Source organism: Eucalyptus grandis, chromosome 3 (genome assembly GCF_016545825.1).
Source record: "Eucalyptus grandis isolate ANBG69807.140 chromosome 3, ASM1654582v1, whole genome shotgun sequence".
Classification (NCBI taxonomy): Eukaryota; Viridiplantae; Streptophyta; class Magnoliopsida; order Myrtales; family Myrtaceae; genus Eucalyptus; species Eucalyptus grandis.
In genome coordinates, this window is record NC_052614.1 from 9,343,910 (window position 1) to 9,402,271 (window position 58,362).

Sequence of the window (58,362 nt, forward strand, 5' to 3'; positions counted from 1 at the left end):
TCCTTAGACGGATTGCCAGTCTGAGAGGACAATTCAAACCCTCGAGGGCATGCTGCGAGCTTGTGTGATAGATTTTAAAAGAAATTGGGAAGAACAGCTTCATCTAGTCGAATTTGCCTACAACAATAGTTATCAGCAGAGTATTCAAATGGCTCATTTCAAAGCGTTGTATGGTAGAGCGTGCGTAACACCGTATGTTGGGATGAATTTGGGGAAAGAAATATTACGTGCCCAAAGTTGGTTCATCATCCAATGATTGCCGTTGCAATTATCAGAGGCAGACTAAAGACCGCTCAGAGCAGACTAAAAAGTTATGCAAATAAGCGCCGGAGACTATTGGAATTCCAAGTTGGTGATCACGTTTTTCTTAAGTTGTCATCAATGAGGGGAACTTCACGCTTTGGTAAGAAAGGAAACTAAGTCCGAGGTACGTAGGTCCATTTGAAATTCTAGAGAGAATCGAGACCCTAGCGTATCATCTTGCGTTGCCACCAAGACTGGCGCAAGTGCACGACGTCTTTCACATGTCAATGTTGAGGAAGTACAAGCCTGACCCAACCCACATGCTTAATTTTGAAGAATTTGACGTGGATGACAGAGTGCCATACATTGAAAGCCCGATTCAGATCATGGACAGGAAAGAGCAAGTTCTGCGTACAAAAACCATTTCGTTGGTCAAAGTGGTCAGGCAACACTATGGTACCAAAGGAGCAACTTGAGAGACTAAAGAGTCGATAAGACAGTTGTACCCCCACATTTTTTATTAAAGTATTGTAATGGTTTAAATTTCGAGAACGAAATTTTTATAAGAGGGAAGAATTATGATATCCCGAATTTTTCAGTTTTGCTTTCAATTAAATTAATCGGGCCTTTCATCGACACGCCTATAGTGCTATTCTTAGAGCTGATCACTCGTGAGATAACTAGACTATCTAGGGAAATCATTAAGAGATTTTAATGCCATAAACGTGAGGATTCAACCAGGAATCAACTCTTCAACCGTGCTCATTTGCAGAGATCATTTTGGCAAAATAAGATCGATTAAAAATTAGAGATAGGTCGGTTTGACCGAGATGTGTGGTTAAATGTGGGTGATTCCACTAAATTGCAAAATTCTCATCGATCGGCACTAGACTGATTTTTTCTATCGTTTTGGTACCATGTATTTGTATTTGAATCATCGAGATTTTCACGACAATTGAGAGTCGCCAATGTGTCGAAAAGGTTCGTTGTGGCTCAAAGAAAATTGACCACGGGTCATTTGCACAAAAAAAGGTCATGCTAAAATCGCGCCAAATTGAAATTAACCACGAATTTGAATCAAATTTCAAAAATTGAAAGTTCTACGTGTCCTGAGTCATTTTAGGAACATCAACTCAATCTCCGAAGATTTTCTGCAAACTGAGACTTTTTGGGAAAAAGTCGAGGTATGGTCGTTTTTTGTCAGAAAAGTTCGATGATTGTTTTTTATCGCGCAATTGGGATGCAAGTGGAATCATTTGGTGAGAAAATGCCAATTTGATTGTTGTTTTGTTGGTTGAATTTTTTAAGGCCAATTGGTGTTGATTAAAGGAGAAATAGAAGTCCAATTGAAGCAAAATCAAGCAAATTCGTGTACCCCCTTGGACCCAACTCTTGTACCAGCTCAAGCTTCTAGAATGGGGTAATTTGGTCTAGGAAATGAGCTAGAAGACCAGCTATGGAGGTTGGACCAGTCAAGGGGACCAATTTGGATAGGATTGGGCCAAAGCGGTCCCCTCTCTCCCTCCTGCACCCGTCGAAGGCCTTCCTCCTCCTTTCCCTTAGCCATTTGAAGCCCCAGCAATTCAACAGACCAAGCCAACAAGCCGCCAAAGCCGTCGCCAGCCCGTCCGACCACTGCGTTGCCGTCCTCGCCCCCGCGTGCTCGCCAGCCCATCACGCCTCACCGTTGTCCCAGCCGCGCTGTCTTGCCTGTCTCCTGTGACCAGCAGGTCTCTAGGAGGCTATGCATCATCGTCGTGGACACTAGAGCCACCGCTGACCACCGAAGTAGCTTGCCTGAGCTGTTGTAGCCATTTCCGCCTCACCCTTCGCCATTTCCGCCTCATCCAGCAATCGGAGCAGCCTCTCTTGGCCCTAACTAGCACTGACCAGCAGTGGGTTTCCATCTACGATTTTGGGCCGTTTTCGAACCCTTCCCGACCTCGATTGGCAGGCTCGCTTTGGAGTTTCTTGCCCCTTGCCGCGTCCCCATCGTTTCGAACCGAGCAGTTCCTTAATCAAGTGAGTTTAACTCACTAATCCTCGCTTATTAGGTTAATGACGCTTAAGGGTTGTTTAGTTTAGATTAAGCTGGATTATGTGGATAGTTAGATTAAATTAGCAATTTAATTAATTATTGTTGCATGTTAGGTGGTTAGTTTAGTGCAATTATGGCCTAAACGAGCTCTAGTATTTATCTAGAGTGGTTCGGAAATTTTCCGAGCCCGTCTCAGCATTTAATTAGGCTTTACGAGCTTAAGTTCTATATACTAGCATTTATTAATTATTTTCTGTAATTATTTATTTATTTATTTATTTTTCGGAAATTAGATCGGAATAGTCGACGACCGGATTTTTATGCCGATTGCAATGGTGTGACATTTTTAATTAATTGAGTTCTAATTGGTGCTAATTTGGTGTGATTTGTATTTTAGGAATTTATTCCTAAATTTATTTAATTTTAGTAATTAAATGGAAAATCATTGGGTGTCGATTTATAGTGCCAAAAATAGATTTGTGGACCGTTATAGTTGGTGGGATTTTCAAGTGAGAAAATATTATATTTTAGCTAAGAACGACCGTATACCCACACACAAGTATATTTATTAGGTATGATAAAAATTGCAAAAGTGATGAATGGCCAGGAGTGTATACTATATTGACCTACGGGTTTCGATATGTCAGCTTAGAGTAAGCAGTATACCTTATCAGCTTAGAGCGAGCAATATACTATTTATCAGCTTAGTGCGAGCTATACTATCTATTTTATCAGCTTAGAATAAGCAATCCTGATTATGATCGGAATTTATAGATAGTATTGATTGAAATGACCAGGGAAGGGTCTCGATGACATGGTATCAATCGAACGATTGATCGATGTTTCGATCTAATTGGTTGAGATGATTGGATGTCTATTTGAACTATATTGACTTGCAGGAAGAAAATCGAGGCTAAGGTAAGTCCTCTAACTCGTGGCTATGTTTAGGCAGCCCTCAGGGTGTATTTTCTTCCTAATTGAGTCTTAGGGGATCGAACTTGCTGAGATATCGTTTCACCCCGTTGTGGAATAACTTTTCAGGTCCATAGATGGCAACTCCTCCCGAGCATAATCACATAATAGAAATACTACATTTTGATCCATGGGCTCCTTGAGGGACTAGAGTACGGACTGGTGAAATCCATAATTTGGGTTGATGCGGGTCTACCCAAAAAGGTACCCCATCAATACAGGGCATGGTATCACATGTATCGTAATGGACAGAAAGAGAGCCCCATACCAAAATTGGAGATACCTCTGTATGTGATGGAGGTTGCTTTTGGAAAGGGTACTACAGACCCTAGAGGAGATTCAGTGATAGACCCGGTGGACCCTGAGCTTGCTAAGCCAGAATCTCCTGTGTATTCTGCTGTAGGCTCTAGCTGGAGTGTGGAAGAAGGGGAAATCAAGGATGATGACCCGTAGTTCATGAAACCCCCCTGTTGACCTTATGTATATATTTATGGTTTGGTTTGTATTGCAACATATATGACATGATCCTCAATGACCCGTAGTTCATGAAACCCCCCTGTTGACCTTATGTATATATTTATGGTTTGGTTTGTATTGCAACATATATGACATGACTAGTTGTGTGTGTGTGTGTGTGTGTGTGTGTGTGGAAGAAGGGGAAATCAAGGATGATGACCCGTAGTTCATGAAACCCCCCATGTTGACCTTATGTATATTTATGGTTTGGTTTGTATTGCAACATATATGACATGATCCCCGATGACCCGTAGTTCATGAAACCCCCCTGTTGACCTTATGTATATATTTATGGTTTGGTTTGTATTGCAACATATATGACATGACTAGTTGTGTGTGTGGCCCTACTCTTCTATCACATTGTGTTATTGTCTGAAGATTATTATTTGCTTCTGCATATGCATTAAAATGAATGGGTCAGTGATGCATCCTGGAACGTCGCTATTTAATTGACCAATGAGGGATGGGTTTTAAAATTTGTGGCCCTACTCTTCTATCACATTGTGTTATTGTTTAGAGATTATTATTTGCTTCCGCATATGCATTAAAATGAATGGGTCGGCGATGCACCCTGGAACGTCGCTATTTAATTGACCAATGAGGGATGGGCATGCGCTCAAGGATCGGGGCGTGACAGATTCTCTCTCTCTCTCAAAGAAACACAGGGCGTCCACAATTGTTACGGCAGCACATGCTTTTGCTCGACTGTTCCATTCACTACCTTTGAGCAGTGCTAAAGCAAACAACAAGCTACTGGATTAGTGAGTACGCCGTCCATGTCCCTTGGCACTTGACGTCCATCGCATGCCTTGTCAAGCCTCATCCTCCTGCTCGCATGCCCGCCAATTTTGGCAGCTTAGCCGCTCTTTGCTTCACAACCCACGATCAAGGCATCATCCGCCAATAGTGAAATTCGGCCTTCTTCACCTGTGAACACAATCTCACGAGCATTCCACTAGAGGCAAAGAAAAAAGTTTGACTGCAACATGCAACGGCTTCGTGGAGGGGAAGAGTGTCATTTTTTGGAGCAAAGCCAATTGATACCCCCATGGATCCCAATCTTAAACTTGACGTGAAGCATGGAGACTAATTACATGATCTAGTGTAGTAGAGGAGATTAGTCGGTTAGTAAAACTATCTTTCCATCACAAGACTCGATATATCCTTCGCTATTAGTGTAGTAAGCAAGTTCATAAGTTCTCTTCGTATTACTCATTGGGATGCTGTGCTTCGAATTGTCAAATATTTTAAGGAAGCACTAGGTAAAGGACTACAATTTAAAAATTATGGCCATCTAAACACTACAAGCTTTTATGATGCCAACTGAGTAGGGAGTCTTATGGATAGGATGTCTACTTTGGGCTATTATGTGTTTTTTGGAGATAATTTATATGTGTGAAAAAAGCAAAAAACAACATGTAGTTTCCTAAGCAAGTGCTAAAGCTAAATATTGAGTTATGGCACATGTGATAGGTGAATTATTGTGGTTGAGGATGTCACTATCAAGGATTGGAATGTCATCGTCAAATCCATTAGTGCTATATATTGTGATAATCAATCCACTATCTTGTCTTCCATGAACAAACTAAGCACATTAAAGTTGATTGTTTGTGGGAGAAAAAGTTCAAAAAGGGAAGATTATTCTTCAACCCACATAGCGATGATCGATTCCTAATCCGGTTCCCAAAAATCAAAGCCGAGGACCAAATTGGTTGGTCCAAAGATTGGGAACTAGAGGACCGATCCAATGGAACTAATTACTTATTTTTTTGTACTACTTTTTATTCATTACTTTTTTTTTTCACCACTTGAAACATACTGAAATAGTGTTCACATTTTACTAATTTTTTTTTGAAGAAATAATAAAATAAAAAAGTATAATTAGTCAGTCCGATTCAATTCTTCCTAACCAGAACTGCACAGCGACACCAATTCCACTTTTAAGAATCAAGAACCGAACCAATATTCCAGGAATCATATCAAACTAGCCAATCCAGGTCCTGGTCATCCCATTTTGCACACCCCTAAACCCACAAAGACAAAGGATCAACTCACAAACATCTATACTAAATCTCTGTATAGAGTGAGCTTCTTATGTAACAAGTTGGGATTGTTTAATATTTATATCCCAACTTGAGGAGAAGTGTTGGAAAATATTATAAGTAATGAAGGTAGAATCGTAATCTAATTTCTGAGTAGGGTTAAGAACATATGAGCAAATATAGATTGGTAATCATACTATAATTTTGATTAATAGAAAATAATCATCTCTCTTTCGCAATAATAACCCATTGCCCATGTCATGTCAACGTGTTACTTCAACAAATGCAATCGTCTTCTTTTGGGGAAGGAAATACAAGTTGAACCAATTTGGGAGACTGACATCCATGGAAATCCCATCTCCCGACGAAGATTCCTCCGCCAAGTTCCTGTAACTCCCTCCCTCCCTCTCTCTCTCTCTCTCTCTCTCTCTCTCCCTGGTTTTGTGGATTGCGTGGATTGTTGCTCGTTCCTGCGTTTCGCCCGATCGGCTTTGGCTGAATCTGGGCGCTGGGTGTCGTCGTGTCAGGATTCAGAGCGGCACGTTCATAGATGGCAATCTGCTCGTCAACAGCGACGGAGTTCGGGTTGTGTCGCAGAGCGAAGTCAAAGGGGTATGAGATTCCCAACTGCTGAATGTTTTGGTAGAATTCCTTGCTTGAATTGGAGCTTCTTCTTCTTCTTCTTCTTCTTCTTCTTCTTCCTGCTTAATTGGTTTCTTAGTGTCCTCGCATCTGGATGAACTGGTTTGAATATTGAGGCGGCTTGGGAGGAAACTGACAATTCTCACTTTTTGAGATTGAAGGCAAATTTTCTTTTTTGTGGTTTTCATTGGTAGATATTTCCTGTTCGCATGTATTGGTGACTTGCTGACTGCATTTCTCCGGTCGATCTTGGCGTTTCGTTTCTGCATTCGTCTTGTTCGTATCATCTCGTGTATTTCTTGCAATTCCTCTATAAAAAGGTTTGATTAAACTCGCTATAGCGCGTGAAGAAGTTCCAGCTGCGATGGAAGGAATTTCTTAATGTCGGAACGCAGAAAAGCCTCTCTTTTTCTTTTCTTTCTTTTTCGTCGAGACCTTTCATTCTTAGAATCTTAGATCTGTGTAATGCGAGCCTCGCTAGGGATTATCTAGCTTCAGCTTATCAGTGAAGCTGGCTGAGTTGCTTAACGCTGATTCGTTTCGCTTGGAGGCATCATTCATTGAGGGAGCTATCTAAGCTCCTAGCTAAGCTGATCCTGCAGCTTTTGTTTTGAAGTAATTCCATACTCTGTACTGAAACAGTGGGTGTGTTTGTCTCGTTTTGAACATCTTTCTGGGTCTCTCGCTTTATGTTCGGACTGCTCGTAGTACTTGAAGAGTATTGGCTTTGTGCCTTGAAGATTGTGATCTCTGAATGCGTACTCTTGTGTCCGTTTCAGCCACCCCTTATCAAGCCAACAGACAACCAGTTGAGTTTAGCGGACGTAGACACAATTAAAGTCATTGGAAAGGGGAATCGCGGAATAGTCCAATTGGTCCAACACAAATGGACTGGGCAGTTTTTCGCATCGAAGGTTTTGTTAACAACTTGCCTGCTCAGCTTCCAGTTTTCAGTTATTGCACCATCACTGAATGTTACAGTGACTATGCATTCTGTTATCCTGAATCTTTATGCTGCTTTTGTTAATGTCTTGGGAGGACAGATTCTACAGTTACACTTTCCAACTAACATAGCAAATTTAGCAACTTACTCATGCCTGAATATTGTAATTGGGCTCTTTGTCATGACTTTTTCCCATTTTGGAGAAGCTTCCGTGTTGCTTTGATTCGGAACTGTCTTCTGTCATGCTCTACTAGATTGTGAAGCTTACATGCTATCAAGACCATCTAATGTTTGGTATCATATGATCGTGCATTCCAATGAAGACCTATTCCCATTCTGGCAAAGCTTCCACTTTGCTTTGATATGGAAGAGTGTTCTGTCATGCTACTAGATTGTGAAGCTTACCTCCTATCTATGCCATTGTTTGGTATCATATGATCACACATTCCAATGCATGCTTTCTCAGGCGTTTCTGTTAAATTACAAATCCAGGTCATCCAAATGAAGGTCGAGGAGTCTGCAAGAAAGCATATAGCACAGGAACTCAAAATTAATCAATCTTCGCAGTGTCCATATGTTGTGGTCTGCTACCAATCTTTCTATGATAATGGTACCGTTTCTATTATATTAGAGTACATGGATGGAGGGTCGCTGGTGGATTTTCTGAGAAAAGTTAAAACTATTCCAGAGCCATTTCTTGCGGTCATTTGTAAGCAGGTGAAAAAAGATGCAAATTATCTATATTATTAGTCAATTCTATTCTGTTTTATTGTCCATGAGATTTCTCAACCTATACAAGGAAATTGATGTAGGTGCTCAAGGGTTTGTTGTATCTGCATCGTGAGAAGCACATAATACATCGAGATCTGAAGCCTTCTAATCTGTTGATAAATCATAGAGGAGAAATCAAGATTACTGATTTTGGAGTGAGTGCTATAATGGCTAGCACATCTGCAAGAGCTTTAACCTTTGTCGGCACATATAACTATATGTCTGTGAGTAATTCAATCACATGTACTAATATTCTTTTGCTGCTTCTCCCTTCATATGATTATATATCCCTTTCACCTTACCCTTAATTCTCGCATTTGTTCCCCACACTTTCTGTAGCCTGAGAGACTCACTGGAAACAATTATTGTTACAAAAGTGATATTTGGAGCCTGGGCTTAGTATTGCTAGAGTGTGCAACCGGGAAGTTCCCATATACACCGCCTGATCAAGAAGAAGAATGGACCAATTTCTATGAGCTCATGGAAGCCATTGTTGATGGCCCACCGCCTTCGGCAGCTTCTGATCAATTCTCTTGCGAGTTCTGCTCATTTATCTCTGCCTGGTAAAGCTTCTATATCTTCTCCTCCATTCTTAATGGATTGACTTGGCCTTTCAGTCTATTTTATGCGAGATCAAAGTTTAGCATAATAGTGAGGTATTAATGTGATGCGTGTTTTCTATTTAACAAGATCGATCGGTGCTTATTGGCTTAATTTAGATCTGAAGTTGGTTGTATCATATCCATATCAGAATTTTGAAACTGATTTAAGCACCAAAAGGTCGAGAAGTTAGCTTTGTTGAGAATCGGCTTAGCTAAGTTTCATTGTTGCTCTTCCAACATAGTGTACACGCATATTGAATTGCAATATAAGTTCAGTTGTCTTTCATCTTGTTAATCTGTCGTCATTCTATGCAAAACCTAATTTTTTCCCTGCAATGTTTTTCTTTGCAGTGTACAGGGGGACCCAAATAATAGATGGTCTGCGAATGAACTTATGGTATATTTATGTCTATTGAAACTTTTTGGTATCTATCAGTGGTCCTAGTGGTCTCCACATAGAAGTCACTCTTAAACCCAACACTGAGCGAGGGGATTAACACTCTTTCAGTTGACCCGCTCAAGGTGACTGGTGCCACTGCACAAAGTCACCAGGGTCATCAAGTCATCTGAATTGCTTGTCAAGGGTATCTGTATTTCAGACATACTGACTTTGAGGCTGCTCTTTCTTGCTTTGATTTGAAATGCAGGGTCATCCTTTCATCAGCATGTATGAGGACTTGAATGTTGATCTTGCTTCCTACTTCACTGATGCAGGCTCCCCGCTTGCAACCTTTTGAAACTTCACTGGTATGCCCAGAGCCTGCTTTCTTGCCCATGCACATATTCAATTAACATTATGTCTTATCTTGTATAAGGATAATGATTAGTAAGTCGAAAATTTTTTGTGTGCACAAGGTTGAGGCTTACTGGAGTGCTATTTCTTTAAAAATGCATTGTTGTTTGAATATATCGTCCACTCGTCTGTCAGATTAATTATTTAGGTGTTGTTTGAATATATCGTCCACTTGTCTGTCAGATTAATTATTTAGGTGTTGTTTGAATCTATCGTCCACTTGTCTGTCAGATTAATTATTTAGGTATTTGTTCTTTTTTTTTTTTTAACAGCTGGTGAATGAATTAGTATATGCAATTCCACAAAGGAATTGTGTTTTGGCTCCCAAAGTAGAATCTTTCTCATTTCAATTCTTTTATGTGGTCTTGGAAACCCATCAGCTGTTAAATAAAGGGTTAATGCCACAAAAAACCTCAAATTGGTACATTTGTGACAAACTTACCATCCGTTAGTTTTTGTCAAATTGGATTAATAATACAAAAAACCACAAACCAATACATTTGTGATAAGACGGAAGGTAAATTCTCAAACCGATACACTCATCAACTATCATATGTCATTCAGCTCGGCAATTTAATGATAAATTTAAATAAACTAATGGAGGGTAAATTTGTCACAGCTATGTACCGTTTTTAGGGTTTTTCAAGATATTAATCTTTAGTTAAAACCATACACTGCCAATTCTGCCACTTATACCTAGGATCTCTTGAACCGAGTGACTAGGCAGCTGGCGTGCCTTGGCTGGTTGGCTGACTTTAATTTCTTGGCACTCAATAGACTTTCTAATAGGTTGTTTTGGATCGAAGAAAAAAATTTGGAAAAAAAAGCTCTTTACCTTTGAAAGCCATTAGCTGCGTTCACAGGCTAACTTTCTGCCATAAGAAATAGTAACTAATGATCATTCTCCTTGAAGCAGTGGTTCCAGCAACCGGAGATCTTTGGCTCCCTGGGAGCTTAGAGAGCAGTTTCAAGAAAAACACCTGCTCAGGATTTTAATTTATTATGAAGGGAAAGTCACGAAAAACCACTGAACTTTGTTCAAAGTGACACATTTACCCCAAACTTTTTTGTGACGTGAAAAATCCCAAACTTTTCAAACCGTGACACATTTACCCCATTAAGGATATTTTTGTCTTTTTATTTATTTTTTCTTTTTTCTTCTTCTTCCTCCGACCATGGCTGAGCCGGGGAGGAAAGCCGGCGTCGACGATCTCGCCGCGTCGGGCAAGGGCGGTGAGGGCGGCCCTCGCGGATGTGGCGAGGCGTGTGGACACCGCCGAGATCTAGTGAGGGCGTGGACACCTCGCCCGATGCAGAGAGGGCGCCCTCGCCGGCGACGGCGAGGGCAGTGGACACCCTCGCCCAACGCAGCCCCTCACCGGCGTCGGCGAGGACGGCCTTTGCCAGATCCGGCGAGGGCACCTCGCCGGCGTCGGGCGAGGACGGCCCTTGCCCGATCTAGCGAGGGCACTCTTCGCCCGACGCAGCGAGGGCGCCCTCACCCGACGCAGCGAGGGCCGCCCTCACTCGACGCCGGCGAGGGCCGCCTAGCCCAATGCCGAGGGCAGCCCTCACCGGATGCCGGCTTCCCTTCGCTAGCCAGGTGGAGGGAAGAGAAAAAAAAAAAGAATTAAAAAAATTTTAAAAAGTAAAAAAAAAAAATTAAAAATTTTTAAAAATGAAAAGACCAAAATGCCATCTAATTTTGGGGTAAATGTGTCACATAACGAAAGTTCGAGGTTTTTTACGTCACAAAAAAATATTTGAGGGAATGTGTCACTTTGGGCGAAAGTTCAGGTTTTTCGTGGCTTTTTCCCTATTATGAAAGTGGATAACTTTTGGAGCTGATAACTGTCTGCCTCGAGCGGAGTGTAGTGGAGTGGAGTGTTGGCAGTTCAAGACGATTTCAAGGGCGTGATTACTTTGAGCGTCGAAGGACAGCTGATGTAAATTCGAATTTTCTTTCTTATTGTAAGGTAGATTATTGATGCCATGCTGGAATGTGATGCGTGAGAAATCCTGATCAGTGCATAAGTCTGTTGACAAATGATCTTTGCCAGGGGTTTGCAAAGATTCATGACTAAAACTATGAGATGGCTCTTTAAAGCTGGAAATGGAGAAACTTGCAATACTAATAGCGACATTTTTGTCAATAATTGTTTCTTTTTGGCAGGTCATAACCATACTTAGTGTCTGTTCATTTTTCAGAAAAACGTTTTCTTCATTTTTCAACAATTCATTCATTTAGGAAAATGAGTCAACGGAAAAAGATTTTTCTACCCAAAATGTGAATTCAAGAAAATGATTTGCTCTTTGAAAGAACTGGAAAATATTTTCAAATATATATTTAGGTATCGGTATTTGGATCTAAAATTCTACATTTGGGCACGAAAACCCTAGTGTTGGTTTCCAATCTTGGGTCGAGCCTAAGGCCCCATCGAGGTTGGGCTCGAGAACTCAGTGCGGGCTTGGTCCTTGGCGTGCATGCCCAAGTCTATCAAGGCTAGGCTTGGTGTTTGAGGCCTAATGCTTGGGTACCTTGAGTTCAGGGTCCTACTGCTCGAACTCTAGTCTCGACCTTTAGGCTTGAGTCCACAAAGGTCATGTGGAGGTCCTCAATGCGTGGAGGTCCTCAATGCTTGGGCTTGAACTCTAAGTCAAAGAAACATTTGTTATTACAAAAAAATATATAAAAATAAATTTTTAATTAATTTTTATTTTAAAAAGTTAGAATTAAATTATTTATATATATTGTCTTATGTTTTTTTTTTTTTTTTTTAAAGCTTTCGAGTCTCACCAGATTTGCGAGCTTCAAACTTGCCACAAATCGGCTAGTCTCAAGCTCGTTGATCTAGCAAGGCCTCCAACCTCACCGACTAAGAGAGCTTGAGCTCACCGGCCTTAGGTGGGCTCGCTTGGGACCAATCTTTGACCATCGTTGTAGTTGGTGACCAACCAACGAAGAAGCAAAAAGAAAATATATATATAATTTAAAAAAAATCTAATAATTTTCCCCATCAATTTTTCCTTACCAAATGACGTAAAATGCTTTTCGATTTTTTTTTTTTTTTTTTTTTTTTTGGGGTTTTGGCTAAATATTGAAAAATCCTGAAAAATGTTTTATAAAAATGAATTTTTGTTTTTTCAAAACAAACCGATCATAAATAGAGTCTTAAGATGGTCCTAGCAGTTCATAAATAGCACTGAATGAAGTGCCTTCCTTTCAGGTGTAGAGAAGATCACTGCAATTCTTGATAGCAGTTACCTAAAGCTGTTCTAACAAAACATGATCACCGACCAATCTCCAGGTTACTCTCGAGAAATAAAACAACAAAACAGAAGATAATCTTATCTTTCAGGGATCAATTTCGAGAGAACACATGCAAGATCGACAAATGGATCCCATACGATATATCCATTGTTGGCAACTGGCGATAGATCCGTGCCAAAGGCACGATGAGAATAGCAACACGAAAAATTCATTTCAACCATTTTTTTTTTATAAGATCAAAATTGCTCGATGAAAAATTCTGTTGATGTACATCTTATAGGGAGAAAACCATAGGTATATGAGTATTTCAAATTTTAATCGATGTACGTATTTCTTATCTCTTTTAACGAGGTGAGTTGATTGTGAGCATGTGTTATTTTTCTCCAATCCTTTGAAAGGGAATTTCCTAATGCGCGAACATCGAAAAAGGAAGTTCGAAACAGCACCTGTATAAGATGATATAATGCAATATCAAAAGTGGCTAGCTAGTCGATAATATTTTTTTCATTAAAACAACCACTTTTTTTCTTACGTGATAAAGTGAGAAGCGCATAATGGTTTTGAACCAATATAATTAGTATGGAATAATAAACTTCGAGAGTTAGGACGCGTATGACAACCATTCTGCTTAAATAGTTTTCGGAATGTAAATGATTTTTCTATTTCTCAAAAAAAAAAATTTTAAACAAAAATAACCGTTTGATAACGACACAAAAATTTCTACTCTAAAAATGTAAATTGCCGATAACGACACAAAATTTATTCCTTTTATGGCGACTACGACAACTAACGACCTTTTAATATAAAAATAAAAATAAAACTGATTTAGTAACAAAAAAATAAAATAAATAAAATAAATCATAAAAAAATAAAATAAAATAAGCATTTTATTTTAAAATAAATATAACCTTAAAATAAATTTATTTTATTTATTCTATTTTATTTTATTTTACGAATAAAATTACTTTAAAATGAATAAAAATAAAAAATAAAAATAAATTTATTTGGCAAAACACTGAGGCAAATAAAAATAATTTATTTTCATTTATCATAAATAAATTATTTTTAATAAACTAAAAATAAAATGATAAATAAAATAATTTATTTATTTTTAATAAAATTACTTTTATTTTTAAATGAATATATTTATTGTTATTTATTTTTATTTTTAATAAAACGAGGAGAGGCGGAGGAGGAGGAGATGAGGGAGGACTTACCGAAATTAGGATTTAGTGAGAAATTATTTCGATTTCTCTTCTAAATCAATTTTTAATAAAAATCTATTCCAAAAATAAAAACCGAAAGAGGTTCAAAAACAGGTTTATTCCGTAAACATGCCCTAATAAAAATTATTTCTAGAACAGAAATTTTGGTTATTATGCACCCCCTTACATGCCAAGAAATTAACAATCCGTGCACATCGGATAAAAGTCAAAATTTATTGTGGAATACATATACTTTTACACAAACATGACTAACGTGAATTTGCAACTACAGGATACCGTGTTTGCACCGTAATTTATCTTGTCAATTATTTTCATGTACATGTAGAAGTAGTTTTTTTTTTTTTTTTTTGGACAATTGCATAAAAATAATGGAAAAATACATACAAAGGTTTTCTTTTTATAAATAAAAGAAAGAACTTGAAAGTGGGAGTGAATGGGGCTGTAGCAACACCGGAATCTGAATGTAAACATGATTAACGTCCCAATTCAACTAGCGCTGTAGTACACCATATCACTAACTAATATTTGAAGAAGCTAAGTAAATGATCATAAGTACAGAAAATGAGAGCATGATAACACAATCCCTTTCGGCACTGCAAGAAGAAGGCAGATACTGTCCATCTCAGAGCAATAACCTTCTCCAGCAGCTCCGACTGATGCATGCTCATCTCTTCTATTTGACTTTATTACCTGCATATCGACATTGGCCTCCACCCCCTCAAAGAAGATGGAAAAACTATCATGGATCGAGCAAAAGCCAAACTGCAGCACTGATTGTATCCAACTACGGGAAAGATAACACCAGATGGACTCCAATCGCCAATTGTCGGCACAGAAATCATCATTTTGCAGAAAAGAGAAGAGTGAGTCCTTTCCTCATTTATCTTTTGGTCATTTTCCACAATGTTATCCTCTGCTCCCAAATTCACTTGCTAATGTTACGGAGGAATCAATTAAATACTTCCATAATCAGACAAGAATGGCATTGACATATATTGCAAATTCACTTACAGGCCTCATTCTGGAGTCTTAACATAGAACTTTTTCCAGGTCGTGCAATCTCTTACATAACAAATTCCCCTTTAGAAACCAAATGAACGGGCGGAAAACTACTACCCTGAGAAAATCAGACTGTCACCTGATCGTGGAGCTTGCATATGGCAATCTACTTACTCATCTTCTCCATTTCCCCACATGAACTTTTGCAATAGATCCCATCTGTGCTTGCTCAACTTCTCCATCTAGACCTTACAAATTCAGTAGTCTTCATGTAAGACAGAACCTTTGCATCCATGCTTGAAGATAAAGGAAAAGTGAAAACGATAGATAATCTAAGCAAAAGTCAACTACATAATTAGATCATATCATTGCACAATTCACCAAAACCTCTTCCATTTATAATTTCGGTTCTCCTCAAATTCCATCTTCATCTGAATTTCCACCACTTGGATACATTATGTTCAAACCTCTTTGTAAGACAGAACCTTTGCATCCATCTTCTGATTATCCAAAAAGAAGTGTCCAAGTATTATCCCACATCGCTTGACAATGAGTATGTGGTCTCTCTCCACCTATTAGCTTAAGTTTTTAGGTTGGATTTTCTAAAATGGTATTGGATCCAGTGCTATCCCTTTTGCGAATACGTGTGGTCAAAATTCCATATGAATGTGCATAGTCAAAATTTCATGTGCTGCTTATAATCCAATTTGCACATGAGAGGAGGTGTTTTGGGTTGGACTTTCTAACAAGAAGTCTACCATAGAAGCCAGTCAAATATGGAGAGGAAAACCACCATTCCATGAGGATAACTGAAGTCTATGCAAGACAAAGTAACCTCCTGATCTTTTATCATATGGACTCTTCTGCGTTTAAACAGGTCTGCCCGAAAAAAGTAAGACCAATAAGGTTTCTGTTATAAACTTTCAATTGGCCCTGGAACAAAATTGTTATACAAGAGCCAACTTGTTATCCCCTTAGTATTGGGTGGTAGAAAACGGGCATGCTCCATCTTCGTAGAGCTATCAAGTTATCAACTATAACTGGAATTTAAACAGCATTGGTGCAAGCAGAGATGTCTAAGCACTTACTAGCAACCAAGAATAGCATAGCACAAGAAGAGATTTATAAAACATGCAGAGGGAAGCATTTGAAGGCGAGGACAGACAGGATTGAATCGCAGTCTGACCCTTGTGATTTTGGGCATTTCTGCATATAAGTATTATTGCATGCGTCTTTGAATAAAGAAGAATAGGATGGAAAGATACTTCAACTGAACATACGAGATTCCTTAGTAGATCAATCTCACAATTTCATACACCCGCATGATAGATAAAGACTGGAAGTCCATCAATTACCTTAAGCTCTTGCAATCAACCTCACCAGAAAAGAAAGAAGTTTATGGACCATTTCACGACAAATGTGCATCACACAAATGGCTCCTGACAAAACGAGGAAGATCTTAGTGGTCCTTTTAACTTCTGAAGTCATAAATTAATAAAAATGAAAAAGTTGGAAACAATATCAGCGAATATTTTACATTGTACAAACATTTGTCAGGCAGAGAGAAACCACATGCTAAAGATAAGGTCTCCTTGCAATGCAAATATATATGCTAAATCAGGAAAGATTAGGCCCCTATCACTCTACTCAGATTATTTTTGCAACTAATGCAATGAGTCCTTAACATTTGCCACCTTCAATTAAATCAGATAAGATGTCAGAAAGAATTACCAATAAAATCATGAAATCACCTGAAACATCAATACATAGACTCTGACTGTTATTCAAGTCGACATGGAAGAATGCCATTTGCCTGCAGGATTTTGTTAATGATCCTTTGTCTTTATAGTCAAGTACCTGCAAGAGAGTAAGGCTTTCCAAAATCTGCCCCAACTTAGATCCAGTGAAGTAAAACACCACTTCAAGCATGGGAAAATAGCTAAAATCTACTAAATTCAGTGTAGACATCAAAGATTAAAAAAAAAAAAAAAAAAATCTTACCATTTACCACGTACTGCTAGGCACAAGATGGCTAGCAAACCACAATAGAAGAAACTTCCCAATCCTATTAAAGAGATATACAGCAGGAACGGGATATTGAGATTACATATATTGACCCAGCAAATAAGATTAATTCACATTCTACCAAAACTTCAATGGAGAAATGGCAGTTAACCAATAACTAAGTCAAATTATGGCCAGTAATTAAAGAGAGAAACACATCTAATAATGAACATAACTGCAGAGACCTTTCATCCAATGAAAAGATGATATTATTTGAAATCAGAAATGTATGTACAAGAGGCATTGTACATTTTTGCGAAGATATAGTCCCTACAAACACTAACTTGTACGTTGAGCAAGATCTTTACATTCAGGGTCACCACCTTAGTACAGAGGCAAAATCGAAAACATCTGAAAGGCTCACTTCAAGATCAACTTCTGAAGAAGACTACAAAAAGAATCTATATAACCTAATTTTGTTGACTTGATTGCACCCCTTCAAAGTAGGTTGTTCCTTTAACAACTGCAGTTTGTGTCTTTTTGTCAACAGTATAATTAATAAGACTATACAGAGAAACAACTTCAAACCATCATATTTACGTCTGAAAGATCATCCATAGGAATTTCAAGCCCCATAAAGTCATTCTCTTGCAGATTATCATCATCAATGTTCAACCATGAAGCAAGGTCTTGGCCATGGTTATCCAAATCATCGGAAACACCAAGTTCATCAATTCCTGGTAGCTGCAGACCTGACAAATCAATTGGGTCCTCAAGCCCATCAAAACTAAAGCCAAGTTTTTCCTTGGAATTACTACTGGTTGTCACTACCTTGGAACCAGAAGGCAATGTTGATTTTGGCTGTTCTGATGTTCCAAGAAGTCCATTGATAGATACCGATAATTGAGTCATTTTCTGCTTGGGCTTCGCTTTTAGATTTTCTTTCTCCCTTGGCAGTAAATACTGCTGATCGATTGCTTTTATTATTTCCCGTTCTAGATAGCACCTTTCCTTCTCTGTCCCTCTCACTCCTCTTTCCTTTAGTGCTGCTAGATAGAGAAGTTCCAAGGACTGATGGTGAAGTGGAAGAATTTCCAATTGTACCACCTACAACCTCATGGAGCGACAATTCCCTCTTCTTTACTCTATTGAAGCATAAATCTTCTTTACCAGTGCTTTGTTCAGCCACAAGATTTCCAGGCAGTGGCACGTCCATGGAATTCATGTCACAATTATCCATTTTTTGACCAATAAGGGACACGGAAGGACTTTGCTGTGAACCCTTGGAAGCTGCAGAAGGGACGAAGAGCTTACTTGGTGAACAATAAACGAAGTGGACTTTACAGCATAGACAACTTAAACAAAAATATTACAAGATGGAGACTACATATGCTATCATGAAAATTAGATTTATTTATTTAGGGTCTCGGAAGCAGTACAAAAAAGATAATTACCAAATAAGTTCTAAAAGAATACCACTACACAACCTCTGGATTATACTTGAGATTATAACATCCCAAGGATGGTTAAAAGTGAAGGGATTTAATATGGAAGAATTACCTTCGAAAACTGTTCGACGAGAAGTCCCACTCAGAAAGATATCCCTAAACAAGGGCTCACTGAAGCAGCTCTTGCCAGTCTTTTCATATTGTTTGCACCGGTCTAACGTACGTTTAACAAATGCCAAAGCAGCTTGCTTGGCCATCTTGTTGGTTGAACTCTTCCCACTGGTGGGATTTGAACCCCCACACATCTAAGAACAAAGTTGATTATTATTAATGATAGGAAGACACACATACAAAAAGATCGCTAAATGTAGATGTACTTATACAGAGCCACACAAGCACTCAAGCAAACCAGTGTGCATAGAGAGAGCGAGTTTTTTTTTTTTGGGGGGGGGGGAGGGGAGCCCTGGTAGAAAACCTGATTTCTTTCTGCTCAATTATTCTCCAACATTAAATTAACAAAGCATAAGAGTTGTTATGGACCAATCTTAGAAATGTGAGACAGAATTTTTTTATTGACACCATTTTAGAACCATATTCTAAAGTTAGAGCTTTTCAGAAACTTGAAAACTGTGTCAATTTTTTAAATACCATTTTCAACTAGGTCGGTTGGTTGGTTATCCAAGTCTTTCTATGGTTCTTTCTTTGAGTGTGTGTGCATTTTGCATCTGCTATAGTTGGGGGAGGATAAAAGTGCTTGGAACCAAGAGCATGAAAGCATACACAGAATGAGAATAAGCTATGCCCATCCGTCAAGCAAAGGGAAGCTTAAATGTTTTGACTGAACAATTAGATAATTTCTTTGCATTGAAGGGAGCGTGGTTCAGCAAAATAGTCGGTCTTTTCCATTGCCATGTCAAGGGGGCTAGGGCTAAGAAGAAAATGATAAAAGCAATTCTAAGAGGGGAAAAAAATAAACACAGGTGAACAGGCCATGAGGTGCTTCACAAGACTTTTGCACAGGTAAGAATGGCATCTGATGAACACTTCAGAAGTTTATTCCCTACGAATTTTTATTCGTTGGCTTAAGTAGAGAAATGGAAGTATTATGCTTCAACACGTAGCGCCATACAAATTTTTTGTCAAAATTGGAGGGCTGACACATCGGACATCTATAGTCCACATTCTCCATCTACTGGACAGAAAACCCTCTGTAATTCGCCCCAAACCCTCTTCCAATCAACAGTTTCAACTCTTTCAAGGATATTGTATTAGCTTACATGACATCTTCAGCAAAAATCGATGGAGATAATTCCATTTAGGTGATTTTGAGTTTGACAAACTGGTTCAATGGAAACGTACCAACAAATAACACCTTCTCATAACTATTTCTAGCATGAGCAGGATGGTCATGGGGTTTATATTTGCCCTCGGAGCCTTGGTTTCCAGAGCTCTCAAACTGCCTATTATGCTTTATCAACAATATCATCCCATTCCCTTTTAATTCCAGCATAACCACAAACAGAAATAATTTCTCTTAAACACTGCACATTCTCTTTCTCCACTCCACAGTTCACAGCAAACAACTAAAAAAAAATTCCATTCCTAATCAAATAACTTAAAATGTTCCATTTCTAAGCAAATAACAAGAGAGGACTTTTTGCAAGAATATATTCCCATATACCCATATAACAGAAGTCCAAAGGAGTGTAACTCGACAATAGTAAGAGGAAATCTAGAAAAAAATGCATGTGTACAATCACGATAACAAAAATAATCATGATGAGGAAACGTACCATATACTTCTTGTAAGCCATTTCTACGAGCTTCTCCATCGCATGTTGTTCGAACTCCCTAAGCAAGCAAATAAATGAACCACCTATAAGTCACTGACGCATCAGAAGATCAACTAAGGAGAGTAATAATGGAATCTGAACTGAAAAGAAGGTTACTTTTCTTGAGTTTCTTTTGTTTCTGCAGCAACCTTGATCAGTCTTTCCAAAAAACCTTTGTTCTTGGATACCTATAATAGGAAAAAACAAGCAACAGCTAAATAACAGATAAAATGGACAGATACATGCAAATGGTAGCCGAAAATAAAGCATACAGGAACTTTGAAAAACACCTGCATGTGGTATTTCTCCACTAATTGCATGATCTCATCATTGACTCCTTTCCTCTCCATTTGCTCACCATGAGGCTGATTTAAAAGGTAATTTTCAGATAAAAACCAGTTAAGCATGATTCAAATGACAAAAGTACTCATCCAGGTAATATATTCCCTCAAGCGTATCAGCATTTCACACAGCACAAAACGCCAAAAGACAGAAACATGTAGATACATAGCATTATCCACAAAAGTAAAAACTACCGACATAATTATGGCATGAGATTAATGGAAAAGTTTCCAATGCAAAGAATTTCAGTAAATACATACAGATGAAAGCAATAGGCATTTAATGTACATATGTACCTACCATGGCCTCAGGGAAGAGCGCAATACTGTGAACCTCCAGGATAAGTCTTTCATCTATACTCATGCAATCATATTTAACTTCTGAATGCCCCGTGCTCGGCATCATTATTTGGTCTCTGACTAATCCATTTATTGGATGTTCAAAGCCTGAATTTATCCCTGTCCTTATCATGTCGACAATATCATTGTCATGCTCTTCATGGTCAGGAATGCAAGATACCATGTGACCATTGAGACCCAGGGCACTAGAATACCGATGGTTATGAAGTGGTTGGCAACTAAAACTATTTAAATCCATTTCTCTATCTAGCTTGAGCCTTGATCCATGTGCATCATTTATGAGATCATCATTTTCAAAGCTGCCACAATCAGCCTCCTCCTCTGGAATTAGGGCCGCTATGAGCCTCTCACAAAGAGGGATCGTGTTTTGATCTGGCGCTGCTACTTCCATCTGTCCAGCAAGATCAAGCCCCATCTGCCTTTCCTTCAACCAACCCAAACCCATTGGGATAACTACACCAATTATCTGTATCGGTAGCAACAAGATTTGGTGTTTGAGTTACAGAATCAAAATTTCCCTGTAAAGTCATAAGAACAAAACCTTCAATTAGCGAAGTAGCAGAGAAACCAGAAACATCTCTCTTCACACAACAGGACTCGCCTATTTATAACTTCTAAAGAACATATAAAAAGTTATATGGTTAAAGGTACATCAGGAAACTCTTTTTTATTTATCTGGTATTGACAAAAGAGCCATAATTTCATGTGCCCTTGGTATAGTTTGTCTACTCCTTCAAAATCTCTCCCAGACTTCCAAAGATGAAAACTTTTCATCTCCAAACTGCATCTATTAAGAAAGTTAAATAGATAAACGTAAGGAATTTGAGTTTCCATCCCAGTTGTTGAGCTGAATGATTCAATCAATTCCATCTGTAGACCAGTAATTCTCTGAAGAATTGAGATTCACAGATACTTCCTCAATTTGCAGGGGTATATTCATGAAGAATTTGGCTCTCATACAGAATCAGAAGATGAAAATTGGTATCTCTCGGTTATGCTTTCCTAACTCCAAATTGAATGAACCACTTAATAAAGTGATCTATTGAGGATCTCGATAACTAAAATGAACTGACGCAGCCTCTGGTCCTCGCTTAATCCAAATCTACCTAAAGCATAACTAAGTGCTTTTGACACCATAGGGTCACTTGGATGATGGGTGGTTCAGTCCATTTCATTCCATTCATAGGAGAAAAGTGCCCATACCAGGTTAGTAAATAGTGCTTGCAGCTGTACCAATGAAAGATATTACAAGATAATCCTTGAAAATGTACCATAATTTGAGATGGTGAAGTATCTAAATGTATGATGGCAAAGAGAGAACCCACTCTCTTGAACCATCTCTTCCCACAATGTGGAAACAACCCATATCCAATCCTTATATGTACTGCATTCCACACAATCATGGGTCCTCAGAAACCAAATTAATTCCCTTCTTTGTCATGGACACTTTTACTCTAACCAATCCTTCATTAGTATCAAAGCCTATGAAACGATCTTATAATTGAGGAATCCCAAAACCTAAACGTGACAAGTACTGATTTGCATTTCCCGTAAAAAAGAAACAAAAAAAGGATAATGAATTATCTGTGATGTCAGACATGTTACAGGGTGATCAATGGGCCTAAGTTATGCCCAAGCCCTCTAAGTTGGCAAGTACACATACTTGAGAATTCCACCTACACTAGGGGATTATCAATTTACATAGATGAAAAAGTCCAAGAGTAATAGATGAGCTTTGTCATTGAATTTCCCACCAGATAAATTTCACACTTCCAATACTGGGAAGACAATAGAAGGCAGGTGCTGAAGAAATTTTTCCAGAACAATGTCCTCCTTCGATTGCAATAAAACATCTTACTCAACAAATTTATAGAAGTGAATATGTAGAATGACTAAGGACATCATCTAAATCCATGACAAATCAGTCAAATAATAGCAACTTAATAAGTTTTCCAGAAGAGGCAAGAAAGAGAAATGCCTGTTGCTTCAAATAAGCGATGTCTTCATCAAATATAAAACCAAAGACCGCTTCCATTTGCATCAAAACTCGCTCGGGACCACATGAGCTGCAACAGAAAACCAATTAAGTGAAAAACAAAAGGCTAACGCAGAAATTGAAGGGAATGCAGAATTCTTTGAACACATACATGGATTAACGACAGCATTGGCAGCAGCCAATAGCTCTTCATGCCCATCATCGGAGCCAACTAAGAGAATCAACAAAGAAAAATGTAAGGATATCAGAACATCTGGGAAACATGAGGGGAGCTCAACAATATATTTATTAGAAGTTGGCCAAAAATGAAAAGATGAAGGAAAAAAAGGCTGTACAAGATCAAACACAATACCCAGAAAATCTGCAGCCACATTGACTGATTGATGCCGTTGACGAGTATAGGCCTTTCTGTCAGAAAGTTTCCTAGACGTTGGACGGCCAGCTTTGCTGTGAGTAAGGTACAAATTAAGAGATCATAATCAATAGGTAACACCTAAAAGTTTCCTTGCATTAGTTACATTTCCTAAAAAGAAATGACTGGAAAGTGTGTTGTACCTTTCAGTTCTGTCCAAACCAAGTTTGGCACTTTTAAGAGGTTGTGCAGTGTCCTCATTGCCAAGTTTCTCACTTGATACTGGCAAGAGCGATCTGGAGGAAGTAAAACCGCGCCCACTCCTCCCTTGCCTTCGGACACCATCTCCTAAGTCCTCCCTTGGAATTAACTTATTCTTCCTTGATGATGATACCAAAGTAGAAATCTTCTGTACAGAATGGCCAGATTTCTCATCCACTTCATCAGACTTCTTGGTTTTATCCCTTGATTTAAATTCAGCAGCCCCCATGTCCTCGCCTTCTGATAACGGGGTGGAAGATAATGGGTCAGCTTTCAATCTAACAGGCTGAGGAGAACTGCTTGGCATACGTCTGGGAAACCCCAATCCAACTTCATTTCCCACAACATCAGAACTGGTATCCATAGGAGAGGTTTCGTCATTACTGGGAACAGATGGAACAAAATTTCTTCTCCTAGCAGTTCGGGGAATTTTCTGAGGCCTTGGCCAGCAAGCAACAGGTGGAGAAGAAGATCGCCCTGATGCTGTGCGTTTGCGACTTTGTGCCCCGACAGCAACAGAAGACTTGGTTGTACAATTGGGGATCTCCCAATCATTAGACACAGTTGGACTGTTGACAACTGGGGACAACTTAGGCGCAACGCCAGAACTTGATCTTGGACCTCTAACAGATGCAGTCATTCTTGTGCTAGATGTAGGACTTGCAGAAGTTAAATCATCACGGGCATTTGTCCTGGGTTTTAATAAGATAGAGAAATTGAAATTGGATGCAAATTGGACAGAATGTCACATCAACTAGAGTTAAACTATTAAGAAGTTCTTGCAGTGAGAAAAAGAGAACTCCCATCATGTCAGAAACTTGAAAGTCAAGAATTAAGAAGCTATCAACTAAAACAAACCAAGATAATAATTGGCGCAGTAGAATAAGCTGATAAGATGCAAATGAGAACCCGCTTATGCACAACAAAATTTTGATATATACAAATTTATATCTGAAGCTGAGAATATAATTCATACTTATTAACAGCTTTGAGATTTATCCGTTCCTTGTCTGAGATAGGACGATCTTTCTTGTCACGGGAACTGCTGTCCAGGTCAGCCTTAGGTAATGAAGTACGTGCACAGAAGCTATTTTGAGAGATAGCTTCTGCTTTTCCAACTCCAGGGGATCCATTACCAACTCCTGGCCTACATTATTGGGCAACAGAAAGAAAGATACATCTTGAATTTTCACGAGAAGTACATAATGGAAGAAAAGAGCTGGCTACTTCTTTGACAATATAACACTTGAGATGTTGATTGCATAATAAATCACAAAAGAAAATGGGCTTCAACTTGGCTGCTGTATCACCCCAATCAGAGTCTTTTTGCCAGGCAGAGTATTTGATGACGTGCAATTATCGCCCTTGTGCCACTAGATTATTATGAAATATGCTGTGCTAATATAATGTCTTTAAGTTACTGGAAATATAATGTCTTTCAATCAGTGGAAGTTCCCATTAGGACTACAAGTAGACAAACAACCAACTCCAGGTAAAAATAGTCATAACTTGCCTTTGCAGTCTAAAATTGTGAATAAATAGATATATTGATCCTGTGCAGCTCGAAGTGTAGCAAGTGATGCTAAAATCTCTTGTATGTGCAGAAAATTTTAACTAAAATAAACAAAAGAGGAATTCAACCCTTTTCATACAGAATTGTAGTTGCAAAACACATTACATCTCACACAAAACTTATTAAGTATCTATGAACAATGAAGCAGTTGAATTGGTTATGCCCATGCCCATTTAATGCTGTTGGCTAAGCTGGCAAGGTACCTTGTCAGGATAAATATGCAAATATCTGTGAAAAACTAAACTAATTTGAAATGTCCAAATACATATAAGCCGACTACTAGGGTTGTTGCTTCTAGTCAAGTGAATTAATTATGTCAATTCTAATTTTGTTAGATGCATGAACTTTCAAGTTTATGCACTCTATAATATCAGCAGCAAGGATAGCTTTTTAATTCTCCTTCAACAAATCAATCCCAATGTAGAATCTGAGTTGAGACTTGTCGCCATGGACTCTTCCTCAGCACACTTTCTCTGAAACAAATGCCTAGCAAGGATAGCCATATTATCTAGATACAATTTTAGAGTTACTTACAGAATAAAATACACGCACATACCCCAACTCAGAAAACTACAAGATTTCAATTTCATATTTCGACAATAAAACATGATACTGTCCAATTTTTCTTTTAGAAGGTCAAAACAACTTTCACTCTCAGCAGGATATGACATAAGCACAAGGAAGATGCCTTCAGTGATCAATCCACCATTTTCTTTTCACGCAAACTGAGAAGAATCAATAGCATGCCATTGCTTGTAGTATCAAAAACCAGAGATGAAAAGGAGAGAAATTAAAAATTTACTAATGCGAAATATCACAAATTCCTATATGGATACAGATCGATTGCTTTGTCAACCACTTATCAAGTGCCTACGGTGATTTCCATCCTTTGTAGCTTAAGTATAGTCAAATAAACTTTTAGCCTGCTGAAAAAATGAAGGTGAAAGAGGATACTCCGTACAAGGGAAGGCCAAAATAATTCACCTCAGCCATTACTGAGTTTACTAACTGAAACAGCTGTCTATCTACAGGAAACTTTTTACATATCCATTACGATTAGCTTTGCTCGCTCTCACTTGTGACTTGGGGCTTGCCCCGATTGTGGTATTCAGATTGAGAAATCATGCATATAACAAAGAAATCCAGAGTAAATGTTGGCGAAACCTGAAATGCACAGCCTTTTTTGCAATGATAGGAAATATCATGTACTAATAATGTTGATCTGCAATGATAATCCTTTTCTCTGGTACTTGAAATATCATTGAGTCTGTTAACATCATGCTTGGTCTATATCTATTGCTTGAGTTTATAAGGATAATGGACTTTCTGTCATTATTATTCTAAGAAAAATGAAGAAGAAGAATAGAAGCACTAGGAGGAACGTCGCCCAGAGATGAACAAAGTTGTCTCAATTCCTGAACTGCTTCCACCAACCACACTCTAGAGTAATGGAAAAACATGAGGAAGTTGTATAGACATTATTTCTCTAATACTAACATAATTAAAATTGAAAGATTGACCATACAGAGAATTATAAGATGTACCTGAGCTCATTTGACTCATTATTCAACTTTGGTCGGGCATCGTTAACAGATCTTTGCTGCATTCCTTGCTTGGAATCCCGGTAACCATCGGCAGGTTTAGCGGAGGATACACCTGGGGGATAATCCGACTTTATTCCAGATCGTTTCTTCTTCATTTTAGACTTTTCCCAACCATCAACGCCGATTGACCGTGTCCTTTCCTCACACTGAGGGGCACCACTATTTGCTAGCTTAGGCAGTTCCCTTTCCCTATCAGCAGGCCCAGATGTCCTTACTGATGTATTAGCCCGTGCATCCGTCTATATCAATCCGAAAGAAAATGTCAACCCACCCATTGAAACTATAGAGCAGAAAATTTTTGCAGATCAAAAAGAAGATCAGTAAGCTAATGACACCACACAAAAAAAGAAAAAGAAAAGGAAAAAAGGTAGAACCCACAGTTACTATTTACCCAATATGATGAGCAACATCATGAACGAAGAAACACATAATAAGGCCTCGCTGATATTCCTATAAAGTAATGTAGCAAGATACTGGTTTAAATGCCAGTAAACGCACTTCAACCAAATCAACTCAGAATAAAGAGTCAGGCGGCAATTTTTAACACAAACTAGAGCATAATTCATGTATGACATTATACTAGCAGGGTATGGTATTATACTAGCCTTCTCCACGCCCTAACAATGTAGAAAAAAAGAGGCAAACTACAGGTTAACAGGCATATCGATTTATCTACATATAAATAGAATTAGCTTGTTTATCATAATAGTGTCAACAAAAATCTTTATCTGAGTTCATTAAGCGACACAATTAGCCATCTTAGCTGCCAAGGCTTCAGCTCGTAGAGGTTCATCAGTGTCATGTTTGCAAAGGTTCCACAGCTGTGATCTCTTTGTCAACTGCTGCTATTAAGCCATAGGGCCACATTGCCACATCCACATTTGGTTTTACAACACCAATGAGGAGGAAGAGAACTATAATCAAACTAACTCAGTTTATTTGGTTTTGATTTTATCATACACAAATACTGTGTGATTATGTTCTATGTTAATACTAACTATATTCAAGTAAGGTAGACATATCTGTCAAAAAATATTCAATTGCTTGATAAAAAGAATAAAAATAAACAAGAGAAAAATTTGGAACCTGGAGTGAACCTAGAACTTTTGGATTCCACTGGTTCCAGTTTCAGGGTGGTAAAAAGGCAAACGATAGGTTTCAGGTTCAAAAATTAGGAAATGGGGTCCATAGGATAGGTTCAAGGTAAGGCAAACACCCTAGCCACCATGGAACCTTGACAACCATGGTATATATTATGATGGGTTATGTTTCAAATGGGATCTGGACAAGATAAATTAAACATGTTGAGCTGGAATTAGTTATTTTAAGTGTACATTTTTTTACTTAACACCACACAAACACAAATTCCCATGGCTCTTCCAATTACAATGGATGAAAGAAAATCTAATGGACACAGAGTTTTAAAACAACTTGCAATATTAGCATGAAAATGTTCCATTGCAACTAAATAGGTGAAAAATAAATAAGAAACAACACATTAACCAGGCATGAGAATTGTCATTGTTGAATATATTAGCTTCATTTATAGCAGAACTAGAAGATCACCAGCCAGCACTAAGAGGCTAAATGCAAGTTATAGCTAAAGCACAATCAACTCTATAAAATTTAAAAATAGCTCATCGGAAAGTAAACCTTTGCATCCATTAATGAGGTCCGAGTGCGTTTATTTGGAACTGAGCCTTTAGTTCGGTCCTCAGACTTTTGCTGGCCAAGCTCAAAAGCACCAGTGCTGGCATTATTTTGGGTTCCTATCTTAGCAAGGCCCGATCCAACCATAGATCGGTCACTTGATATCATGGCACCAGAGCGATCATTGGAAAAAACATCGGACGAGATCTCTTCTTTGTAGGTAGACCAGGGAAAAGTCGTTTAGTGTCAATAATGCTTCGCCAAATATTCTTGCTCGTTCCCCGCCAAATAAAGCACTTTTACCAACTGATCCGATTTCCAATTTTAGAATGAGATACACAATGAAATACCTGGCTTTATTAGAAGTTTCACGCAAACTTCGTTTAAGCTCCTCCAGAGATGGCTTGCCTTTTGAAATGTTTAAAGGAGAATCATCGGCTGAAAAGCCCGAGCAACACTTATACCTCGTTTTAAGTCACCGTGTTTATTAGACCTATAATCCGCAGCCATCAATTTCGAATCAAATGGTAAGTATTGGAAGAAATTCATAACTTCCGCCTGTGGTGTTGAAGAACTGTTCCTTGACATTGAATTCTCCATGCTCTCACGAAAGCTGCCTGACCTCTCCATTGGAGTTGCTATGTGGGATCCACGCGACCCACTGCCATATAGTGACCTATCAGGGCTGCTAGAAGACAGATCAAGTTTACTGGATGATGCCATTGCACCAGCGTCTCTAATTCATCAATGTCACATATCTGATAAGCAGACCGAAACATGACAAAACTGCGATGCTGGTGGACATAAGGATCAGTTATATGCCCTCGAGTAAAAGGTACAACTTTGTCACCTGAAAAGTTAGTAGGAAAGCAAATCGTCAATAACTTTGAAAGAGCATAACACTGCTTCTATCACTAAGGATTGGACTAATATCAGAGACCAATATATGATCCAGAAACTGCCAATGCTGGTTCAACTGACAATAAGTTCGAAAAACTATCTTATAATATAGAAAAGGTCAGAAGCGCAGACAGAAAATCTTCAGTCATCTTCCATTGTTTGGATAATCACTTTACTAGAGCCGACAACAGATTTGAAAGGGTGCATCAAGTCCTCCATCTCTTGGCACCTTAGTGAAGGGGGATTTAACCATTCTCAACTAATCATGAAAATATATCTTTAAAACAGTAGCTTTTAATCATATTGATAGATGAACATTTCTAATAAAAGTAAAAAGTTAAGTCCACAGAGTACTCTGGCTATACAAACTACTGTTCAGCTAAATCTAGTGCAACAGATTGGAGAAAGCTCTTCAGCAAGAAGTACAACAATAAAACAAGAAACCGCTGATACCAAGAATCACGAGATGCCATAACATTACTGAATCTGCGTAACATAATTCTAAGACTATATCTAATGAGTTGATTACTGTTAAGGAGAAATTATTCGGCAATGTTCTGACCATCAACTGGACCATCCTTTCCGGCCATTTATTCAACGTGTCATCTCTCTTCTACCACTAAACTTTTCTTATTTTCAATTTGATCACGTACTGATAGTATCTATCTTGTATTGTGTTTGATTACAAATCAGCAATAAATGCTTCATTCTTTCAGGAAAAATGACTAATGAACAAGGAAACGACCAGTGCACTGACGCGAGTACACAACCTATTCTTGTGGTTAATTAAGTTGAGTCAAATGCTCAGCATCCTAAATTGCAGATGCTTAAGCGTTTATTCTGCAAAAAATTGTCCTGATGTCCATTTACTTGTCTCATTTTTAGTTAAAAATTCTTCCGCTTCACTAGCATGTGTGCTTTCCATTGCTCTTAGCATCATTCTGCCACTCCCACTTCCACTTGTTATTTCAATATGATCACCGTTACTATGAGCCGATCATCAGGGATGCAAGATCCTATAATCTCTCAGCATTGGAAAATATATAGGACATCCAATCTGCTCAACTGGAAAGCTTATCGACCCTAGTTTTATAGTTTAATATGTTATCCTGGTGTGGTTCTTTAGATCTTTTTGGTGCAACTTGTAGATGCACAAAGTGTTTCGCCATTCAACATTTCTTGTTCTGAGTATCAGCACTGTAACTTCCCAAAAAATACCCTCCGAAAGAGATCTTTTCACTTATGCAAATGCATACTTTTAAGCATGAGACTTGGGCTAGAAGCAGAAGTATGCTGCATAAATATCACCTGAAAATGTTTCTAAAATGAATGTTGCTTTCACATTGTATGTCTAAAATCTCATCAGAGTAGTCATGGCACCCCACATTTTGAATCGGAACAAATATGAGTTTTAAGATCAAACTTTTGTAAATTGAGATCCCAAAAACAAGGAGCTTCCTGGCACTCATGGTATACCCGCATCTAAAGATGATCTAGATAACGAGAGTGGGCCACATTCAAACCCCTATCTGCCTATAAAATAAGTCAAACCGGCAGAGAAAAGTCCATGTCGATGCGATCAAACATCAGGCAAAAGAGCAACCTTGGTGTTTCCCATATACGGTAAGAAATTTAAGTTCTCAACTTGATAATGCCAACAATCAACTCTTGCATCGAGTTCAAACACTATTTCAGCCTCGACAAAGCAACTAAAGCCCAAATGGCCAAGAGATATGTCAATGCATTTCAACAGGCACTTAATGGTTTCTTTCCTTATTCTACTGCTGCTACAATCCTCAGCAATAATGTAAATAGAAAATCTAGTTCCCTCATTACCCTTCAACATAAAAACTAATACTAAATATCTATAATCCCACAAACTTCAGTGCAAGATCAGGATTCAACCATTCGCAGCAACAATTTATACGTGCTCACTTCCTATTAAGCATGCGCGACACAAGCATTAACACTTCGCTCCGGAAAGATCACATTTCTTTTCTCTATTCGGGCTGATGATAGCTTGCCTAAAATTTACTTCCCTTCTCTGCTCAGTTCAAGTTCAAAACCCCGCCCTTCTCTCTTCCCACCACTTAAATCAGAGAAAAACATTTCCACACTCAAAACACTGCGTCACCCGGAACTCGACCACAACGTTTCCTTAGGAAACGCATTCATTCAAACTCCAGTCCAATCACAGCTGAACACGCGAAAGCTCCGTCCAAATTATACCAAGCATTTAAAGCCCCCCCTGCACACCCCGAAAACACGAATTGCAGATGCTGCCACTCGAATCGACCGGAAAATGCCGGAAGAAAGTGCCGGAATCCAGCTCCACACACCGAAAACCAGCTCCCGATCGAAGAATCAAACCCTAGGACTTCAATCAAAGTGAGCAGCTAAAATCAATGCCGGAATTCACCTCTTCAATCGCGACGCCGGATGGGGTGGAGGAAACGACGGAACGAGCTCGCTCGATTCCGGCGGCGGAGGAGGAGCGAGCCGAGCGCGGCTGCCGGCGGGGAAACGGGTCGGAATTGCGGCTCCGGAGCTCCGAATCGGAGAGGGTCGTACGATGGCTATGGAGGTCGAAGCCACCCTTCTCTTCCCCTGGAGTTTTGATCGGCAATGAACTGGCCCAAGCCGAAATTACGCTCCTACCCCTGCTCGGCATCGCTTATATTGGGAAATAATTCCCCGGCGCCGAGACATTTCTGGAAATTTTGGGGAAAATATTTCAGCTCATTTAAAATGGGAACTCCCTGACTCACATGAGTTAGGCTATACCAAGATGCAATTATTTATCATCCTAAAAATAAAATGATTTGTTATTATCATAATTCTTCTTCCTTTTAGGATATTACTCCTTCCCCCAAAAAAGCTCAAATTGCAGTTGGAAGTTTCGTCACAACACGAACAAATTCTTTTTGACGTTAATAATGAATTGCGAATTCAATTCTTAATATTGTTATTCCTAATTTATCGTTAATCGAGCGTCGTGGTCGTGCAATTGGAAGAACATAATCGAAAGGGCAATAATTTGCTCCATGTTAAAAAGATGTCGAGATTACTTACTTAACTATGCGAATTGGGGCGCAAGCACTCTAACTAAAACTTGTATTTAGATCCTGATACATTTAACAGAGTCGAGATACATATAATTTGAGAGTGAATTTTCGTTTAAGATAAACACACTCAAAGAATAAATCAATGTATCAATGTTAGTTCTTAAAATTGAATGTTGTGACCTACACAACGTCATTATCTTTTTAACATTTGAAATTTGATGAAAATTGAACAAACATTATTTGCTGGTATTGAATTTCGCGAGATACAATTCTACATCCTCTTATTTTGAGTATTTGGTCACATAAAAGAGTTTTCTTCCCCGAGCTTCGAGATTAGTAACTTCTATGCTTCTTTTATTGAAAAGGGAGCGCTTTTTTTCCTTTCCTTTTTTTGGAAAGAACTCAGAGAAAATGAGCACTAATTGGAATGAAGGTTCTCGAAGCGCAGCTCAGCTTCACGGCAAATATTCCACAGTCGGACCGATGCGAAGAACGAACTGGACTTGCTAGTTTTACCGGTACAAAAGTTAACGGAAAACTGCCATTTTGTCAAACAAGGGGTGTAGCGACGGTGACAACCGCGAGAAATAGTTTCTTTTTTTTTTTCTTTTTTTTTCCCCTGCAATAATTTTAAAGTTTTTCGTCATGGCTGGCCCATGTTTTGTCCGAGCGACATCGACAGTTCCAGAGAAGTCCAACAACCATCAGCCCATGTCGCCATTTCGCACATGGCGTCTCAACCAGCGAAAACAATCCGTCCAAGCGCTCTACTGCTTCCGACATCTCGGCCCGGGTTTTCTACGGTCCCTCGAAGGACCGATCCACCTTCTTAAAAGCCCGTCTCGCCGCAGTCCGTTTAGCCACGTCTCTCTAGAAACCGGCATGGCATCGCGGCGCGTGGCGACCGATGATGCCTGCTGAAGAAGTGCATTGGGGGGGCTATTAAGCAAAGCGGCTAAGCAAAGGGAAAGGGAAAAGAAAAGATCACATAACTCTTATGTCAAAACATCATATGTCGTCTGCAGTATTCCTAAACCCGAATCTAAGTACATCGAAAAAAAGAATATGATCGAACCCAAAAATACATCAATACGCCTCAAAAAAGAAAGAAAGAAACAGAGATTCTACAGTGTACTACGGGTATCGAGCCCTTATTGTGATGTTTTGCTTTTCGGTCGGCCGGCCGGCGAGCGGACTGGGACCAATCGGCTCGGGCGAGGCATAGACTCGACCTGAGAAAAGGGCTATCTCGGCTAGCGAGAAACATCAATGAACAAACTCGCTGTACAACAACACGCCGCACGCCAAGCCAACGACGACTATAGAAAGGCGGTCACGGCCGGGCCGTGGTGCAGCAGATTGTGGGCGATGTGGTCGCGGGCCTGCTGAGCCGTCGCCGACCTCACCGCCTTCTCAGCCACCATCTCGTCGTCGAGCAGCGCGAACCGCTCCGCCTCCGTCACCGTCTCCCCCGCGCCTCGCAGATGTTGTGCAGTATGCAGCAGGCGCCCAGCACCACCGGCAGGTCCTGCAGCTTCACCTCCGTCCTCTTCTGCAGGCACGCCCACCTGCTCTTCAGCCTCGCGAAGGCCTCCCTCCCGACCCGCTGGACCGTCCCGACCCGCTCGTTGAACTCGTGCTGAGCCCACGTTAGGTTCTTCTGCGTGTAAGGCACGAGGACCCAGTCCGTCAGCGGGTGGCCCGAATTGCCGACGATCCAGAGGTCGCGCAGGAGGCTCTGGCTCGCCCTCTGGTATAGGGCAGAGTTCTCGAGGACCTTGTCGTCCGTCATCGAGCCGGGCCACCCGATGCAGATGTCGGTGAAGACGCCGCGGTCGTCGACCACGCCCTGGACGGTGATCGAGTAGGAGGTCCTCTGGTTACGCTCCGTGTGCCGCTTGTTGTAGTACTCGGCGACCCGGGTCTTCGGGGCGATGATCGGCACGTGGGTCGTGTACATTGATCCGGCCACGTTCGGGATGCCGGAGGCCGACTCGAATCGGCGCTTGATGTGGCCCAATTGGGGCTCCTCCGGCCACTGGACGAACTTGGGCATCAGTACGTCCTTGATGGCCGCGCACACCTCGAGGACGAGCTTGTGGCAGGTGGAGATGCCGAGCCCGAACCGATTGGACACGAGCCGGAGCGGCTCGCCCGTCGCGAGCCGCCAGATGCAGACGGCCACGCGCTGCCGGACGGGGACGGCCTCCCGGAGCGCCGTGTTCTTCTTGGTGACGGCGGCGTCGAGCTCGTGGCAGATCATGTCGAAGGTGGCCCGGCTCATCCGGAACGCGGCCCGGAACTCCTCGTCGGGGACGTCGGGCCGGTTCAGGTTGTCCCACCACTCCTTCTTGCGGTCCTTAACCCACAGCCTCCGGGTCGATCCGCCCACCGGCTCGACCGGCCCAGGGGAGCCGCCGCCCGCCGCCGCCGCCGCCGCTGCGGGGGCGCCGGGCTCGCTTGTTGCCGCCGCTCTTGCTCTTGGCCTCGTCCGGACCGGGAGGGACCTGTCGTTTCTGCTGCGGGGGCTCGTCGACCCGGACCCATTTCTGGTCGTCGTCTTCGGCTACGGAGTCCAAGTCGAAAGAGAAGAGGGAGGCGAAGGCCGGGACGGCGGGGGAGGCCTTGGAGGAGTCGGAGTCGTCGTCGTCGTCGCCGGCGCCGTCGCCGCCGTCGCCGTCGAGGCGGCGGCGCTTGAAGGGCTGGAGAAGAGGTCGAAGGCGTCCATGTCGAGCTGCTGCTGCTGCTGCTGCTGCTGGAATAAGGCGAAGATGTGGGAGAGGTCTTCCTGGTTGAATAAGGAGGGGGAAGAGATTTCCATTGCTGATGATGGGGATGGAAGATGAAGGCGGTGGTCTGGAAATTGAGGAAGGATGGAGTTTAAATACGGGGGGGGAAGCGTGTGCGGCAGTGTGAACGCGGCGTTTGACGGTGGTTTGACCCTCTCTCTCTCTCCGTGTGGTGTTGACTGTTCTGCTGCATCGTGGCTGGGGCGAATAAAAAATATAAAATATTTCAAAACGAGGGGCAGGGGCAAATGCACGCGGTTGCGAGGGCGTTTCGGACTTTTTGCTAGTGAGTTTCTTGTAACTTTTGTAGGTTATATGTATTTTCTTGGTGATCTTTGGGAATTTTCGTTGATTTTTCTCTTCTTGAAGCCGGAGAGTCTAGAACACATCAAACCAAAGTACCTAGTAAGAAAAGGTTGTCGAGCTCATCCGCGGTCCACTTAAAGTACATCCGTTTTGATGGAGCCTTTTCTTTATTATTCCAAGAGAAATTTTGTAGCCTGATATTGACCAAGGATCTTTTAACGACAATAAGATCAAAGCGTCTTGAGTTGGAACCCCTTAGCAAAACCCGGTCTAAATTAAATAATGTGGAATCTCTGCTTGTTTGAATTGATACCCAAATTTAGTGAAGTGCACTAATCACCAATTAGAAGAGATACTTCCAAAATCAAGAATATAATAAGTTTGACTTGGACTTTGAATCGACATGGGGATCATGTCTGTCTCCTATGTATACTTGTTAGGCGTGTGCTGTTAAAGAGTTGTCATGAGCATATGATGTTTTGGCCTTAACAATTATGCTAACAAACCAAAATATTATTACATGATAAATTGGAGGTTAAATATTGTGTGATATTATGAGATGTAATTGGAGGTTAGTAACCACTCGAAAGTATTGGACTACAAACCACGTCGACTTAATTGTGTATAAATTCAATGTCTGATTCATTTTTAGGTTTTTTTACATCCAATTGTTCATTTTCGCAACAATACCAATAAGATCATCTGCCACATAAATACCCTAATTTCACATAAACCGATGCTTTAGAACTCAACGATCTTTTGTCAAAAGTTTTTCCAAAAAATTCAGACTTTTTAGTTGAAAATGCACAGCGACATCCGGAGCATGTGGACGAACCAAACCCTAGCAAAGTCGACGGACCTAATCCAAAAATGGCTGATGGTTCTGATGACGTCCGCAGATAAGAAAAGGAAAAAACGTGAGAAGCTTCGTGGCCAAAAGCATTTAAAAAAACTAAAAAGAAATTCGAAAGTGGAGATATAGCAGATAACTCCTCCGGTTGGAAGCGACAAAAGAAGGGAGGAGGAACGTTGACTCGTACCCTTGGAATCCTCTTCATTTCGAGGAAGCCCATGATTAGGACATCTGCACATGTTTTTAATCTTAATTCCTTCGAATTCTCCTTCATTTTCTTTCTTTATTTTCTTTCTCCCCGCTTTGACTCACCGACCACGCCTCCTTTTTTATTTTATTTTTTTCTGTACTGAGCAACCGTCGATTTGATGGAATGAAGGAATCGAAATATTGGATATTTTTAAATACAGTGCCGGAGATTGATGAACCTTCCTGCTGATTGCGTGAGAGCAATTTTTAGTCCCTACTCGAAGACTCGAAATTCTTCCTGAGCAGCAAGAATATGCCCTTTTCTCCCACCACCCATTTTTCTAGATCATCCTCTTTTCTCCATTTATGGCAGAAGAGACGGTGGAGAAAGCGATAAATGCGGGAAAAAATTACACAAAAAATAATTAATTTGAATAATATTTTTCTTTAAAATAATCTCTCACGAAAAAAGTAATAAAATTTTTTATTCATTTACAAAAATATTTATATATAAATTATTATTGATAATGAAATATTTTAATAATCATTTTTAGAAAAAAGATTCATATTACGTGAAACAATAGAAACCTTATTTGTTATTTTTCCCTCCTTCGAGGTAGTAATTTTAGTGGGAATGCCCGCCATTTGGCTCTTAGCCAACCCTTGGATTTTCTCAACAAGAGACAAATTCCGCAACTTGGAATTTGAATTTAACTTTTGCCACTAGGCACTTGAAAATCACAAACATATGGATACTCATACGTAGATTTAAATATACTCATGTTTTCTTATTTCCAACCTTTTCTTTTTTATAATCAGTTATGTAGAGAACGTAATAAGTAGTTTCTTGAAGTTGAACAACTAGCATTTACATATCATTTTCATATCTCCAATTGCATTTAAGTAAACTGCTTCAATGGTATTTAAACGAAAACAAGATGTTACCAATTCAAGCTCATGACTTATGAATCTATTGCTCAACTACAACCATGATTTAATTGTGTATATGCGTCCCCAAATTAATAAACTCGTGCAAAGTCTTGCGAGCGTATATTGCTCATGACTTATGAATCTATTGCTCAACTTCAACCACGATTTAATTGCGTATCTACGTCCCCAAATTAATAAACTCGTGCAAAGTCTTGTGAGCCTATATTTGGGCATGGTATTTTAGCTCTAAAGTATAGAATAACCTATCTCACTCCCAAATATATAGATACCCATATGTAGATATGAATATACTTATTCGAATTCCAAAAATATCACCAAAAAATTACGTTAAAAATGAATCTGGCGTGCATACAATTTGTTTTCTTTCTCGAGCCGAACGCGGCATTGCGGCCCAAATCAGGAGCGGCAGCAAGAGGAGCAAATCAATCAATCGACCTGGCAGACGTGGCGGGAGCCGACAGGTGCCAACGATGCGCCGTACGACGTTTGGGATGAGATGAGATGAGCTGAGCAGTCGACCTCCGTTGTCAACGTGCAGCACGCCCCACCCCCACCACAGCAACGCCCCGAATCGCCCTCCCTTTAAACATCGGGATTTGGTCCCTAGCGGGGGCGGTCGTTGTCCTGACCCACGTCACTGCTGACGCCCGAACGGCCCCACTTCTCCCTCGCTTTGTGACGCCACGGAGACCGTCACCCGCGAAGGGCAAGCGAGGTCCAAAGAAGGCTCCGGCGCCTTTTCCTGTTTGGCCAGCAGAAAGACCATCATTTGCGCTGACGGAATCTTTTCGCTAGGGAAAAAAAGGGCCCCGAGAGCGGCTCAATCGCGAGGCTAGTCAATGGGTAGCGAAAGCGCCCATCGTTTGCTCAATTTACACGCGAGCGGAAGGGAAATCGAATTGAGTTTCGGATGACGACCGGGCGATTCGGATTGTGAATATTGTGGATGAGTGAATGTAGCGGAAAAGCTTCGATGGGTCTCGTGTTTTGCGTCGTTTTCGATAACTTGGCGTATCTATCCCTAAGATGCATAGTTTATATGGAATGAGTTTTCATATAATTTTAAGAGAAAATCGAATTTGGAAGCGATGGATTGACTATGTATTTTGATTTTACCAAGCGCTGAATTACCAACCATTTAATACTAGCACGTGCGCTGTCGGAGTGACTTTCGACCCTTTTGACGATGGCCCTCAATCTGTAGCATTGCATCGCTTTCAATCATTTCCAGAATTTGCAAAATCACCGATGCCGTGAAGATCGTGGAAGACATGCTGGCAATGGACACTCTACACCCGTTTTTTTAGCACGTTTTCTTTTCTTCTTTTTCTCCCCAATAATTGCGCCCCCCAAAAAAATGTTTTTATATAATAACTTTCCAAAAGTAGCAGCAGGGTTCTAAGAAGCAAGAGATAAGAATCCACCGTTAGATTTCGGTAAAAGCAAAAGATTATAAATTAGGGTCCACGGAGGTGATTTTGGATCCGTAACCGCTACAAAGTTCAGATTCTCGGACGGTTCCTGCTTGAGCCAAGGATCCGATACCAACTCTTTTCATAAGATAATAGGATTAGAAGAAGCAAGGGGAAAATTTATACGCACATGACAGGATCTATTCACGAGCCGAAACTAGCGCGCACCGGACACCTACTCGCCCTCTGATTTGGTAAAGTTAACGTCATTCTCGATGGGGTATGGTGACTTAATGATCCGGACGTCATTCCCCACTTCGTGATGTCTGGCATCTCCCGAGCTCTTTTTGAACCACTAGGACAGATTTTATTAAAAAGAATTAGCTTGATACAGAAGTTAATCAATCTGGACACGATGCCCAAGACACTAATAGTGAACAGATCCCTGAATATGCCTGGAAATGGTTAAAATGAAAGTGGGGGAGTAGTTTCACATGGTAAAGAAACAAGTGGTATCATCACTGTATGACTATATACAATATTCCTCATCTTTCAGGCATTTCTATAGGGGAGAAAACGGAAGAATAATGGTCTTATTCTTCCAGAGAACAGCGTGCTATAGAACCATTTACAGTCTTACAGACAGATGATAAAAGCAAGAACTATTTACAGTCTTACAGACAGGTAATAAAAGCAAACGCGTTACAGAAAACTACTGCAGATCAATCATGATTCTCTTTGATAGTCACCCGGGATCTCCAGTCATGTATGGCGGAACGTAAAGTGTGGTTGGGTATGAGAACCATATGCTGGAGCTTCTTCCTGGTTACTGGGGATACGCTGTGCTTTTCAAGCCATGCCTTTATTGCTCTGTGCTCGTAGGTGAAACCATCAGCAGCAACACATGGATCCTGCATCACCTCCTGCAAGATATGCAACAAACCGGGTTAGGTTGATGTCCGGGCATGTGATTAAAATGAAAAATAAGACCTGCTTATGTGATGAAAGGAGAAAAAGAAGAATTGCAAGTGTAGAGGGAAATCGTCACCTGAAGGATTGGACAAAAGTAGTGGCTCGGAGCACATGCGTTCTCTCTTCCAACTCTAGCATTAGCGCTTGCAAAATCAGCCAGCTTCTTAAGGACTGGCAAGACTTCATTCTCAAGATCTGGTCTATCCCTGCACCTAAGTTTCGAACACTTGAGAGCCATTTGAGCCAATTCCTCTGTTTCAGCAACTGGCCAATCTTTGACAGTATTGTCCAGAATGCTTGCAAAGGAGCCCCTTTCAATGGCCTCCTCAGCTTTCAATAGAAGTCCATTTGGGTGACGACCCATCAACAATTGAAGAATAATAATTCCAAAAGCATACAAATCTGATTTGGGTCTAAGAGTTCCTGTTCTTTGGTATTCTGGATCCATGTAGTATATTGTACCTGCCAACACAGAGTCCCTATATTCCGTAACGTTATCAGGAACTACATCAGAAATAAGTTTGGACAATCCAACATCCCCGATCTTGCTCACGTAATTTCTGCCCAAAAGGATATTTCCAGGTTTTAAATCCCTATGTACGATGGGAGCAGGTTTCGAGTTGTGCAGGAACGCAAGTCCACAGGCAACTTCAAAAGTTATCCGGAACCGAACAAACCATGGAAGAGATGGCTTGCCATTCTGCTGGTAGATGTACTCCTCCAAGCTTCCATTTTCCATGTACTCATAAACCAGGCCACGACTCTCTGGGCAGGCTCCGAGTAGCAGAACCAGATGAGGATGCCGAAGTTGGCTAAGAACCTCAACCTACAAAGGATGGGGAAAACAGCAGCAGTCACTGACAATGATCAAATTCACTTGAAGCTCCACAAAGAGGAATGAATTCATTGAAGAAGATCGCATCTAAACATTAAAAAAATAAAAATCTATAACCTTTGTTCTACTAGAGACAATAGTATGAGTAGAGGAATAGATGATTACATTGACCCTAGCTGAAGGCGAATCCTTATAGAAGAGATGAATGACGCAATTCCATAAGTAGTAACAGAGAAGTCCTAAGAAGTAAGAAGTCCCCAGTAAAATATAGAAAAGCTAGGTTGCTTCACAGATGAAGTAAATTTTCAGACGAAATGCGTGATATTAACCTAAACATGGATGAATTAGCAGACGAATCACTCAACAGAAATCCTGCACATGATGAAACTACAGTCAAGCATCGAGAGGTGAAAGAGGAAGGGTCAGGTTAAAGGGACACCTCTCTCAGGAATTCCTCTTTCCTCTCACAAGCATCTGATCGCAGAACTTTAACAGCCACAGGAGTATGATCCAGATTGCATTTGTAGACTTTCCCATATGCTCCTTCACCAATCACGTTGGTTTCAGAGAAGGAATTTGTCGCTATCTCTAGTTCATCCCGGGTGTACTTTCTATACCTCTTATCGCTCAAGAGGAGCATATCGATAAATTTCTGTTTCTCTAAGGACTCTTTGAGGGCATTCAGTTCAGCAATCTGCCTTTCGTAACCCTCTTTAACAAGCAAACTCTTTGCATCTTCAACCTCCTTTAAAGCTTCCATATATTTAGCTCTCTCTTCAGCAGCAAATTTCCTCAAAATTTCTTCTCTTTGTAAGGCAGAATTCACTCTTCGAGCTTCTTCCCCACATTCAGAAGAAAGTTCTTGAACCTGAGAATTTAGTCACGAGAAATTGTCAAAAAATCAAGGGGAACAAGAGATCTTCCAGATTTCCAAGATCAGATGATTTCTTCGACTTTGTGCGAGGTCCTTGGAGACCATGTCATTTGCTCCTATTTCTGGTTCTCAAGACACTTGCGATTTTCAATCAACAGACAAGCATCCTGTGAATCCCATCAATCATTCTGATTTTGATAATAACTTGAAGTTGACTGGGACAATAGCAAAATTTGAATGCAAGATCTTTATCATTTGTTTCACACTTTAATGTTTTCAAAAGTTTGCATGAAGCATGTGCGGCAAAACTAATGAAACTAGTCATAAGGTTTTAATTCTATTAAATGATTGACAAAAACCTTGTTTTGGGCATGGACCAGCTCTTCACAAGCTCGTTCATACATAAAAATCGTGTTCTCCAACTCCTGCCGCAGCTTCTCTATTTCAGCCTGTACATCTGACTGCAAAATGAATACTGCACATGAATCATTACTCAGAAAATATAAACCTTAAATACTAAGATTCTCAGGGTTGGAAAAACTTAAAAGGCCACCTGCTCAGTTGGTCTAGAAGCCATCGATGCGCTTTGCTCAAGAAAATCCATTTCAGGTGCATCTCCTATATACGAATATCTACTCTCTTGATCTACATTAGCACTGTTGGGATAATCTGTATGATCTGAAGCTAGTGCAGTCACAAAGCTAGGCTCTGATGGTGGTGATCCTCTGATGCTATCATTGAAGTCAGATTCTCCACACAAAGAATTGGCACAGGATGTTGGGTAACTGGATCCATCAAAAACATCTTCGTGGTTTGTTTGAGCCAACATACCATGACCAGAACCTTTATCTGTAGGAGGGAAGATCAGATTATCTTTCCACAGCAATTCCTCTGGTAAATGAGGAGACAAATCCTACAGGAGTAAACTACCTGATTTGCTGACAATGTTGTTTCTAGATATAACATAAACATCACAAGTTTCAGGAGCACAGGTAAGAACAGTAGCAGGTACCGCTGCTCCCTTCAGCTTCCTAGCGAGATGAACAAGTTTTTAGGATTTAACCATAAAAGTGAGAGAAGATTTAGCCAAAGGATAAAAAGGTGAGAAGACATGGACAAAAAAGTTCTGCAAACAATTGTGATAAATTTCACATGAACAAATTACATTCTTATAGCATGCCTTGCAAGGCATACACCCAAACACAATTCCAAGCTTGGAGCAAATGGCTCTACAGGTTTCTGAGACAAGTCTCAATCTAACGAGATAATACCATCCGCATAGATAAAAAGAGCTCGAACAAAATGGAATTAAGAGTAGTTCGACTCTAATTCATCTACTCCTTTGAAAATATGGAAATATCTACTTCCATAAATGTATGTTCGGCAATCAGACACTCTGATTAAGTCTAACAACCATAAACACTATAAATCTTTTTAGAAGGGAACTGTAAGAATAGAGATCATCTTCCCACCAAATAAGTACTTGCAGTAGTACCTTGCAAAGGCATTCGATGAGCAGGAACCCAGAACTAGATTATTTATTCCCACGTTTGACACAAATTGAAGGAGTGCAGCCGCAGGATTGTCATCTTCTAGCACCAAAGTTTCCACCTACCAAATGCATAACATCGAATTTAAAAAAATTTGCTACCTTTAATGATCTTCGCGAAATTCCACAGTACAACTATAGTCGCACTTCCTTATTCAATTTCCTGATTTTCTCAAACTACCTTATACAGCTTATCTCAATTCTAAATTCATTTCAGATTTTGACCGCAGATCTCCTAGATTTCCCCAGAAAACTTAAGCGTATCCGTTTCTCAGATAGCATCGACTGAGCTCAGTACATAATTCTCACAATTAGAGCTCAGGGCAATCTCTATTCAACGTTAATACTTAATTCTAACCAAAACGGAACACAAGCTGAACAAGCTAAACTCACCTTCCAAGGTTTGCACAGTTTCTTAAACGGAACGAACACCTGCTCATACTTCACTTTCGTTTCCTCCACGTACATCGCCACCACACTGTCGTCCAATTCCGCCACCGGTATACGATCTCCGCCTGCGAGGAACACAGCATTGAATCGAAACGTTCGCGCGTTGACTCGGTCAATCGACACCACAAGAGTCTACGGCCGTAAGAATTGCCGTCAAAACAACGAAAGGCGCGCGTCAACGTGATGCGCGGGCGGTCGCGGAACGTACTTGGAGTGGGGATTGAAGTGACTCTGGGCATCACGTGGACCAAGACGAGCCGATCGGCTCCCGGCATGAGATTCTCGACGGCCCAACGGACGGCGCGGCGGCTTCCTCTTCCTCCTTCGAAGCCGCTTAAGTCGCCCTTCACCGCCACCGCCACCGCCGTCATCGCCGGCGGAGGGCCACGGTCGCCACCGCCGGTGGTGCTCATTTCGCACCAAAAGGCGCGCTCGTTTCGCTGTGGAGAGAGAAAGGGGATGGAGGGAGAACAGTGAAAGACCGATTTGACCTTTGAAGGGAAGGAGCCGCTGGGTGAAAATGGGCCAGGAATTACGAAGAGGGCCGGAAGTTTGGGCTTAACAAATGACGGGCCGATTAGGAACGATGAGGCCCAAACGAACGGTGCTTGCTTTTTGCATGCTAACATCAAAGCGAAGGGTTCCTTTGAAAGAAAGCCCAAGATTATTTATTTTTCCTTGAAATATCGAGAGATTAATTCTCATTATTAGGAAAAAATGATAACTCTAATTGGCCGTCAAGGGTGCATTTGGTAACGATTCTGTTCTTGGGAATAAATTCTGATAAAAATGATTCTTTTTTATTCTGTTCTTGGGAACAATTTCTAAGCATTTTAATCTTACCTTTACAAAAAAAAAAACAATTTCTAAGCATTTTAAGCTGTTTGGTAACTGTCCAAAATTTCTAATTCTATAATAGAATTGTGTTTGGTACTATGCTCATTGATTTTGTTCTAAATCAATTTCTTTTAATTTTTAAATAATTTTTTACTATTTTCCTTTTTTTCCTTTTATTTTTATTTTTATTGTTTTCCTTTTCTCCTATTCTTCTTCTTCTTCTTCTTGCCAATTGCCGAACCGACGATTGGCCGACGAGGGCTAGCGGCCTCACTGGAGCGTCACTGGTGGTTGGGCTTGCCTCCGGCGAGTTAGTCGGACCGGTTGCCGGTGATCGGCGGCGGCGGCGGATGACGGCGAACGGTGGCGGACGGCCGCATGTGATGGTAGTCGATGAAGAAGAGGAAAAGTGAAGAAGAAGAAGAGAAAATGGAAGAAGAGTTAGTTTTGATTCTTAAATTTGTTTTCGGAATAAGAATCAACTTTTATTTATTTATTTATTTTTGATTATGTTCCAAATTTACTTAGGAACAAAAAAATAGAAACTTGTTTCGGGAATAAAATTTTTACCAAACACGATTCTATTCCCAAGCTGATCCGAGAACAAAAAAGAATCGGACATTATTTGGATGGTCACCAAACAGTGCGAGAATTCCATAGTTCGCACCACAATGTAATTTCCTATCATATGTTAAACTATTAATATAGTTGATAGTGATTTCATTGAGTTATGGTGGTATTTCCTATCATATGTTAAATCAACATATATATCTTTTTATCATTATATCAATTTAAGGTGTTAGATATTCATTTGAACTTTGACAAGTTAATTAAGTGTTTTATTCTACATGCGAAAGATCTTACCTTAGCATCACAATGTAATTTTCTTAGATGAATCTCGAGGATCGAGACCATAACCCTATGAATGAAACCATATGTCATTTCATGGATGAAGAGTCTTTGTTGATGCTTGTATGCATCTATGAAAAATTGAGATAAGTGTACTGAAAATTTTAAAACTTGTTACAATGGTGCAATTAAGTCTTAAAATTTTCGAATAATGCAATCAAATTTTAAAATTTGTCAAATTGATGTAATCAACTCCTTCCACTAACTCCATCTAACTTGAAAATAGAAAATATTAAAATGTTTTTTGGATTTAATTACATTAATTTGACAAGTTTTAGGACTCGATTGCATCAATTTAACATATTTTATGATTTGATCATACTATTAAAAAATTTTATAATTCAATTGTGCTTTCATAATAATAAGTTTTAGAATCTGAAGTCCAATTATTTTGTGAAATTTGTGGAGCAAGAGGTGTGAATCTTTTGCCATGAAAACTGTTCATCTGTACACATTTACTTTTTAACACCCGACATGTTGAATTTAAAAGGAAATAAAGTCAACTTCGACAATACGAACCTATGCAACTTGTAAAAGGTCAAAAAATCCTTGAAAATCCCATTTATAGCAAGATCAGATCACAATTCCCAAGGCTGGATGGGCGGAAATTCGTGCTAGCAATATAGTTACGTGATTCCCTCACGCAAAGAATTCAGTTGCTCTCAGCCGCCGACCACGTGTGCCAAGGATCCGGCATTTAATCAAATTTGGGATAACTTCTTAAATAATTTTCATTTTGATTTTATACTCAATGTTGTCTCTAGATTTTGAATTTATTCAATATAATTCCTAAACTTTAAACTCAATGTGCAATTTGTACAATGTGATACTGAACTTTTGGTAAATGTCTAATCTTAAACAAATTTAAATTTCCTAGATAATATTGTACATTTGGTAAAAGTTTATGAATTAATTTTGACATTTTCCCTTTTTTGATTCATGCACTCGCGTCTATGCTTTTGGTGAATTTTGCGAAGAAGAAAATAAATTTCAAGTAGGGTTTCTACAATATTATTTTTACAGCAATTCATGCAAATCATTGATTCTAACAAATAAAATATACAAATCATCGATAGTGCAGATATTGTAAGAACCCTATGTTTATTTGTGGGAATCAATATAGATCTCAAAGATTTGATCGTGAATAATCAACGATTCAGAAAATATCTTCCTAATTAAAAAACAATCTTTGCATTGTTTAAGAAAATGTGTCAGCAAAAAATATCTCCGTTGTTGATATAAAATGTTCGAGCATGGACTGTTATGATGATGTAAACATTTTTTAGTGACTAATATTTATGCACAATAGAAACGGTCTATTCTGAAAAAGTATTTTTCAAATCACGTAACTTGTCATGTAAAGCGATTGGCTTGATCTAATCGAGTGAGCCTACGCACATTTGCTGGCCAAAAGAAACAAAAAAAAAAAAAAAAAAAAAAAAACGAACTAGTGGTTGGATTCATAGCTATGCAATGAAGTTACTGTTATGGCTAAAGTATCACTTAAAGGTGGGTGAATAGATGATTTTGTGAAAATGAAAGAATTTAAACAAATATTGTAGCGAGACAACTTCTGATAAAGTGGTCAAATCTTTATCGGTGTACAATTCTGCCATGATTAATAAATAGAGTAAGGCATAAAGAATTGCACACTCAAGATTATAGTGGTTCGGATTTTGCAAGCTTATGTCCACTTTCCACACTCCAGCCAATTGACTGAAATGTACTCGTAAGAACCGATTAGAGGTTATAAGATTTGAGCTCTGAATAGTTAAGCTCATGTGTATGACTCCTCACACACTCTCAACCTCTAAATGGTTACACAATCTCACAACAACGAATGTAAAAGATCACGAAACACTCTCAGACTTTGGAATTAAAAGCTTCAATTCTCGTGGACGTGAATGTTGTCCCTTATGCTTTGAGACCTCTTATTATATTCCTCCTAGTCCAAGCTGACTGTTGGACATATCTTTAGGAGAATCATCCAGCCAATCTACCCGTTGTCCCTGGATATGGTTGAGAAGATTTGATTGCGTTAGGATTGCCGAAACTTCCCATAAGATTTGCTGCCCATAAAGCAAGTCGGGTTTCCAAAAGTTGAGTTTTTATGTTCAACAACTCACTTTTTATAAGAAGATTGAGGAAAGTTCAGAATCTAGAAGAAATTATGAAAACTTTCCTTTTGAAACTCTTCCAAAAGATAGCAAGGAATCCAGTTAATTTTTCACTAGCTGTTGCACAAGGGATTTAGTCCTTCTTAGCCGTTTGATAAAATATATGGCCAAGAAAGTATAATGCATGACTCTGATTTTGATTTCAATCGTCTTATTATGTCCTATCAAACTTTCCTCTTAAAAAATACTTTTAATTAGAAAACAAAGTCTCTGAGTTTTGTTAATCATCAAAACCATTAAGGGAATGTTTTCTTAACAGTTACTCCCTCTATTTCATTTGAAATAGTTTGAGAATACTTGATCTAGAGATCAATTAGAATAATAATTTGAGATTGCCTGGTCTGGAGATCGGTTAGAATAATAATTCGAGATTGCCTGGTCTGGAGATTGATTAGAATAATATATCTCGAGATTGCCTGATACGGAGATCGATTAGAATAATATAGTTCCAGATTGCCTGGCCTAGAGAGATCGAGTTGCGCTGAAAACAATAAAAGCTTCACTGTAAAGTGTCGCCCAAATTCATCAACTTGTTCGCCAGACTGTCATAATGGTTGGAACTTGGAACAGCTGCTACACTTACGCCCGAATTAGAATAATAGTTGAAAGTCAGCGTGTTAGATGGACCCAGCCCTTACTTTAAATGGTAATAATTTATACGGATCACGATTCAGATGGATTTCTCTCCACGCGTACATGATGATGCCAATGAAGTACAATCGCACATGAAAAAAAGAGCACAAATCACACGCAAATTGTCGGTCGACAAGATCTTCGAGCAGCCTCAGCGGATCGGCCTCAAACTCGCCACAGCTCCTCACGGCCACGAACTTGGAACCCCGAATCGACTTGCCAAACCTCTGAAAATCCGAAACTTCCTTGTCCATGCAATCCTGATGAGTGACTATCTCGTGGAGCGTGAACCTGACCTTGGACGGGTAATCTATCCACTCGGGAACGATGGTCAAGTCCTCCGGCCTTCGGCTCGGGCCATCGGTCAAGACGGAAGGTGGTCCAAGGAAAGCGAGACTAGTAGCACCGAATACACTAAAGAATGCTGAGTTCACACCCAGTCGGCTTGCAACTTGGGGCAACCAGTGCGACGCAAAGTCTTGGATTATCCATGTTCATTGTTAATAGAAAATCTTCGAGTAAAGACTGTTACCATGACGCAAATATTTTCTATTAACTAATATTTATGCGCAATAGAAATTGTCTTTTTTCTAAGGAAATGTTCCTCAAATCATGTAACTTGTCGCGTTAATGCAATGGGTTTAATCTAATTGAACGAGCCTACCCAACATTTGCTAGCAAAAAAAAAAAGACAAACCGATGATTGGGATCATAGCGGTGAAATGAACTCACTCTCCTACATTTCATTAGAAGAATAGTTCAAGAATGCCTGGTCTAGAGATCGAATTGCATCAAAAACAATAAAAGCTTCACTGCAAATTGTGGCCCAAATTCATCAACTCGTCTGCCATCATGATCGGAACAGCTGCTATATTTACACCCAAATTAGAATGGTAGTTGAAAGTCGGGGGGTGTTCAGTCTGAAAAAAGAAGGGCATGGGCTGCTCGAAAAAGCAGACTTAGATGGACCCAGCATTTACTCCTTAGTGATGTACAATCGCACCCAGGACAAAAAGAATAGCACACTCACACAGAAAATTCTAGGTCGACATGATCATCTCATCAACTTGCGGCTCTGCCCTCTTCAAGTACTTGAGCGAACTCCTCTAGATACTTGTGTTGCAGCTCCACGTTGCCGAATATCTCCCTCATGGCCCATGCGTTTGCCCTCACCTCCTCTCCCTCCGGCTCCACCATGACCCGCCTTATCGTCTCGGCTACCGAGTCGCCTGTGAAGGACCCGTCTCGGTCATTTCTTGGTACCTCTGACCCGACCCGCCTCTCGTCCATCAGCCTTGCCACAAGTCCTTGGTCCGAGCTCCCGCCGGAAAACAGGATTAGCGCCCGGCCCTGCCCGAGGGCCTCTATGACTGAGCTCCACCCACAATGCGTCAAGAGCCCGCCAACCGACGGGTGGGCCAGGATGTCCAGCTGAGGAGCCCAACCCACCCAGACGAAGCCTCGACCCGACACCTGGCTTTCGAAGCTGGAAGGGATACTGCCGGGACCAGCCTTTCGGCCTACCACCCAGACGAAGGGCAAACTTGACTTTTCAATTCCACATGCCAACTCGTGCATGAACTCTTGACTCAGAGCTACCTCGGTGCCCAGGGCGATGTAGAACACCGACTTCTCTTCCCTATCATCCAACCATTGCTTTAGCTCACTCCACCTCCCAACTCCTTCGTGGCGGCTTTTATTCTGGGGCGGCAAAAGCCCCATCGGAACCACGGCTCTTCCGTAAAGCTTCTTAAGTAGACTCAATGGCTCGGCCTCAAACTCGCTACAGGTTCTTGTGGCCACGATTTCACAACCCTGTATCAACCTGCCTAACCTTTCGAAAACCGACATGTTAGCGTCAGAGTCCACGAAATCCTCTTCGTTAATCACCTCGTGAAGCCTAAACGCGACCTTAGTGGGGTAAGTAACCCACTGGGGAACGACCGTCAAGTCCTCTGCCGCCTTGGCTCGGGCCTGACCGTCCATCAAAATCGATGGCGGGCCGCAGAAGACGAGGGTGGTAGCACTAAATATGCTGAAGAATGCCGATTTAACGCCCAGTCGTCTTGCCTTTTGGGGTAACCAGAAAGACATGAAGTCTTGGATCACCCAGTCGACGTCCGACTTCGCTAGGAACTCGGCAACAGCTGGCTCGAGCATGTCGTATGCCTTCTTAAGGTAAGGGACCATGTTATGCAGCAGCTCGGAGGTCGACTCGGCAGAGTCGGGGAGGCCATGGACGCGAGGCAAAGGAAGCTCAACGAGGGTTATCGAGGGAGGGAGGTTCGCGGGGAGCTTTTGGAGGTTTTTCGGGGTGGAGATGAAGGAGACGCGATGACCCTTTCGAGCTAAGAAGGTGGCGACCTCAAGGAAGGGCATGAGATGGCCGTAAGCGAGCCATGGGAACATCGCTACGTGAAGCTTCTTCTCTTCGTTTTCCATGGTGGTGTCTAACTTTTCCTTTTATTCGATGGATCTAGTACCGTGACTCTCTATATATACAAGGACTGTCTGGAGGGACGGTGCAACAGCTGCCCATTTAAAATTCTTATTGATGCTGGCATAAGCAAGATCGTATCTCAATACGATAACTTATTTAACGGGACTACGAAAATTTATATTATGAACGTGATTTGTTAAATGATAAGGCTTGAGAATATTGTATTATTGATGTGTGCTTCTCATGGACTAAGTGCAGCCCGGTGATAGCAAGTCTCGTGGAAACCATATTTAGAATATTGTATTTATCGATACGAATTGATCAACGACTAATTACTATATAGCGACACTCTAAAGTCTTATACTAAGTTCTACACATTTACGGTACCTTTCAAAAGTAATGGAGCCGTTGCATAATTCTCTTAAATTGATTTGCTGCCTTCCATGATCTTCGCGAAATTGCACGGTCCAATGATAGTCATACTTCCTAATTCCATTTCCTCAATTCTCAAAGAGAAATGAGTGGATAACTGCGCCATCAATCTCTCAAGAGTGACTGACCAAAAAAAAATCTCTCAAGAGTGAGGGAGGCGCATCAACCACTCGTGTAAAGATGAAAACTGGGTTACTTCTTTGACCAGTTTCCTCTTTCTAGGATTGGAGCAATAATTAAGACAAAATTAATGAAATTAATTTTTTTTCCCATAGATCACTAAATTGATTAAGAAAAGGGAGAAAGTTACATAAAATCCAAAACTATGCTTATTATAACACATTTATTCCAAACTTATTTTTTGACACAGAAAATCCCATACATTTTTTTCTGTGACACAAAAAATCATAAACTTATATCAGTGTGACACATTTACTTCAAAAAAATAATAAATTTTGAGGTAAATGTGTCATATAAATACTAAGTTTAGGGTTTTTGGTGTTGCAGAAAAATAATTTGGAATAAATGGGTCACATGGGTATAAGTTTAGGGTTATAAATGGGTATCATAGGCATAAGTTTGGGGGGTTTTTGTGTAAAAAAAAAAGTTTGGGTAAATGTGTCACATATGTTTAAATTTGGGATTCTTGGGTCGCAATCTTTTTTTTTTTGGATAAATATATCAAGTGGGCATACTTTATGATTTTTTGTGACCGATTCTTTTAAGAAAAAAAAATCTAGTGGAGTTTCTATTCGCTCCTCAAATTTGTCTTACCCTACTTAAAACTCATAGAAGTCCAAATTTAAAAAATCACAAACTTATTTTTCCACTTTGATTTCTGACGTTACTTAAGGCTATCTGTTTTAGTAATAGCAACACCTAATTTACGCAACTTAAATCATCAATAAGTTCAGCTCCAACCATAACAGTCCAACTTAATACGAAAATCCAAATCATTATCTTGTGACTAGCCAAAAATGAAATTTATTTAAAAATTTAAAGTATATTGAGTTTGTTTAATTAAGTTTGTTTTTTTCCTATCTATCTTTTTTTTTTTTTTTTTTTGGGGGGTAAAACTCTACATTTTCATGGTACTAGCCTACGTTTAATTTAATATAGCTAAACTCGATAATTATGTATCATGTCTAAGTTCAACAGATGCTAGAAAGAGATTCATTGCGGTGTATAAATTTTTACTTGTTTGGTATAAATATGAGTGGATTACTAATTTGACATTCATTGTATACGTGTAATAGCTGAAAATGTTTGGCGAGGAAGCCATAAAAAAAAAATTGAGTTTTCCATTTTTAAGTACTTATCCAAAGTGTTTTAAAAAAATGTTCGCAGCAGTAATTATGTTTCCTTCTTTCTGGCGTCACCACCCGGTGGTGCTCATTTCGCACCAATAGGCGCACTCGTTTTGCTGTGGACAGAGAGAGGGAGAGAGAAAACAGTGACAGACCGATTTTGACCTTTGTAGTGAAGAAGCTGCTGTGTGAAAATGGGCCAGGAGTTACCAAACGGGCTTGTAATTTGGGCTAAACAAATGACGGGCTGATTAGGAACGATGAGGCCCAAGTAAATGGTGCTTGCTTTTGCATGCCAAGGGTTCTCATTAGTAAGGGTTCATTATTTGCCCGATCAGCCTTTTATTATAACTTGAGTTTTGGATGTATATTAAATTTTCTAAGTGCATTCGTTGCTTAATTATCATCCACCATTAAGAATTTTGTAGTTCGCGTTTCATACCATTACGATGTAGAATGAAAAGCTTATATATCCCGATTAACAATGCACCAAAGACAAAGTTCAAGGATCAACTTAATCTTGAATCCAAGATGTCAAAGTTTGAAATTAAAGTCTCGATTGTAATTTCGACACTTTTCTTTTTCTAGTGGTAAGTCTAATGCATGTAGTTTTTTTTAAATGCTTAAACATTGAACCATACATTCATCTAATGCTTATATTTTAAAAATAATTGGCAGTGATCTCACCAAGTTACGGTGGTATTTCTTATTGTATGTTAAATTAACATTCTTCATGATGTCATAATTAAGGTGTTAGATATTCATTTAAACTTTCAAGAGTTTAATTAAAGGTGAGTGTTTTATTCCAAATGCGAAAAATCCTCTGTTTGCATCACAACTTAATTCACTTGGATGAATCTCAAGGATCGGGACCATCGCCTTATGAATGAAACTGTATGTCGTTTTGTGGATGAAGAGACTTGTATGCATACATGAAAAATTAAGAGAAGTGTATTGAAAATTCTAAAACTTATTATGAAAGTATAATTGAGTTTTAAAACTTTTAAATAGTGTAATTAAGTCTTAAAATTTGTTAAATTGATTTAATAAAGTCCTAAAACTTGTTAAGTTAATATAATCAAGTTCTTTCATTAACTCCATCCAACTTGAAAAGTGAAATATATTAATAAAATTTAGAATTTAATTGTATCAACTTGACAAATTTTGAAACTGTTCATCTGTTACACATTTACCTTTTAACACTAGACAAGTTGGATTAAAAAGGAATAAAAAAGTAAACCGGCACAAGATGAAGCTATTTAACTTGGGAAAAAGTAAACTTGGACAAGATGAAGCCATTCAATTTGTAAAAGGAAAACATCCTCAGAAATCCCATTTATAGCAAGATCAGATCACAGTTCCCAAGATGGGATGGGCGGGAGTTGGCCATTCAATTTGTAAAAGGAAAAAATCCTCGGAAATTCCATTTATAGCAAGATCATATCACAGTTCCCAAGATGGGATGGGTGAGAGTTAGCCATTCAATTTGTAAAAGGAAAAAATCCTCAGAAATCCCATTTATAGCAAGATCAGATCACAGAAATCCCAAGGCTGAGAATTACCGAGCAGTTGCCCACTTCTACCTGACGGTAGAACCTCGTCTTAAGGCGAAAATAAAAGAAGTCCGCGAGAGTTTTGAAAAGACGGTCGGTTCCCTTTAACCCTTTTTTGGCTTTTTGGGAATGTCATACGTGGGAAGCACTTCGGCTACCTTATCGCAAGGGTTTCGATGAAAAAAAAGATAAGATTAGCAGAGAATTCTATAACAGATGATTTGTAGCATCCGGATGGTTCAATTCCTTTTGAGGAATTAATGACCGCTGCGCACCTTAAACCGCTAGTTCTGCAGGAAGCAAAAAAACTTGCGCGAAGGACGTTTTCTTTTCTGCCTTCTCCTCTCCAAAGGCCAAGGAAGAGACTGCATCCCTTTCCTTCGGTAGCTCTATTTGTTTTCCAAGGATAGCGGTAGCTGGGGCAAAGCCCGCTTTCTTCACTCCGCGAATGAGAGAGGATAAACTCAGAGGAAAAAACACGTTCTCTCTTTGGGCGGGAGTTAATGCTAGCAATAATTACATGATTCTAGTACACAAAGACTTCAGTTGGTCCCAGCAGCCTACAATGTGCCTAGGTTTCGGATAACCACATGACAGATGAATTTTAATTCTAAATGCCAGGCTGTTTCTGAATTATTAGTTTATTGGACATATTATCTGAATTTCAAACTTAATGTGCAATTTATTCACTATGGTTCTAAACTTTAGTTTAGAAATAATCTCAAATATTAAGTCAAAATTTGTGAATCATTTTTATCATTTTTCCTTTTCCGACTTATACACTCTTGCGTCAATGATTTTTGTGAATTTTGTGAAAAAGGAGATAAGTTTCAAGTAGGGTATGTATAATATCATTTTTTGTTGGTAATTCATACGGATCATTGATAATGTAGAAATTGTATAGAACCCCATGCTCAACATGCATCTTAGAGATTTGATTAGCGAAGAATCGAGGATTGAGAAAATATTCTCCTCACTTAAAAACAGTCTTTGCATTGTTTAAGAAAATGTGATAGCAAAAAATATTTCTGTTGCTAATAGGAAATGATGATGATGCATACATTTTCTATTCAGGGATTGAAGAATTACCTGAATCCATGGGCTCCCTTACATCATTAACTCAGTTGGACTTATCTTGTTTGGGTATTGAAAAATTACTAGAATCTATTGGTTCTTTGAAGGAGCTCGTGACTCTTAATGCCTCCGATTGCGCATCGTTAACTTGCATACCCTGCTCAATAGGCCATCTAGTATCTCTCCGGCGCTTGCTATTACGGGAATGCTGGTCATTAAGAGAGGTTCCCGCTTCGATCGGAAAGTTGGCATCATTTGTTGAGATGGATTTAAAATCTACAGTGATAAGAGAATTACCTGAAAGCATTGGTTCTTTGACGGAGCTTAAGACTCTTGATACCTCTAGTTGTGCATTGTTAGCTCACATACCGAGCTCCATAGTCCATTTAGCATCTTTGCGGCGCTTGCTATTAGGGGGATGCTGCTTGTTGCAAGAGATCCCCAACTTGATTATACAGTTGGCATCATTGACCGTGCTTGATTTAAAATCTACAAAGATTTTAGAATTATTTGAATGCATTGGTTCTCTAAAGGAACTTGAGACTCTTGATGTCTTTAATTGTGCATTGTTAGCCCACATATCTAGCTCCATCGGCCTTTTTGCATCTTTGACTCTCTTTGACCTAAGTAGATGCAATAACCTTGCTCAACTTCCAGACTCCATAGGCTCCCTCGTGTCCTTACAACACTTGTTATTACAAGGATGCTACTTGTTGAGAGAGATCCCTGACTCGATTGGAAATTTGACATCATTGATTGTGCTGGATTTGAAATCTACAGCAATTGTGGAATTACTTGAAAGCATTGGTTCTCTAAAGGAGCTCAAGACTTTAGATGTCTCTTGTTGTGCGTCATTAGCCTGCATTCCTAGCTCCATAGGCCATTTAACGTCTCTGACTCTCCTTGACCTAAGATTTTCTCTAAAACTTGCTCAACTTCTAGACTCCATAGGCTCACTCATGTCTCTACATCGCTTGTTATTATGAGAATGCCAATTGTTGAAAGAGATCCCCGACTCGATTGGAAAGTTGGCATCATTGACCGCATTGGATTTAAAATCTACAGCCCTTGTGGAATTACCTAGAAGCATCGAGAATCTTCAAAATTTGAGGATCTTGGACATTCGTGGAACTCATGTAACATTGCCTGAAACCTTCGAAATCCTACAAAATGTGGAAATCTAATACACTCAGGAACTAGGTGAATTGCTTGCTTTTACTGATTGCCTGAATTGGTTCTTTTTTTTTATAATTGTTCTACAACATTTAAACCGCAGTTCTCTCTTTTGACTGTTCTCATATGACTGCTCAAAATAATTTGATGATTTTTTTTTTTCAGGAAAATAATTTGATGATTAAAATGTGGAGTATTAAGGAAGCTTCTGGAGGCAAAGCACAAAACACATAGGCAAAGGAGAGAGAGAGAGAGATCATACTACTGGTTTTATGGCGCTCTTGATCACCAGAATTCGTCAGGTTCTTTCAAGTTTATTTCATAGGGTGTGAATTTGATTTGCTGCAAGGCTGTTGGAGTGAGTTCATAGTTTCATTGTCATTTTAGATTCTTGATGAACTGTTTATTTTTCGAGTTTGATTCTAACAAGATTCATACCGTTTATCCTGTCATTGCGCAATTAATTCTTCTGCTCATTAATCATTCCAATGCTGGAATTTTGTTGGTACGCCGATGAGGATTTTGCTCTAGGAGTCAACTCTCTGCCATTTGTCATCCAACACGATTCTTCATCCTCGGCATGATATTGAGAGCCAGACTTTTAGATTAATTTTCTCTTTTGCAAGTTTTGTATCTGAAGGTTGTTGCACTTGCTTGCAGGTCATCTATAACTGGCTTGTTTTGTTTATATGGCTGAGTTAAATTCTCGTCTCTCGTTTGATTCTTGTAATGCCAGTTATACGGGTTAGGTTATACACGAAGTTGATCCAGTGGAAATTACTGGACGTTGAAAGAACAAGCGACTCTTCAAGAATCCTTTGAGCATTGTCTTCTCAGTTTTTTAAGGTGGATGATTGAAATCCTCCTATCTGGAATGATGTGAATTTGCTTGCTTTTACTGATTGCTTCACTTGGTTTTTCATTGTTCTGCAATAAATAAGCTTCAATTCTCTCTTGTCTGGTCTTAGATGACTGCTCAAAATAATTTGACGATTAGCATGTGGATTATTAAGGAAAAGCTTCTAGAGGCATAGCACAGGAACACATGGGCTGGGGGGGGGAGAGAGATCATACTGCTGGATTTATGGGGCTCTCGGTCACGAGAATTCTTTATTTATTTATTTATTTTCCGAATGATCCCCAGAATTCGTCAGGTTTTTTGAAGCTTATTTCATAGGGTGTGAATTTGATTTGCCGCAAGTCTGCAAGAGTGAGTTCGTAGTTTCATTGTCTCTATGCTGAGTTTGATCCTAACAAGATTCATACCATTTATACTGTCATTGCGCAATTTATTCGTCTGTCATTAATCGTTCCAATGCTGGGATTTTGTTGGTACGCCGATGAGGAGTTTGTTCTGGCGATGCTCTGTATGCAAGTCTTAAACGGAGCAAACACCTGCTCAAAACTTCACTTTCCGTTTCCTCCCCGTTCATCGCCACCACATTCTCGTCCAGTTCCGCCAGGGGTGTACGATCTCCACCTCCAAGGAACACAGCATGGAGTCGAACTGATCGCGCGTTGACTTGGTCAATCAACATCACAAGAGTCTACGGCTATAAGAATTGCTGTCCAAACAACATAAGAAGGCCCATATGAACGGGATATGCGCTCGTAAAACGTTTTCTGGAATTTGGATTGAAGTGACTCCGGGCATCACGTGGACCAAGATGAATCGATTGGATTTAGGCACGAGACTCTGGACGGCCCAATGGACGGCGCGGCTCTTTCCTCTTCCTCCATCGAAGCTGCCTAAGCCGTCACCTTTCACGGCCACCGCAATGCAGTCTTTACCGGTGGAGCACCCCAGTAGCCGCCACCGGTGTTGCTCATTTCGGCCCCAGTAGGCGCGCTCGCCTTGCTGTATATATATATATATAGAGAGAGAGAGAGAGAGAGAGAGAGAGAGAGAGAGGACAGTGAGGGCCTGCATGTTTGTGTTTCTTTTTGTTGTTCATGAACAAATTTTCTGTTTTTTTGTTTCTAACAAAAAAAAGAAAACGCGTTTGTTTGCGTTTTTGTTCAAAATCTAACTTTTATTTCGGGAACAAAATTAAAGAAATAAGAAACAAAAAAAGTTATTTTTTTTCCAGAAACACTTTTGAAGAATAAAAGTTATTTTTCTTCTTTTTCTTTGGCCGGTTGCCGGCCCCCTGCGAGGCTCGGCCTCGCCGGTGCGGGCGAGGCTCGGCCTCACCTTGGCTCG

The 58,362-nt window shown here is 39.9% G+C and overlaps 5 protein-coding genes and 1 pseudogene across 6 annotated transcripts; 1 reads left to right on the forward strand and 5 right to left on the reverse strand.

The window, feature by feature from the left end:
- Positions 1-6,103: 6,103 nt before the first annotated feature.
- On the forward strand, positions 6,104-11,588 carry LOC120291413 (mitogen-activated protein kinase kinase 2-like). 2 transcript variants are annotated; one of them, XR_005549445.1, is made up of 10 exons: positions 6,104-6,200; positions 6,339-6,423; positions 7,233-7,367; positions 7,889-8,113; positions 8,209-8,391; positions 8,507-8,730; positions 9,121-9,166; positions 9,417-9,516; positions 10,479-10,560; positions 11,380-11,588. XR_005549445.1 is itself a non-coding variant. In XM_039308736.1 (9 exons), the coding sequence occupies exons 1-8, from the start codon at positions 6,157-6,159 to the stop codon at positions 9,504-9,506; spliced, it is 1,032 nt and encodes a 343-aa protein (XP_039164670.1). In that variant the 5' UTR covers positions 6,104-6,156; the 3' UTR covers positions 9,507-9,516; positions 10,476-10,560. The 2 variants fall into 2 exon arrangements, 1 of the variants encoding a protein (XP_039164670.1); XM_039308736.1 differs by lacking the exon at positions 11,380-11,588 and having other exon boundaries at positions 10,476-10,560.
- A 5,933-nt stretch (positions 11,589-17,521) lies between these two features.
- On the reverse strand, positions 17,522-21,462 carry LOC120291146. The gene is made up of 7 exons (XM_039308119.1): positions 20,985-21,462; positions 20,633-20,707; positions 20,460-20,530; positions 20,304-20,361; positions 18,623-18,815; positions 17,894-18,352; positions 17,522-17,814 (listed from the first exon to the last, which is right to left on the reverse strand). Exons 1-7 carry the CDS (start codon positions 21,456-21,458, stop codon positions 17,645-17,647), a joined length of 1,500 nt encoding a protein of 499 aa, XP_039164053.1. The 5' UTR covers positions 21,459-21,462; the 3' UTR covers positions 17,522-17,644.
- Positions 21,463-22,964: 1,502 nt separating this feature from the next.
- On the reverse strand, positions 22,965-29,202 carry LOC120291621. Its single transcript, XM_039309283.1, has 8 exons — positions 28,944-29,202; positions 28,483-28,691; positions 26,770-27,068; positions 24,629-24,799; positions 23,595-24,344; positions 23,392-23,486; positions 23,151-23,250; positions 22,965-23,109 (listed from the first exon to the last, which is right to left on the reverse strand). The coding sequence occupies exons 1-8, from the start codon at positions 29,200-29,202 to the stop codon at positions 22,965-22,967; spliced, it is 2,028 nt and encodes a 675-aa protein (XP_039165217.1).
- Positions 29,203-33,439: 4,237 nt separating this feature from the next.
- Positions 33,440-35,265, reverse strand: LOC120291622 (annotated as a pseudogene).
- A 4,144-nt stretch (positions 35,266-39,409) lies between these two features.
- On the reverse strand, positions 39,410-44,091 carry LOC104436451 (U-box domain-containing protein 34). The gene is made up of 9 exons (XM_010049228.3): positions 43,833-44,091; positions 43,568-43,689; positions 43,121-43,236; positions 42,556-42,656; positions 42,179-42,474; positions 41,985-42,086; positions 41,191-41,619; positions 39,993-40,742; positions 39,410-39,867 (listed from the first exon to the last, which is right to left on the reverse strand). The coding sequence occupies exons 1-9, from the start codon at positions 44,035-44,037 to the stop codon at positions 39,667-39,669; spliced, it is 2,322 nt and encodes a 773-aa protein (XP_010047530.2). The 5' UTR covers positions 44,038-44,091; the 3' UTR covers positions 39,410-39,666.
- A 5,151-nt stretch (positions 44,092-49,242) lies between these two features.
- On the reverse strand, positions 49,243-50,622 carry LOC120291623 (UDP-glycosyltransferase 91C1-like). Its single transcript, XM_039309284.1, has one exon. The coding sequence runs from the start codon at positions 50,620-50,622 to the stop codon at positions 49,243-49,245; it is 1,380 nt and encodes a 459-aa protein (XP_039165218.1).
- Positions 50,623-58,362: the final 7,740 nt, after the last annotated feature.

What these genes read in the sequence shown, in the direction of transcription:
- LOC120291413 (XM_039308736.1), top strand. Translation starts at nt 6,157, where the DNA reads ATGGAAATCCCATCTCCCGACGAAGATTCCTCCGCCAAGTTCCT. An exon ending in CGCAGAGCGAAGTCAAAGGG is followed by an intron (nt 6,424 to 7,232) that starts GTATGAGATTCC and finishes TGTCCGTTTCAG; the next exon opens with CCACCCCTTATCAAGCCAAC. An exon ending in GGCAGTTTTTCGCATCGAAG is followed by an intron (nt 7,368 to 7,888) that starts GTTTTGTTAACA and finishes TTACAAATCCAG; the next exon opens with GTCATCCAAATGAAGGTCGA.
- LOC120291146 (XM_039308119.1), bottom strand. Translation starts at nt 21,458, where the DNA reads ATGGGGCTTGATCTTGCTGGACAGATGGAAGTAGCAGCGCCAGATCAA. An exon ending in TGGAGAAATACCACATGCAG is followed by an intron (nt 20,531 to 20,632) that starts GTGTTTTTCAAA and finishes TTCCTATTATAG; the next exon opens with GTATCCAAGAACAAAGGTTT. An exon ending in TCGTCGAACAGTTTTCGAAG is followed by an intron (nt 18,353 to 18,622) that starts GTAATTCTTCCA and finishes TCCCTTCTGCAG; the next exon opens with CTTCCAAGGGTTCACAGCAA.
- LOC120291621 (XM_039309283.1), bottom strand. Translation starts at nt 29,202, where the DNA reads ATGGCATCATCCAGTAAACTTGATCTGTCTTCTAGCAGCCCTGATAGG. An exon ending in AATGAGTCAAATGAGCTCAG is followed by an intron (nt 24,800 to 26,769) that starts GTACATCTTATA and finishes CCAATAATGTAG; the next exon opens with GCCAGGAGTTGGTAATGGAT. An exon ending in GGTTTGGACAGAACTGAAAG is followed by an intron (nt 23,487 to 23,594) that starts GTACAACACACT and finishes CCTTACTCACAG; the next exon opens with CAAAGCTGGCCGTCCAACGT.
- LOC104436451 (XM_010049228.3), bottom strand. Translation starts at nt 44,037, where the DNA reads ATGAGCACCACCGGCGGTGGCGACCGTGGCCCTCCGCCGGCGATGACG. An exon ending in TCATCGAATGCCTTTGCAAG is followed by an intron (nt 42,657 to 43,120) that starts GTACTACTGCAA and finishes TCATCTCGCTAG; the next exon opens with GAAGCTGAAGGGAGCAGCGG. An exon ending in ACTTTTGTCCAATCCTTCAG is followed by an intron (nt 39,868 to 39,992) that starts GTGACGATTTCC and finishes CATATCTTGCAG; the next exon opens with GAGGTGATGCAGGATCCATG.
- LOC120291623 (XM_039309284.1), bottom strand. Translation starts at nt 50,622, where the DNA reads ATGGAAAACGAAGAGAAGAAGCTTCACGTAGCGATGTTCCCATGGCTC.